At 34.7% G+C, this 72,089-nt stretch overlaps 4 protein-coding genes, 1 long non-coding RNA gene and 1 pseudogene across 6 annotated transcripts; 3 read left to right on the forward strand and 3 right to left on the reverse strand.

Annotated features, from left to right (window-relative positions):
- The window catches only part of LOC103501573 (peptidyl-prolyl cis-trans isomerase FKBP62-like), a 14,437-nt pseudogene extending 11,868 nt beyond the window's left edge, over positions 1-2,569 (forward strand).
- Positions 2,570-17,695: 15,126 nt separating this feature from the next.
- On the reverse strand, positions 17,696-19,584 carry LOC103501574 (uncharacterized). Its single transcript, XM_008465181.1, has 2 exons — positions 18,333-19,584; positions 17,696-18,186 (listed from the first exon to the last, which is right to left on the reverse strand). Exons 1-2 carry the CDS (start codon positions 19,582-19,584, stop codon positions 17,696-17,698), a joined length of 1,743 nt encoding a protein of 580 aa, XP_008463403.1.
- A 7,692-nt stretch (positions 19,585-27,276) lies between these two features.
- LOC103501564 (pentatricopeptide repeat-containing protein At5g21222-like) lies at positions 27,277-30,122 on the forward strand. Its single transcript, XM_008465174.3, has 3 exons — positions 27,277-27,425; positions 27,953-28,861; positions 29,000-30,122. The coding sequence occupies exons 1-3, from the start codon at positions 27,363-27,365 to the stop codon at positions 29,855-29,857; spliced, it is 1,830 nt and encodes a 609-aa protein (XP_008463396.1). The 5' UTR covers positions 27,277-27,362; the 3' UTR covers positions 29,858-30,122.
- Positions 30,123-30,473: 351 nt separating this feature from the next.
- On the forward strand, positions 30,474-33,225 carry LOC103501565 (chloroplast processing peptidase). The gene is made up of 5 exons (XM_008465176.3): positions 30,474-31,243; positions 31,568-31,705; positions 32,131-32,217; positions 32,424-32,491; positions 32,721-33,225. Exons 1-5 carry the CDS (start codon positions 30,710-30,712, stop codon positions 32,887-32,889), a joined length of 996 nt encoding a protein of 331 aa, XP_008463398.1. The 5' UTR covers positions 30,474-30,709; the 3' UTR covers positions 32,890-33,225.
- A 1,444-nt stretch (positions 33,226-34,669) lies between these two features.
- LOC103501566 (uncharacterized) lies at positions 34,670-36,639 on the reverse strand. The gene is made up of 3 exons (XM_008465177.3): positions 35,750-36,639; positions 35,229-35,414; positions 34,670-35,120 (listed from the first exon to the last, which is right to left on the reverse strand). The coding sequence occupies exons 1-3, from the start codon at positions 36,206-36,208 to the stop codon at positions 34,842-34,844; spliced, it is 924 nt and encodes a 307-aa protein (XP_008463399.1). The 5' UTR covers positions 36,209-36,639; the 3' UTR covers positions 34,670-34,841.
- Positions 36,640-58,036: 21,397 nt separating this feature from the next.
- LOC103501568 (uncharacterized) lies at positions 58,037-61,085 on the reverse strand. Of its 2 annotated transcripts, XR_007817362.1 has the most exons (3): positions 60,624-60,773; positions 59,379-60,152; positions 58,037-58,733 (listed from the first exon to the last, which is right to left on the reverse strand). It is a non-coding gene; the product is annotated as an uncharacterized LOC103501568 (long non-coding RNA). The 2 variants fall into 2 exon arrangements; XR_007817361.1 differs by having other exon boundaries at positions 58,037-60,152; positions 60,624-61,085.
- Positions 61,086-72,089: the final 11,004 nt, after the last annotated feature.

The following is a 72,089-nucleotide window of genomic DNA, read 5'->3' on the forward strand; positions in this document are numbered from 1 at the left end:
TATCATGTTATCTATTTTCATGAGGGAAAGTGATTAAAGGATGGGATCCAACGAAATGTTTATTGGAATTCCACAGAACACAACTCTTCAATTTGATGTTGAGCTACTTTCATGGCACAACGCCAAAGATATCTGTACAGATGAAGGAATCTTAGAAAACATCCTTGTTAAAGAAGATGGTCGGGAAAAATCGAAGGATCTAGACGAAGTTTTGGGTGGATTATCCATTTCAATCTACTTTATTTGTCTTCTCGTATGGATAGAACTTTTTAAGTATTTCCAAACTAACTATGTGATTTTTATAGTCCGTTATAAGCCTCATCTTGAAAATGGTACACTGATCTCAAAGTCTGGTGGGTCGAATTCATTGTTGAAATGGGTAGGTTATTCATTGCACTTGAAATCTTGTTGTCTTAAATGTGACGGGTGTCTGGATTTCTTACTCTGCTTGTGAAGGGTACTTTTGTCCTGCCTAGGCAACAACTGTGAAGACGATGTGAAAGGGGGAGAAAGCTTTGTTGACCGTGAGACCACAATGTGAGTGAAGCTACACATTCTCTTCTCTCCAGTTCTTTTGTGCCTTGAATCCATGGATGAGTTGATTCTTACTTATTATTTTATCATTTAATAGATAGATTTGGGGAATCTAGTAGGCCTATAGCTAGAGAATAAGGTGTTGTGTCTCTAAATGGTACACTTCAAATAACCCTTCAATTGGATTCTTGGAAAATTGTTACAGAGATCACTGGGGATAAGAAGGTGTTGAAGAAGATTCAGAATGAGGGAAAAGGATATGGACAGCTAACGAGGGAGCAATGGTGCAAGGTGATATAATCGTATGTCGGTTGTTCGATAACTGCTAATGATTTAAATTGTAATCTGACTTAGTAGCAAACTACATTGAGCAAAATTCTTTCCAGTGAAACTTACCAGTAAACTGGCTGATGAGACAATTTTTACTAAGAAAGGTGACGATGAGAGACCATTTGAGTTCCAAATTGACGAAGGTATGTTGATCTTGGTGATTTTCTTTGACCGTGGAAGGATTTGTATCGTTATTGTTTTACTAACTAAGCTGTAATCTGGAATATGGAACAAAAAAAAAAGTCATTGAAGGACTCGATTTAATTTGGCTGTGAGAAAGATGAAGAAGGGAGAAGTTACCTTGGTGACGATCCATCCACAATATGCTTTTCTATCTTTTGATTCATCACAAGATCTAGTTGTGGTTCCTGCAAACTCAACTGTATATTACGAAGTTGAGCTGGTTTCGTTTGTCAAAGTATGTTTGAAATATCTATTTGTTGCCAAGTTTCTCAATAGAGAACGTTCTATCAAACTAATACCAATTTTTGTTATTGCATGAAAAAGAATCTTGGAACGTGAACAAAGCAAAAGATAAAATAGAAGTAGCAGAAAAAGAAGGAAGAAGGAAACGTTCTGTTCAAAGCTGGAAAATATGAGAGAGCATCGAGAAGATATGAAAAGGTATTTTGAAGTTCAACAGAAGTTTAAAATCGTCACAAACTCTAAAAAATAGATTGGTTAACATTGTTGTTCATCATCTAATTGTTTGATAGGATGTCCACTACGTTGAATATGATACTTCTTTTAATGACGAGGAGAAGTAACAGAGCAAGGTACTAAAGATTTTGTGCAACCTTAACAACATTGCTTGCAAATTGAAAGTTAAAGACTACAAACAAGCAGACAAACTCTATACAAAGGTCTGCTTGTGATACTTTCACCTCAATCATGTTGATATTATAGGATCGATTTACTTAGTGGCCTAACATACACATCTAATTTCTCTTAATCAACAAGTGTGTTAGAACATGACAATAGGAACACGAAAGCTCTATATAGAAGGGCTCAAGCATATATTCAACTTGTTGATCTTGATCTTGCTAAACGGGATATCAAGAAAGTCCTCGAGATTGACCTAGATAACAGATAGCTCATTGACTATAACTAAAAAGCACAGATACAACACATCAATGTACCAATTTTAGAAAGAAAAGGAAATCCTAAGATGCAGACACTTCTTTATGAGCTTTATTCTATTTCTTGTTTGTTAAGGTACATATAACTTCAACATAAAATACTAAATGGCCACTAAAAGGCACAAAATCTATAGTTATTTATTATTATTTTGTATCTAATTGATTTCACCTTTAAATTTGGGTCCAACGTAAATTCTTTTTGCAAGAGTGTTCCAAAAGTGTTTCAAATGTGTCTTTAGGTGTTTGAAATTAATAATAAATAAATACAAACCCGACCCGAAGAGTCTACCCAGTATGGAGTGTCAGTGTTTCACAGGTTGACAAAATCCTTAAGTAACATGTGTATACAACACGAACGTCTCGAGTCAAGTTTAGTAGTTTAACTGTAGCAAAACATGTTTAATTGTGCTAGTGCTCATGCATGTGTATCATCATTACATTGTCAATGCAGAGATGTGAAGATTGAATGCAATGAATTGAAAAAGAAGGTTAGGGAATACAACAAGAGAAATGCACAATTTTACGGCAACATTTTTTGCGAAAATGAACAAGTTGGAGCACGCTAAGTCTGCTGTAAGTTACAAAACCAAATAGCTAATTTCTCTGTCTTATTCTATCCTGAAATGAACCCTTTTGGACATAAGACATTGCAATTATGGATTTTGCATAAGTAAGCAAGAGGCAATACAAATGACCATTGATAGCAAAACTTAATGGCCAATAACGTTTGATACTTTAGCCTTCGTAGCATCACACTATGCATTAATGAAATGTAATGTTGTGTCATGTTTTGGAGAATATATAAAATTGAATTGGCGTCTCGTTTACACTTTGTATAAATAAGTCAGGTGTCTTGAAGGGTGCTTTTGCACTACTTTGTTTGCTTTTTCCTTTCAACTAAGGAAAAACAATAAAAATATATCCTCTTGTCTTCCTTGTGTTTTAGTGTGCTTCCTTGTATACATGGTTTTGAAACTTTCCTTCAAATTGATGAGCTTCTAGTGTCAAAGCACTAAGACACATTTGTTGTTCTAAAATTTATTGAGCTCTTTAGTTATCTTATTACTCTAGTTTAATAGAATAACTTTAGGGTAAATTTACACTCAAATCTAATTTTACCTTAACCATTGTATAGATCTATATGTGTAAACAATATCTTATAATATTGCGTTATCTTATTAACTATGTTGCGAAGTTTGTGTTACATTTCACTAAATTGTACTTTTTTTTATTAAAAAAAACAACTTTGTTCTATTGTTTGAAAATTTATGAGTAAATCTTAATTCAGCCACAACCTTTCGAGATACATGTACACTATATGTTGCATGTTTTAAAGAATTAATAGGAAATTAAGCTATTCAAAGAGAAACAAAAAGCCCAATTTCTCAATCGAATTTAGCTTTATAAAGGAGTTGGAGGAGATGATCTAAATTTGGCTGATTTTTTGGGGTGGTGTTATTTTGTTAATTCTTTTACCAAAGTTATGAAAGATTGGATGAAAATTGTTATAATTGATTATTTATAATCATAATTTTTGTGGATGCAATAATCAATCGTGTATTAGTGGTCAATTTACACTATTAATCGTGTCATAATTTTTCAACACAACTAATATCTATTCGGACTCCTTGTATTATTGTATTCTTTTATTAACTTAAATATTTAAATTTGTTTACAACACATCAATTTTAAAATTTCATAAAACTCAAATGTTAAATATCAAAATTAAACATATACATATCGATAGGTTAAAAAATATATTTTGCAATAATATTCAAAATTTAGGATGAGCAGTCCAGGTGAGTGGTTTTTGTAAAAAAATGTCTCTAAAATTTTAAAAGTTAAAAGATACCCTTAAACTTCCGAAAAGGGTTAAAAAATATCATTGATGTTAGTTTTGGATGGAAATCGTTAACGTTTTGTTTAAAAATTACTCATCAATTATTGAAAAGTTCCATAAATATCCTTTTAAGCTTAAAAAAACTTCAAAAATATTTTCATTAATCCAATTTTTACACCAAAATTTTTAGTACTTAAAATAAAAACCATAGTTTTAAATTTCCATCGGTATGTTGATATTTTTATTGATATTTTCACATTTTCATGTTTTTGACATCAATAGAAGGGGTGAATCGATATTTTCAATACATCCTAAAAAAATATACGAATTACATAAAATAAATATCAAATGACACTTATATATAATATAATGTAAATATAATATAAATAATAAACATGTTTCCTCAATTGAAAATAATGAAATATTTATTTATTTTTTTTTGACTTTTTTATAACATAACAAAAATATGTGTTCTTCAAATAAATGATTCGCGGAATCCACTTACTTAGTGATGGTTAAGTGTCAATATTTTCCAAATAAGGCTTCCATATGGTTCATAGCTCTCTCTCACTCAAAAACTTTACAAAATTAATCGAATTTGGTCCCACAACCAGACATTAGAATGATATTTGTTCCAATTGCTCAGTAATTACTGCTGGACATTTATAATGAAAGAAAGTGAATTTTTGGTGAATTTTAAAACATAAAAAAATAGATTTAATTGTGTAAATTAAATTTCTTTGTTAGAAACTTCAATTTGAGTTGAAACCATCAAATTAAGATGTTGTTTAATGTACATATTTAACTTGTATGAAAGTTAAATTTGTCGTTTCTTCGATTTGAATCAGTTTGTTTGATTTTAGTCAAATAACAACTAAATTGAGTTAAATTTGACAAATGTTTCAACTTTGTATTTTATTTGTATTTGGAGAGTTACTAAGTTGTTAACATTTAAACAGGAACTTTTTCCTTCATTTGGATCATCCATGTCAAAATTGAAGAGTTCTCTCCATTCTTTTTTTTCTTTCTTTCTTTCTTGCTTGCTTTCTTTCATTTGTTCTCATACAAAGCAAATAATTTTCTTGAGAACAACACATATTAGAATCATACCTCAACTATAGTTTGAACATACAAAGTTTTTTATGTTATTTCAAATCTTTGATTATTTTCACACCCAAGCTTTATTACTTCATTTGGCTTAAGTTTGAGCTTAAATATTATAGATTAAGTGTATTTGTTTCCAATTGAAGTGTTATCGGTTTGTGAGTGTATTTAGTTCATATTATATTCAATGTTTCCCCCAACAATCTAATATTGAATGAAAAATTTGTGAGAGAAAAAATATAATATTATTTTAATTTCATTGGTATTTCCACTTTGATTAATTTTGAATGTGAAGGCTACTTCTTATACTCGTTGATTGATCAATAGGTTTGGGCCTTTAGAGCACCCAAGTTTTGGAAGGAGGGAGGAGATAGACAAATGTGGATATGTCTATATCTCCACACATGAGCCGTAGTTGTCCCTCAAGCGAGGGGAGGTGAGATAAAATAATATATACTTTTACTAAAAATTTATTTTCATTTTCCAAAACGTTTTACAATTTTACCGTTTGTGTAATATATACTTTTACTAAAAATTTATTTTCATTTTCCAAAACGTTTTACAATATTAGCGTTTGTGACTGTTGGCTATCTATCTTATACCACTATAAATCATCTTTTCATTCTTATTCTGTGATAACAAAGTTTCCCGAGCTTTAAGTGTATCTGCCATTTTGAGTGATTTTGATTCCAGTTGATTTCTGTGTAAAATCAAGTGAAGACAAGAGACTGTTTTATCCTAGGGACGACGAGACAATATTCTACTTGCAGAATCCAGAGTAGAGCCGCGAAACGTCTTAAAGAGAGTGTGTTTCGTGACTCAGCCGTCTACTAACCATGTTTCTGTTTTACAATTTCTGTTCTAGTGCCGATCTGCCTTGCCATTGCTGTTCTTATTTCTATGTAACAGTTTGGCTAACTGATCGAGCCGTGAGTTGAAGACCAAAGTGCAACAACATCTAAAAACAACTAAACTCTAAACTGGTGGCTACAAACTACTTCACCAATGTCGTTACTTATGCCATGACGGGATCACACATTGACAATGTTGGAACTTATGTCCTAAAACTCGCAGTTTGTAGTTCAAAATCATATTCTATTCAATAAAATTATTAGTAAAATTACATACTATAACCTTGAATCCAATAAACTAAGGTCTTGGGGCTATCTTGAGTAAACTTAAACTTTATGTACAGACATTGATAGCTTGTAGAAATACAAGTTATTATGGTCTTTTAGATAAAACAATGGAGTTAAAACGTGAGATAAATGATCAAAACACATAGCTTTTGGTGTAAAATTATAATATCAAGAGAATGTACCTTACGTAAGTCATTACGCCTGATTAACTATGCTTTCAAGTGCTTTTCCATGCATGTTGGCGAAAAGAAGAAATGAAGCGAGAATTGCACGCATTGACTAGCGATAAAGCTATCTAGCGAGTCAAAAAGCGAGATGTCAATACAACAATACACGAGATGATTCGCTAAGAAACAAGAGTGGTAGATGAGGCTGATGTGACCTGAAATGACTACTTTCAGCACCGACATTTGTAGGCAAGGACAAATGTGCAACATAGGCAAGGATGAATATGGAGCATGGGTAATTAATTTCTCGCCTAAAGTATGCCTATATAAGAAGCCAACTCCACCTTGAACAGAAAAGACAAGAGGAGGCCATCCCTTAAGGAGGTCGGTAAACGGACGAGTTTTAGAGTCCTTCACCATTTGTAGTAGCTATCATTTTCTGGTCAATGTCTGAGTGAGAGCTTAGAGAGAGAAGCTCCCCCCCCAATTTAGCCACTACTACCGAGATCATGCAAGATAGTATTGATAGTGCCTTGCTATCTTGACCGAGTAAAGGTAGGATAGTATGAACAGAGCTTTGTTATCTTGACTATTATTATTAAGCGCGATAGGTCGAGTTAGTTACTATCGTGATTGGATTTTTAGAGTATAGAATTAATAGAGATGAATGAACGGAGGTTTGTTTAAAAAAGGAAAAGAGATATTTAAAGACAGAAAGAGTTTACCAAGTGAAAGGTTTTAGAAATTCTATGTTATGTGTTCTATTTTGATAAATTATCTATGTTAAGGGTTAAACTTTAAAGATTAACTATTTCAAAAGCATGTTTTATAAAACCATCACTCACTAAGTCTTTTGACTCAACCCTTTCAATTTTAAAAAGTTGTTTAAATATTTTAAGTTTATTATTGGTGTCAGTGAGTTACTCTGTTAGAGTTTGTTTTGGGTTTCTAAATTGGAGTTGTTAAATGTCTTTGTAAGATTTTTCTTTATAAAATTTGTTTATTAAATGGGTTGCGCTAAAGTTTCATAAGTTGTGTTATTTTGCTTTCTGATGCATCTCATGTACAAGGTTTTGTGTTAGGTCAACTGGTGTCGTTTAGACGAAAACGATGACGATTGACTTTACTTCATCTCTTAGGTCTAGAGTAGGTGATTCGAGAGGGGGTGTGACAATTGTAATGCCTATAATATTTCAAGACTATTATAGGAGGCATTAAAAAAGAAATACAAGCTAGAAGATGCTGATACTACGAAAATCCTTGGGGAAAAATTCTTAGATTACAAGATGATTGATACCAAGTTGTTAGTTAATCATATGGAAGAATTGCAAATTATCATAAATGAAATGTGAAGTGAAGGTTTGGACATCAGTGAGCCATTCCAAGTTGTAACCGTGATTGAAAGCTGCATCTTTTGTGGAAGAACACAAAATGTAACCTCAAACACAAGCGAAAGGAACTATTCATGGATAATCTTGTGGCAAAACTTCACATAGAAGAGGATAATAGAAAAAGAGATAAAAATGCGCTAGAAGTTGAGCGAAAGCTCATGTTGCCGAAGCTTGCAAGCATAAATTCAAGAAGAAGCTAACCACCGCATTTGAGAAAATTGTTGGGTTTGTGGTAAGAGTGCCTAACATTGCGATGTGCAAACACAAGAAGGGACAAATTTTCAATAATTAGGTCAATGTTGTGAAAAATGATGATCTGGTTACCGTCATTTTTTAGGCAAATATGGATTCACACACCAAAGGTTGGTGGATTGATACTGATGCTACTAGACACATTAGTAAGGACAAATCATTGTTCATTACATATGAAAAGCAAGATGGCAGTGATAAGTTGTACATGAGAAATGCTTCAACTGCCTTTGTGGAAGGCAAAGGCAAGATCCTACTGAAATGGACTTCTGGAAAGATACTTACCCTCAATGATGTGTGGGATGTGCCAAAGATTCGAAAGAATCTAGTGTTAGAAACTCTACTTAATAAAAATGGGCCCAAGCTTGTATTTGAGTCGAATAAATTTATTTTGATAAAGAGAGGTATGTATGTGGGAAAAGACTATCTAAGTGATGGCATGTTCGTACTGGTACAAATGCCAAAGAATAATAATAACAATAATATCAACTCTTTTGCTTATATTGTTGAGTTTGTTAGAATTTATGTTCTAAAACTTGTTGTTTGTAGTTTGAAATTATATTTTATTCAATAAAGTGGTTATTGAGAACTTATTAGTGAAAATTGAATACTATATTCTTAAATCCAATTAACTAAGATATCGAGGTTATTTAGTGTAGACCTAAAATTTATGTAGAGACATAAATGTAGATCAAATTCGAGTATATAGCCCAAATGGTCTATACTATATGAATAAGGTTGGGCGCCTTATTCTTGGGACATTATGAATGCGACCCATATACTAGTTAGTACAAATGATGTGATCATGAATCGTTCATGTAGAGACATGAAAGTGGTGACATCCTATGCAAAGAGTTTACATAAGACTGGAACTATTGAAATAGTCATTTTTACGTAATAACATCGTTGACGGTATAAAAGTGACTATTTCAATTATTAATGACCTAGATAACTTAATCTTAATCTTGAGCTAACTATGAACTTCTATTCACATGAAATTATCTTTAGATCCTCATAAGTGAGGGCAACTCAACAGTGTTGACCTAATAAGTCTTCTATTTCAGGGATAAGAACGAGTGGATAGCTAGGGACATTGGGTGCAAGACAGAATTCACTCCTACCCGCTTTAGGGTTAGTAGATAGGTTATTCCCTTAAGAACTTAATCCAAGTTTTGAATAAGGGGTCTCACCTTCTCATTGGTCCAAGAGAGATTCGATTTTTGTGCTATTAACTTACAAAAGAAAAACCTATTTCTCGACTCTCAAACCTAAATCATACCTCCAATTTCCATCTCTCTCTCACTTAATTCCTTCACTTATCGAGTCCCACAACTTGGTTCTAAGTCTAGAGAATAGTGGGTCAACACTAGTGGTGGTCTTGGATTCGTGTCTGTGAGAAGATTACGAAGATCTGGAAGCTTTAAAGGTATGATTTTCTATTAACTCTAATTTTAATTTGTTTAATTATGGTAGTGACACATGTTAATTTCTAAATGGTTTAGATGCAATTAGGATAAATTGATCCATAATTTCGTTGTGCATGTCTACCACTTTCCATCATACAAAAAGGAGTTTTTCAGAACAAGAGCACATTTAAAACACTATTATGAGCAATTTTTTCTTTGATTCCTTTCATTTATCCGATGATTGCATGTTTGAGAGTAAAGGTTTTGTAAACCTTGGGTAGTTACTGACAATTACCATTTAGCATCGTGGTCGGGCCGAATTTTGATATGGCTTTATAACTATACAATGACAATATGGCTTTGTAACTACAAAGGGTACTCGATGGAAGCCATAGATCACTCATATGCTTGTAAGCACACACAATTGTACTTTTCCAAAAACGACCAGGCTTGTACAATATTCAACTTTATGGGGGAAAAACGGAAATTGTACTTCAAACAAAGTTGTAAGAGTAACTAGAGATGATATTTTTTTTGTTGATCCCAATTAAACACAACCTGCACTTAACTATATAATCTTTTACCAACGTTATGTGGTAAGCTCGACACCATACCAATGCGAGATAAGACGAGAAGAAGTAAGTTGAAGTTTAAGCCTAGCCCACAAGGAGCTTACAAAGAAAGAGTGTGGACGAGATCCATTGCTAACACAATTAAATAAAAATAATCAAAATTGCATTTTCCGAAATGTTTATGCAAATTATCAAAGGTTTTTTTCCCCCCGAATTTCTTTAAAAATTTTTTGGAGGAATATCTGAAAAACGAAACTTAAAGTTAATTGTTGAAGCAAATTTAGTAAAATTAGATTTGTACATGGACGGAAAAGTCCCATAAAAATTGTAGATATATAGTATCATTGGGACTTAAAAAGCGGCATTGACGCTGGAAAATAGTGTCATAATGAGCAGGAATTTGATAACGACTTTATAAAAAATGTCCATCAACTTTGATGTTTGTATCTAAAAAATCTCTAAATCCTCAAAAATTTCTAAAATGCTATTAAACTTTTGAAAAAGGCTAAAAAATACTTTTATCTCTAGTTTTGAATAGAAATCGTTAAAGTTTTGTTTTAAAAATGCTTCTAAACTATTAAAAAGTTCTTTTCACACGAGATTTCAGGAGAAATTTAATTCGTGGAATCAAACTTTGTATTGATTTATGTATTGTGGATACAATCTCTAATATTTACTCCTTTGATTCTTTCTCTCGAATACAAAAGTAAAATTTAGAACTTCGTGGTCTTCGATCTTCAAGAAGTTATAACTACAAGTCAATTCGAGCTTCATCTGGAATTCAAGGAAAGTTTGATCTTCCAAGTCTTCGATCTTTCAGAAGGATGATTTCGAGGTTGATGATAACTTGCACGTCTTGAGAGTCTTCAGAAGTTTTTGTCTTCAATTCTTCAGAGCTTCGATTCTTCTTTTTAATCAAAGGTCCCCCAAATGAATGGTAGATGTCTCTATTTATAGAGAAATTTTATGGGCTTCAGGTGGGCTTGGGCCCGTTTGCTTGTTGGGCTTGGGCTTGGGCTTATCTGTCTGTTGGACTTAGGCTTGGCCCATTTGCTTGTTGGGCTTGGGCTTGAGCTTATTTGTCTGTTGGACTTAGGCTTGGCCCATTTGCTTGTTGGGCTTGGGCTTGAGCCCACTTGGCACTCTGGGCTTGGGCTCATTTGCTTGTTGGGTTCGTGCCCGGGTCCACTTGTTTGACGGGTTTGGTCAATTATTTCTTGCCCTAATTTATATTTAGGGCATAATTAGATCGAGTACAAGAAAACTTAATTATCCAAACCCAATCAAATTATGATTATCACAATGTTTATTGTGATGACGTGGCAGAATTTAATTAGCCAAAATTTATTGCTCAACAAATGCCCTTTTTCGAGATTCGTACACCTGCATGAGTGGATGAATTTCGAAAACAATAATCTGAGATAAAAAATACAAGCGATTTGTTCTTGATTTTGGCTCCCATTAAAAATGTCAAATTAATCACTATGTATTCGGATATGAGTGTTTAAAACACTATGTGAAATTTAATTAATTAATTTATTATTATTATTTTTAAATAGTAATTGGAAGATTGAAGCTTAAAAGTAATGAAATTGGAATATTGCCAATTCATGAATGTAAGCCGTTGTTTATTATTATTATTGACTCTATATGTTAATTCTTTTTTTTTAGTGTAAAAGAGAAATGGGAGAAGGTAAAATTAGTACTTATTTATTTATTTTAATATATTTTCAACATATTTAGAAGAAACGAGAAAGAAAACAAAAAATAATAATAATAAGGAAGATAAAAATGTGTATATGAATGGCGATCATTCATTTTTAAGTTTTTTTTTTAATATATATATATATCTTCCTCTTTTGAATTATTATTATTTATATATAATATATAGATACATATTTTCTAAAAAAACGAAAGAAAAAGAAAAAAAGATAAATAAATAAAAAATCTCAAACTTCTCCAAGATTTAAAAAAAAACTTCTTCAAGATTTAGACGAAGATCTCAACAATTTTTAATGTTAAATCTCAACAATCCTAGATATGATTTATTTTTAGTCCCTAGAAATACTTGATGCTATGATGCAAAGAGGCACAACATTCACATTATTTATTGTCAAAGAGGGAGGAAGAAGAAAAAGGTTTTTCTTTGTTTTTTTTTTTTGCTGATTTTTTTTTCATTCCACCGGCCCCACGCCTTTGTTAGTCTGCACCGCCGCTGCACCATCGTACGAAGACTCATTGCTTGTTCGTCATTTTTTTTTTTAATTTTTAGAATAAGTTGAAAGAAGGAGAGAAAAAGAATGGGATGCAAAGAATAGAGTGAAAAAAAATACAGGAGGGATGTAGAGGAGAAGGAAGAAAAAAGAAAAGGTGAAAGGAGAAAGAAAGAGAAGAAAAAAAAAACAGAGAAAAAGGAGGAAGAAGAAGTGCGGAGAGAAAACAAAAAGGAACAAAGGGAAGAGAAAAAAAGGGGGTGCGGCGGCTAGGTTTTTTGTCTTCTTCTTTTTTTATTTTTTATTTTTTTATTTTTAATAATATCTATTTATAATTATTTTTCCTTTCTTTTTTGATTTTTTTATACATATTTTTTCACAATTTCTAAAAGAAAGATTTTTCTCTGTCTTTTTTTTAACCTTCTTTTTTTTTTTCCTTGTTAATCTCTTTTTTTTATTTATTTATATATGATTTCTATAATTTTCTTCTTCTTTTTTTTTAATTTTTATTTTTTCATAAATGTTTATTGCTATTATTATCATTATTGTTTTAAAATTAGTTTCTTCCCCCCTTTTTTTTTTTAACTTTCCACTTTGTTTGCTTTTTTTTAAAGTCTATTATTTATTTATTTATAATTCTTTTTCTTTTCTTTTCTTTTCTTTTCTTTTCTTTTTGTTATTTTTATTTATTTTTATTTTTATTTTTTTTGTTTTCTATATATATATATATATATATTACCTTTTCTAAAAGAAAGACTTTTTTCATTTATTTATTTATTTATTTGTTTGTTTGTTAATCTCTTTTTTTTCTATCCCTAGCTTACCTAATTTTTTTTTCAGGTTCACACCAACATGAAGCTCTATCAAAGGTTGGTCCCATTTTTTTTATTTACTATTAACGATTTTTTTCTTCTTCTTCTTCGTTTTTTTTTTAAAAAAGAAAGGAAAAAAATTGAAGATCCTATGCGAGTATATATGAAGTTACGATCTCCTGGATGCCCTGCTTCTATGACTGTCAACTTTGGGGTTTATTCGTGATAGACGATCCAACTCTATCATGACGCCCTTCCTCGACGCCTGGGGTTTGTTCGTGATAAACGATGCAACTCTATCATGACGCCCTGCTGCTTCTTCGACGCTTGGGGTTTGTTCGTGATAGACGATGCAACTCTATCATGACGCCTTGTTGCTTCTTCGACGCCTGGAGTTTGTTCGTGATAGACGATGCTACTCTATCATGATGCCCTGCTGCTTCCTCGACGCCTGGGGTTTGTTCATGATAGACGATGCAACTCTATCATGAAGCCCTACTGATTCATCAACTTCTGAGGTTTGTTCATGATAGACGATGCAACTCTATCATGATGCCCTGGTGCTTCCTTGACGCCTGGGTTTGTTCGTGATAGACGATGCAACTCTATCATGAAGCCCTACTGATTCGTCAACTTCTGGGGTTTGTTCATGATAGACGATGCAACTTTATCATGACGCCCTGCTGCTTCCTCGACTCTTGGGGTTTATTCGTGATAGACGATGCAACTCTATCATGAAGCCCTGCTGCTTCCTCGATGCCCGGGATTTGTTTGTGATAGACGATGCAACTCTATCATGACGCCCTGCTGCTTCCTCAATTCCTGGGGTTTGTTTGTGATAGACGATGCAACTCTATCATGACGCCCTATTGATTCATCAACTTCTAGGGTTTGTTCATGATAGACGATGCAACTCTATCATGACGCTCTGGTGCTTCCTTGACACCTGGGGTTTGTTTGTGATAGACGATGCAACTCTGTCATGACGCCTTACTGATTCATCAACTTTGTTTTCATATACTCTTTGTTCAAAGACAATGTCATCAATACTAACTTGCTTGTGATGATTTACTTTTATAGAACGATGGTTTACTTCACGGAACGATTCTTGTCTGGAGTTCGACATCTCGTAATACTTTCTGATAGAAATCAACCCAGAGAAGATGGACTTAATCTCATTGTGGAGAAGCCATGGGCTGGCGCTTTTGTAGATCATTGGCCACGCTTAAACAACAACTCAGTTCTTCCCAGATTATCCGTGGAGTTACCTTTGTCTGAGGGAAAAAGCACATGGGTCTTGTAATCTTCTATCCATAATGAGGCTCCTAATTCTAGCAGAGCTCTCACTCTTGGACAACGTTTAATTGAAGGCCAAACACATTGGGGTACTGTGACCAAGGTCCCTGGAGAGTTTTGCTTTACTGACTGTTATTGGGAGTGGTTGGAGCTTGTAGTTGGTCGAAATACACGACTTCTTTACAGTACTCGTTTATATGGTGCAGTAACAGCTTCTTTATACACTTATGATCGCAACAGTGATGTTGTTCGAGCATTTTGTGAAGCATGGTGTCCTTCGACTAATACTCTTCATACTATGGTGGGCGAGTTATCCATTTCTTTGTGGGACTTATGGTCCTTTGGGGGTCTTCTCATTAAGGGAGATTTCTACGAGGAAAGGATCCCTTCTTTTAAAGAATTAACCTCCACCTCGCGGGACAAGACGAAGTGTCTTCCGACGACCTGCCAATATCTTTTCCAAGCGTATTACTCAATAGTTTGTACGCAGAGGAATGATCGCTCGGCATCTTCTAAGAATGACTCCCAAGTAACTATTGGCTCTTGGATTTCGTTTTGGTATCTTGGATCTAGGAACTATGATAAGCCAACAACGCGAAAGCAAAAGGAGGCGTTGCGCTCCAAATCTACTCGAAACCCTGATGGTTCGAAGATCCAAGCTCGTGAGTGGTCTTCTAGGGAGAGCATGTTATTTGCAGAACTTGGAATCAAGGATGATTTGAAGGATGAAACGTATTTAGCTGCCTTCTTATCTTGCTGGTTGTGCCTTTTCGTATTTCCTCAGAAAGGATCGTTTTTTTGTCCTGGAGTATTTAGGGCTGCAAGCCTAATGGCGAACATATACCATGGGCTAGGTTTGATAACCAAAGCCTTCAATCCGATAGGACACATGGACTTTCACTTTTCCATGCATTACGTCCATGGCTGATTAGCCTATTATTTCGACACTCATTATCCACTTCCCACGAAAGTTCGAGGCCCCAAGATGACTAATTTTTCAGGTGAAGGCGGGTCTATTTATTTTGGCGAATATGAGGCACGTGAATTAATCCATAATGGTACGAGAATTCAATGGCACGCTAACCTCCAGAACAGGAGTAAACATGAACGCATGGTTGATACCCATGATTCATCGTTTCTGTAAACGTCATATTTCGTAAGCATGCGTTCCTGCTACTTGTCCTCTCGTTACGAAAATACCTGGATCATAACATCATACAGTCCGTATCGATTTGGACGACAATTTGGCTTTTACCAGGACATCCCTAATGATATGGCATGCCACCTGCGATCACGCTGGATAATATATTATATCACTGGAGAATATGTACGAGGCGTAACACTTTATCCGAGCTATACTTGCCCGCCCGTTCGTTGGAGCCTTGCAAGCATGTGACTCAGCGATTTACAGACTGGTGAACCATGAAGCACGGGACCTATTTTGAGGATAACAGACACCATTTGGTGAGTAGTGTCATTCCTCCCCCTTCACAGCCTAGACTACCGAAGAACTGAGGGAGCAACCTGGGTGGTAAAGAAATTCGATTGGTTGAGGCGATGACTCCTAATCTTGAGGAGGAGGTAAAGGAGCATAAAGATGAGAGCGATAACAGCAAAAGTGATCGTCATTGGAAGAGACCTTTGAAGAAAGCGAAGGTATCAGGTGATCATCCCGACGGAAGGGGTTTAAGTGCTTTGGAAGTTCCTGATGTTCCACCACTGGTTTGCACGTTTTCCCTTCTAATTTTTTTTTTATTTTGTCCATCTTCTTCGTAAGTGACTTACTAATTGTTTACTTCTGCAGTCACCATTGAACGATCATCTTGAAGGACTTATAGAGCCAGACAGTGATGAATCTTTGACGGGACCTCACGCAGTTGATTCGACCTTTGAGGAAGTTGGTACCTCGAAAACTCCCGTCAATAAACTGGCTGAACAATCCTTACGCCCATCTGCTCTTCTCGAGGAGATTCATCGAGGCAAGATGACAGTGGGGGGAAAAGACCTTGAGAGCCCTTCATCCAAAGAAGGTGTCTGTCCTAAAGCATCTTTACAAAAAGTTAGCTCAGCACATGCTCCCCTTAAGTTTTCTGAATTACCATTAGGCGCTTCTAATAAACAGACTACGAGAAACCCTGAACCTTCTCAGTGGGTTGGTGAAAAGATGGTTTCAAACTTCTTCCAGAAAACAGCCTTATGTATGTGGGAGGATATTCAAGATAAGATCATGCGAACTCCTTTTGAATATATGCCAAGACTTAGGCCAGAAATAGCGACGGTTCTCTCGGGGATTGAGAAGATCCATGCAGATGGCCTGACTTCTCTTGAAGAGTATCTAAATAGTTACCTTAAGAGGGTAGACAATTTTAACGATGTGCAATCTTCATATTCTGCACAGTTGTTGTCGACGGACAAAGCTCGTCAATTAAATGAGAAGACATCTGCCATCAGTTATTCAGGCGACTTTGGTGAAAAAACTACGAGGAGATGCCAAAGTTATTCAGGAAAGAACCGCAGAGTTATCTTTAGAAAGGAAGGAACTGGAGAAGAGACTTCGGAGCATAAATGATGAGTCTGAACAACTGTCGATTTTATCTTGTGAAAAGCGGAGGCCATAGACCAACAGGAACTAGAAGTTGCCAAGCTCCAGGATGAAGTCAATACCCTTGAAAGCACCCCTACTATTACTGAGGAAGCAATTGAGGCACTAGCTACGGTTCGCCAGAGCATGGAAGCTGCACGAGAAGAATTTAAGAACTTCAAGTGGAGGCTTTGATTTATGCCCCATTTGCCCCTTTATTCTTTTGCTGCAAACCTTGTAGATGTGAAGATTTTTGTTGAATTATAATGCAAAAGGATTCTTTTTTTATATATATACATTTACATTTATTTTACCATGTTTTCATATGAGCAGACAATGAAACATGACTTTTTTTTTTTTACATGCGACTGAACTTAAAGTGAACTTTAAGTTGCCTACGTACCCTTTTTATAATATAGGGATCAAGTCATGACGTAGTTCAAAATTTATTTATTTATTTATTATTATTATTATTATTATTATTATTATTATTTGTTTACATAACTGGATTAGGCATAAAACATCTTGAGAAATTTGCCGTTGATTGGGCCAATTCGTAATCTGTCTTGATCGATGATTTTGTATGCTCCATTCGTGAAAACTTCTTTGACAATGTAGGGTCCGTCCCATTTAGGTGTGAACTTATTTCCCGTATGCCTTGTCGTGATAATAGGTCTTCTTACTGCGAGTACTAAATCACCAACTTGAAATGATCGGGGCCTTACCTGTTTGTCAAAGGCTTTTGACATTCGTGCTTGATAACATTCGAGTGCTTGTTGAGCTTCTAGTATCTTTTCGTCAAGTGCTTCTAACTCTTGAAGGTGTAATCTAGCATTGTCTTCAGTAGTTAGCCCTTCTGGAATCACCATTCTTAAGGAAGGAATTTCTCTTTCTAGTGGGAGTACTGCTTCAACGCCATAAACTAAGGAATAAAGTGTAACACCCGTAGGAGTACGATGGGTAGTTCTGTAGGCCCACAATGCTTCCCAAATCTTTTCTTGCCAATCTCTTTTGTCTTGGAGACCACCTTTTTAAGCAGACTGCACAAAGTTTTGTTGAATGCTTCTGCCAATCCATTTGCTGCAGCATTGTACATAGAAGTCTTGTACTGTTTGAAGTTAAATTTTTCACATAGCTTGTCCATCAAAGTGTTAGCGAATTGTCTTCCATTATCAGTTACGATACGATGAGGAATACCATATCTGTAAATGATGTGTGTCTGAACGAAATTTACAATGTTTTCCTTCTTTGCTTCTCTTAATGGCACGACTTCAGCCCATTTAGAAAAATAATCAGTTCCTACAAGGATGTAAGGATGACCAGCCGATGATTTAGGCGTGATAGGTCCAACCAGGTCGAGTCCCCAAGCTTCAAAAGGCCATGAAGCTATTGTCGGATGGGCGGCTCTGGTGGCTGATGTATAAAATTTGCATGGAATTGACAAGCCTCACAATACTTCACAAAATGCATCGAATCGTAGATCATGGTAGGCCAGTAGTAACCCATTCTTTTCAACTGATATTGGAGCTTTGGACCAGACTGGTGGGCACCACAAATACCTGAATGAGCTTCCTCTAAGGCCTTTGTCGATTCTTCTTTTCCTAGGCATCGCAGTAGAAGTCCCTCATATGAGCGTCTGTAAAGTGTGTCTTTATAATAAATAAATCTCGCAGCTCTTCTACGTATTTCAGCTCTATGTCGAGGATCGGTGGGAAGTTTTCCATGCTCCAAATAGTCTATAATGGGTTGGCGCCAATCTTCTTCATCAATTGTATACACAGATATCACATCAGCTTCTTCGTATTGACTTTCAATTGAAGGCACAATCCATTTTTGGCAAAGGGAAATGTTTATTGGTATATCTTCTGAGGCTGTTAAAGCAGTGGCCAAATTTGCAAGTGCATCAGCTTTCTTATTTTCTGATCTCGGTATATGCTTCAATATTATGCTGTCAAATCTGTCCATCAATCTTCTAGCATAACTAAAGTAAGGCTTCAAGTCTTGATGCTTTACCTCGTACTGATAAGAGAGCTGATTTATGATTAACTTCGAATCGCCGAATATTTCTATGCACTTTATTCCAAATTCTGAAGCCATTTGAAGGTCGATAATAAAGGCTTGGTACTCGACAACATTATTTGAACATAATTCACCGAGTGTGAAGCTATATGGCAACATATGTTTCTCAGGAGAAATGAAGACAATGCCAACACTAGCTTCACTTCTTCGTGCCGCACCATCAAAGAACATGATCCAAGGCTCCATGCTTTCAACAAATAATACTTCCTCATCAAGTAAGTCGTCACATAATTTCCAATTTGATGGAACTGGATGATCAACCAGGAAATCTGCCAATGCTTGGCCCTTCACTGCTTTTTGGGGGATATATACAATATCATATTGTTGGAGTATAATAGCCCACTTCGCGAGCCGTCTCGAGATGACTAGCCTTGATAAGATATATTTGATAGGATCAGCTTTTGCCACCAAGTGTATAGTGAAGGCTTGTATATAATGTCTCAGTTTATCTATTGCAAAGAAGAGGGCGAGACACATTTTCTCAATTGGAGAATAATTTAATTCATCTCCTGTCAGAGTTCTACTTAGATAGTAGAGTGCAGATTCCTTACCCTTATCATTTTCTTGTGCAAGTAATACCCCGAGCGAGGTCTCTTGAGCCGCAATATATAATATTAATGGTATTCTAGTTGCAGGCGCACTTAAGACCGGAGGGTTGAGCAGATACTTCTTTATGCTATCAAATGAATTTTGGCATGACTGGTCCCAATCAAAGACTGCATCCTTCCTCATTAGTCTCTAGAATGGTTGACATCGACCTGCAAGATTAGATATAAACCTTCTAATGTAAGCCAAATGACCTTGCAATCGTCTCAATTCGTGCAGGTTCTTCGGACTTGGCATCTTCTGGATAGCATCAATTTTTGAGTGATCAACTTCGATGCCGCGATGTCTCACTATAAATCCCAAAAACTTCCTTGAAGTTACACCAAATGCACATTTGAGAGGGTTCATTCTTAGTTGATATTTTCTGAGGCGATCAAGTACCAGCTTCAGGTCTTTCAAGTGATCGCATTTCTTCTTGGACTTGACTACGAGATCGTCAACATAACATTCAATGTGTTTATGCAGCATATCATCAAAGATCCTTTTCATAGCGCGCTGGTATGTAGCACCTGCATTTTTCAATCCGAAAGGCATTACTTTATAACAGTATATACCTTTTGGAGTTCGAAATGCTGTTTTCTCCTCGTCATCTAGAGCCATTCTAATCTGATTATATCATGACGACCCATCCATGAAAGATAAAGCTTCATGCCCTGCAGTTGCATCTATCATGATTTCCATGATAGGCAAAGGAAAGTCATCTTTTGGGCATGCGTTATTTAGGTCGCGAAAATCGACACAAACACGTAGTTGGCCATTCTTCTTCCTTACAGGAACAATATTAGCTATCCATGTTGGGTACTTGACTTCACGAATAAATCCAGCCTCAATGAGCTTATTTACCTCTTCCTCGATTTGAGAAATGAGTTCTGGTCGAAATCATCGTTGGGCTTGCTTGACTGGCCGATGCTCTGGTTTGATCGTTAAGCGATGAACGGCCACCTTTAGATCGAGTCCAGGAATTTCCTTATATGATCATGCAAAGACATCTTTATATGCTTTGAGTAAGTTTACATACTCATTTTCATCATTGTCAGAAAGTTGGGTGCTTATGAAGGTTGGACGAGGTTCTTCTTTCGTACTAAGATTGACTTCTTTTAACTCGTCAATCGTTGATTGACCCCCATCCTCAAGTAATAACGGAGCCGCTTCGGCATCCTCTTCAAATATATCATGATCAGATGTCTCTTCTATTGTAACATGGCAACAACCTGCCACATCTACTTCATCTTCTGGTTCATTATCTTCAGGTCGAGTAAAAACAACACCATGTCGCTTTACTTTCAATGAACCCTCTGTATTTACTGAGACGAACATCTTTCTTTTCATTCTTGATGGAAATGCACTACGAATTTCCTCCTCTTCTGTCACTAGGCTAGATTTGTTTGAGACGGATATGGAGGCTTTCTTTTGGCCTCTTGTTACTGACACGCTTAACCTTTTGAAGGCAGATTTTCTTGTGGTCGGAGTTGGGCTTATAGATTGTACTTTCTTTGCATTTGTGTTTAGCCTTTGAAAGGCAGAAAGTCGAGTGGAGCTGCAGGTTGAAACTTGATTACTGTCTTTCGCTATCGATGTACTCACCCTGTGGAAGACTGAAGGACGTATAGCAGAAAAAGCAAAGCGATCAAAAACTGAACTTCTTTAACTTCTATCTTTTTTACCCTCTTTAGAATCTTTGCTTTCTTCAACTATAATGTGGCATGTATTAGCAACTTTTGCTTTTCCTTTACCAATTATTCGGACTGGTTCAGAAGACTGATATCCAATTCCAGCTCTGGAATTAGGTATAGAATATCCTTGTTTTTTTAAGCTTCTTTTGAGTAGGGGAAAGCTCAGGCCTTTCGTTAAATATTTTCACGCTTTTAAGCTCAGTACGAGTTGTAAAGTCATAACCCGCCTTTGCCATCAACTTATATGCCTTTGGGTCGAATCCCTCCACTGTTCGTCTTTCTGGAAGGTATGCTTCTAAGTCTTTTTTCTCAATTTTTTTCGCTTCTCCTTTCTCTATCTTGGTAAGCGGTGCGGTGAAATTTTCCTTTAATATCTCGGTATTTTTTATCGTCAGATTTTTTGAACATTCTGCGAATGGTGATTCTCTCTTCTTACGTCGAGACAAAGGAATATAACGTAAAACAGGGGGATTCGAGACTTCCTTTTGTAAGGTTGCTATCTTTTCAGCCTTTGGCGCCCTTAACTTAGTTTCGGTCGTCAATTCACCATTTTGTTGACTATTAAGTGCATCCCCTTTATTTGTTTTCTTGCTTGTGATCATTTCTTGCTCGTTCTTAAAAGTGCCCTTAGTCACTGGAACTTCAGTTGATATGATTTCACTCACGTCTTCACTTTTTGTATAAAATTTTGCATCAACGAAGTGAGACTCAGCCTTTGTAAATGGCCTAGAGTTAGCATCAACCTTCCTAATTCCCAGTTTATAAAATTTGAAGCATTGATGAAGCGTGGAGGTTACTATTCCATTTTCATGTATCCATGGACGTCCCAATAACATTTTATAAGTAGTCCTCGAATCGATCACATGGAATATTGTGCTTGCCTGCAAATCCCCTTTGATGATCTGCAAACGAACAGTGCCTATTGCCCGTTGTGCTCCTTGATTAAAGCCTTGAATCACCAGTTTACTATTTGATAACTCTTCTACTGAGATACCTAATTGATTCATTGTTGACTTGGGCAGAATGTTGACGGCGGAACCTTATCTATGAGAATTTGATTAAGCCTTTGCTCCCGAACGTATCTTGACACATATAAAGGTCTATTATGAAGCTTTGACCCAAGTAGCAAATCTTCATCACTGAATGATATGGACATACAACAGGAATCACACGCCTTCGTTGGTGATGTAACAGTAGTCGAGAGATCATCATTTTTTAATATCTCGATGATTGTATCCTTAACTTCTCGTGATAGTGTCAACAAATCATTTATGCCTAAAGAAAGCAAATCCTCTGGCCTGGGTGTCTCCTTCATTGCATTTAAGGGGAAAGCATCCTCCTCCGTCGTACTGGTAGTATGACACGAGACTATTTCCATTGGAAAGTTTTTAGGGAAGAAGTCTTTTAGAATTATCGGTCGTTGTGGTCGAGAAAGCCCCTCACTTTCTTCAATAATCGGTAGAAACTTTCTCAGGTTCTTTCTTGTGTTTCTTCTCTGAGACTTACCCTTGCTCATGTATGTTCGGTACGAGCCAAATTCTTTTTGGGAAAAACTTTGCTTGTGCTTTTTTCGACGCGTTACCAGCGTCCATCCCTCCTCAACATTATCTACTTGTTTTTCTTCTTCCTTAAGGCCATCAGCCCGGAAGTCATTATTTTGTAAATCCTCCGGTGAAGAATATATAACAACAGGTTCCAACGATCCAAATTGGATTAGACTCCCTATAGCAGACAATCTACTATCTGATTGTATGATTACTGCGGCGTGATTTGTTTGTGTCACATCATCAAGTTCTAGCTCAATCTTTTTGTCTAGAGCTAACTTTAGAATCAACTCCTTCAACACAAAACATTTTTCAACGGGATGGCTGATGACCTGATGATATTTGCAGTAATTGGGATCGTTTACTTTTCCCATTTCTGCAAGTTGTTTACATTCGGGGAGTTGAATGAGTTGTTTTTCCAGTAGTTGGTCTAACGTATCAGGTAAGTCAGAGTTTGGAAAAGGATAAATTTTTTCTTGCCTCTCTTTCAATGTTGGATGTCTTTTTTCGCCTTCGTCTTGGCGTTTTTCCATTTTCTTTTCCTTTGAGACAAGCTTCAAAGGGGTTGTACTGACGACCATAGCCTCCTTGGTTGCACCCTTTAATACCTTCTAGGTGCTCTTCACTTCTTTCTTTTCTTTTCTAATTTCTGGGTCTAATAGATCATTGTTTCCTCTATTAGCAATACTTAACTCCATATCATGAGCTCTGGTTGCTAACTCTTCAAAGGTACGGGGTTTTATTCCCTGCAAGATGTACAGGAGCCCCTAATGCATTCCTTGAGTGCACATTTCAACAGCTGATAATTCAGTTAATCTATCTTTGCAGTCAAGACTTAATGTTGTCCAGCGATTAATATAGTCAATGACTGGCTCACCTTTTCACTGTTTGGTTGCAGTTAACTCTATCATGCTAACAATACGTCGGGTACTGTAGAAACGGTTGAGAAAGTCCCTTTCAAGCTGCTCCCAACTATCAATGGATTCAGGCTCTAAGTCGGTGTACCAGTCGAAGGCGTTTCCTTTGAGAGTTCGAACGAACTGCTTGACTAACAAATCTCCTCGTGTACCAGCAGTTTCATAAGTTTTGGATTGCCCTTTCCATCGAACTGTTGAAACTTGGGTGGCTGGTATCCATGTGGCATTCTCATATTGTCAATCCTTTTCGTATATGGCTTGGAATATAAAGAGAACGTTTGAGCAGGTCCACCGTATTGAGTTTTGATGGAGTTTGCAATCATCTCTTGCAGCTGCTAGACAGACAACGATGCAATCGAGGTAGAATTTTGTGGTTGACTTTCTTGCATAATCGCTTTCCCTTTGTTAACATTTTTTATAGTGTGTGTGACTTGATTCAGCAGCGTCACGACTTTCGATGTGATTCTTCAACAATGCGATCTCAAAATCCCTTTCTTCAACCGCCTTCATGAGCATATTAACCTTTTTTTTTAGCTCTGCCATTCTGTCTTAGCTTGTATCCACATCAGTTACCATAACTGACATTATATTTGGCTGTGGCGCCTCCTCGTTTGAGCGATCAGACAACGAGTTGTGTTCGTCAATCGCAGGATTCTCTTTGATTACAATTCCACCTTTGGTGGCTTAGAGATTTGCTTCCAAATATTCTTTGCAACTTCAAAAGGAGGCATATCTTCAGATGACTGAATCTCCCTTGAGTGGCTGCGAGTGTTTGGCCGCTTGCCGATGTCACTGAGAGCTTTGGAAGTGTTGCCTTGAGATGTCATGATTTTCTTTGGATGTTCTTCAAAAAGAGAAAGAGATGAAAGGTAGAGATGGTCCCACTGGATGTGCCAAATTGTTCACACGAGATTTCAGGAGAAATTTAATTCGTGGAATCGAACTTTGTATTGATTTATGTATTGTGGATACAATCTCTAATATTTACTCATTTGATTCTTTCTCTCGAATACAAAAAGTAAAATTTAGAACTTTGTGGTCTTCGATCTTCAAGAAGTTGTAACTACAAGTCAATTCGAGCTTCAATCTTCTGGAATTCAAGGAAAGGTTGATCTTCCAAGTCTTCGATCTTTCAGAAGGATGATTTCGAGGTTGATGATAACTTGCACGTCTTGAGAGTCTTCAGAAGTTTTTGTCTTCAATTCTCCAGAGCTTGTATTCTTCTTTTCAATCAAAGGTCCCCCAAATGAATGGTAGATGTCTCTATTTATAGAGAAATTTTATGGGCTTTAGGTGGGCTTGGGCCCGTTTGTTTGTTGAGCTTGGGCTTGGGCTTATCTGTCTGTTGGACTTAGGCTTGGCCCATTTGCTTGTTGGGCTTGGGCTTGAGCTTATCTGTTTGTTGGACTTAGGCTTGGCCCATTTGCTTGTTGGGCTTGGGCTTGAGCCCACCTGGCACTCTAGGCTTGGGCTCATTTGCTTGTTGGGTTCGTGCTCGGGCCCACTTGTTTGATGGGCTTGGTCCATTATTTCTTTCCCTAATTTATATTTAGGGCATAATTAGATCGGGTACAAGAAAACTTAGTTATCCAAACCCAATCAAATTATGATTATTAAAATGTTTATTGTGATGACGTGGTGGAATTTAATTGGCCAAAATTAATTGCTCAACAAGTTCCAAAAATAGCTTTAAGTTATATAAAAAAGAAATATTTCCATTAATCCAATTTTTACACCAAATTTTTTAGCACTCAAAATAAAAACAAAGAATTTAAGTTAAAACTATAGTTTTAAATTATCATTGATATGTGGATATTTTATACTTTTCACATTTCCATGGATTTGATATTGATATGAGGGGCAAATCGATATTTCAATAAGAAATGTAAATACAATAAATGTGAAAATGACACTAGTATAAATATAATATAAATGATAGACATGTTTGTTTATTTGAAAATAATAAAATATTTATTTACTAATTTAAAGTTATTTTTTGAATTTTTGTTTTTGTAGTTTTCCACAAATATCCATCTAAATTTAAATTTCATATCAATCAACATCGATATTTTAAATCTTTTGATTAAAACATAAAATTTCACAAAATCTAACAAAGTTAAAAAAAAAATTGTCCTTAAAGTTAAAACATATTAAAACAATAACGTCAAACAAACAAAAATCTCACACTGATAGATCTATCGTACTATCATCGTGTGTTAATAGTCAAATACTTTGACAATTAACTACATGTTAATTACAATAATAATTATTGAAATTAGTTGTGTTGATAATCTATTATGTTAATAGTCAAATAAATTTAAAACTATGGTTTTAACTTAAAAATGTGATCTTAATTTTACTTAATGAGAAAATTGGTGTAAAATTTGGATTAATAAGGATATTTCTTAACTTTTTTTTAAGCTCAAGAATTATTTTTTGAAGCTTTTCAGTAGTTCAAAATTATTTTTTAAATAAAACTTTAACGATTTTCATTCACAACTAAAGACAAGAATATTTTCGAATCTTTCCAAAAAATTTAAGGACACTTTTAAAACTTTTGAAATTTAAGAATATTTTTGACACAAACATCAAAATTGAGGAACATTTTTTTATTTAGCCAAATAAGAGTCAACAAAATATGAACTTATCAGTAGAGTTAGAGTAAGTAATATCCAAATAAGAGTCTTTACTATAAGTCTTGTATGTTTAATTGAACTTGTGTGATAAGCTCAACATCACAGTGATCAAAGATAATATTATGAGAAGATTAGAGTCGATAAACTTACACACAAACTGTAACAACAAAGAACGTGTATGGCATCATAATTAAGGAAAAAAAAACAATCAAAATTATGTTCCAAAAGTTGATGGAAAATATCAAACTTTTTTTTTTCCTGGATTTCATTATTTTGGAAGGGATAGCTGAAAAAAGAAAAATTGGTCATCCCATGCCCACACATATATATATACGTCAGACTTCCCTTCGAGCAGGTAGAGGAGTGGACCTACGTCCTCGCTTTTCTTCTTTATATTTGTAAAGCGATTTCGAATTCAAAAACGAATATATAACATTAAGTATATACACACGTATGGATGTGGAGTGTAAATGCTATCGTGGCCACTCTTGCTCCCTATCAGCCATTGGGCTCTAATTTTATTTAAAAAATTTTGGCAGCCTCAAAAAGGCATCAAGAAATCTGAAAATGATAAAAATTTGTGGATAAGAATCTCCAATTGATTTCACAACACAAACTTTGGCCACTAGAAAACGATATTGGCTCGTTTACATGGAGAAGCTGCTTCTACTGCTCGTCTTTCATGCAAATGCACCGCCGTCAACTGCTCTTCCTCCTCCTGCACCTGCCCAGCTGAAAAGGTACCTCCTTATCCCCTTTAGCTTCTTACTTGAATGCAATTTCAGTCCTGACCTACTTTTCAAAAACTAAATGGGTGTTTTTGTGATCATCAATTTGATTGAATTGGATATAGCTTTTCTGGTGTGGGTTTTGTATTTCACTTTTGGAAATTTGGGTTTCGGAAGAATTTGGTTGGAGATGGAAGAATTTGAACAGAATAAGGGTTTTGATTCTCTTGTGTTTTTATTTGTAGAATTCATATTGGAGGAGCTTTATCTCCATTCATCTTCACTTATTCAGTGGCAGTGAAATACGTTGCTATAATAAATTGGGATTTTCTGATGGTGAGGCGAAAGTTTGAAGAGTAGGCCAAGCAGAACTGAGAGAGTCCGGCCAGCAAAAACCAGAGTTTTCATGGGTGTTCATAAAGAGGGAACGATTGCAAGCAAAAATCTGTCTCAAGGATCACCAGAAATGGTACTTTGGGAAGCACTCGCATTATTATTAATGTGTTCATTGTCAATGATAGAACAAAGTGTCCTGTTTTTCAATTATATGACCTATATAATCATCTAATTCACTTCGATAACTTGGTAAATCATCTGCTTGGTTGGCTATGCTTATAAAATCAAATGTTTTCTTCTTTTATTAAGGCTGTTTGGTGAGTTTCGGTTCTTCCGTTTGATTTTACTCAACAAATTATTAGGTTTTCTTATATTGCGTCTGAGAATTTGAGACCTACTAAAACACTTTTCCTTTTTTTTCATTATGTTTCACTGTATATGAAGTTTTTTGTTTTTTTCAAGAAAAACTGGTAAACACTTGAAAACATTTGTAGTGATTTTTGGAAACATATTAAATGAATGTTTTCCTCATATAATTCAAACACTCCAAAGTCTTCTGCTGTCATCCTTATAGTCGTAGCCTTTTCTTTTTTTCACTATATTTTGCACATGTTTCACGGTATCCTTTTGTTTGTTGAAATATTTACTCTAACTTTGCAGGAATCATGTCTCCAGAAGAATCAAGTGAAGTTAGTTTCAACTCCAGTCGATTCACAAATTCAATCCCGTTGTCTTCTCTGTTTGGGTAACAATAGCTGCCGAACAGTTCGTTCAAGAACAAAGCTAATGAACATCTTGGTTGAAAGAGGGAAGCCTCAAGAAGCTGAATTCATTTTCAATAGTTTAGTAGAACAAGGACACAGACCAACTACTGTGACATACACAGCTCTTGTAGCTGCTCTGACCCGGCAGAAGCGTTTCAAGGCCATTTCAGGACTTCTGTCAGAAATGGAAGAAACTGGCACTAAACCCGATTCCATATTCTTAAATGCCATAATCAATGCCTTTTCTGAATCTGGCAATGTAAAAGAGGCCATGGAAATTTTTCAGAAGATGGAGGAGAGTGGATGTAAGCCAACAACTAGCACTTTTAATACTCTCATCAAAGGCTATGGAATCATTCGTAAACCTGAAGAATCTATGAAGTTATTAGAATTAATGACGAGGACTACAAATCTCAAACCCAATAACAGGACTTACAATATCCTTGTTGGAGCTTTGTGTAAAAAGAAAAATATAAAGGAGGCATGGAATGTAGTGCATCAGATGCTTGCATCTGGAGTTCAACCTGATGTTGTCACATATAACACATTGGCAAGAGCATATGCTCAGGATGGGGAGACCAACAAGGCAGAAAGTATAATAGTGGAAATGCTAAACAAGAAGGTAAATCCCAACGAGAGAACATGTGGAATAATCGTAGGTGGTTATTGTGAACAGGGGAACTTGGCTGAGGCTCTAAGGGTTGTCTATCGAATGAGGGATCTCGGAATACATCCAAACCTTGTTATTTTCAACTCTCTTATCAAGGGCTTCCTAGATATTGGGGACTCGGATGGAGTTGATGAGGTACAATATTTTTCATACTTTTTCCATTCATTTTCTACATCATTTTTGTGTGATCGTCGAATGCCCCCTTGTTGGTGAACTTTTCTTCCTTCTGAAGTGGTTGTTGATCGCATGGATAATGATTATAAACTTGAGCAGGCATTGACAATGATGGAAGAATCTGGTGTAAAACCAGATGTGATAACATTTAGCACCATTATGAATGGTTGGAGCTCAGCTGGGCGTATGGACAAATGTCAAGAAATCTTTGATGACATGTTGAAATCTGGCATTGAGCCTGATATCCATGTTTTCAGCATTCTAGCAAAAGGGTTTGTCCGTGCTGGTGAGCCTGTGAAGGCCGAGTCCCTGCTAAATTCCATGAGCAAATATAGAGTGAAACCAAATGTCGTGATTTTCACGACTATAATTAGTGGTTGGTGCACTGCAGGTAAAATGGAGAAGGCATGGAGGGTTTTTGAGCGTATGTGTGACATGGATGTGTCTCCCAATTTGAAAACCTTTGAGACCTTAATATGGGGCTATGGAGAAGCCAAACAGCCATGGAGAGCAGAAGAGATCCTTCAAATGATGGAGGAAAAGAATGTTGTTCCCGAAGACAGCACTCTCAAGCTTGTATCTGAAGCTTGGCGCTCAATCGGTATGGTAAATGATGCCATGGCTCAAAGAACAGAGGATAATGAAATTCCATGGAGAAATTCAGAGAGAATTCACAAGGAGGAAGGCCCACCTGCATCTTATTCTAATCTTCTCAAATCAGAAATAGTGATCGTATCCAACGGTAATGGATCTTCTTATTCCCAAACAAGAAGCAGGACACTCCCAAAAGGAGTTGAAGTACCATCTGGACGTCCACGGAGCACGTCTACTTCGATGCTCCTTCGTCAGACCCGCCCATCTCGTCCATTGATCCTATTCCATATCCAGAACCAGACCCAGTTTTGGATATGGAGGCAGCATGCTACTACAACTTGCAGAATGATGTTCATCCATTAGTGACGACAAGGAGGCGACCAGCTGTTCCCTGAATCTACGATCTTAAAAAGTTGATAAATATAATCTTGCTTGCTATCTAAAATTATAAATGGTTAAGCATTACAAATACTTTACCCTTGTTTTGGATGACTTTGTGTAATTCAAGTGTACCCAATTCATGTAGACGATGTAAATTCAATTTGAGGACCAAAATCCAAACTACATGATCACATGTATATTTGCTATTCTGATAATATTTATACTACCCACTTGATGGTTCATTTTAGCTACCAGCACCACTGGAAAATTTGAAACTCTAACCGAGAAGTTCCAAAACCCACTTCACTGGGGTTGTTAGATGACGTAAAGTTTTGAAACATGTCAAGAAATTACAATTTCTATTGAACAGTATCAGAGAAAAGTTTTTTTTTTTTTTTTTTCCTGTCAAATTACCAAACTTCCAGAGTTGTTGACGGGCTCATAATGGCTTCTCCATCTTCGTTCTCGCCTGCCTTCTTCATCCCCATCTTCGTCCTCTCTCCGTTAAGAAGGGGCTTCGCATCCTCGTCCCCATCCTCGCTCTGTTAGGAACCGGTCCCGTGAGAAAATGAATTATCTCTATGACTTTCTAAACTTTTTCCATCCTATATTTGTCAGAAGATATTGTAACGACCAATGTTATTTATATCAATAAGCTTATAGAAAGACCATGGTTTGACCATGTTTCGAAAGAGCAAATATATTCACATCTAATCTAAATTCCAGTGGACTTCCTGCTTTGTTGTCGTCTACTTTCATCCTCTGTGGAACCCCCAATTTCAAATCTAGCAGCTCGAAATCGTTCACCGAGCCACCACAGCTCCGCCACAGAGAATGCTCTCTTTTCATCTCTTCTCTTCAGCTCCATCTTTTCACAACACTTCTCTACAACGTACGGGCCTCCCGAAACCCAATAGTCCTTCCTATCTCCCAATTCTCAATCTCCATTCAATCCCCAATTCCCCCAAATTCGCACACACCCACTTCGCCAATCGCTCTATTCAATCCGGAACCTATAGTTTTCTAGCCTTTAAGCCTCCGAGCGATGGAACCCACTTGAAGAGGGGTCGCTGCAGTGCTGTTAATGACTCTGACGAAAAAACTAGGTCGGTTTTAGACACCGGCGGCGGTGGTGATGGAGGTGGCGGTGGCGATGGAAGTGATGATAATGGGAAGGTGGAAAACCAAAAGGATTCTTCTGGGTTTCTTCCTGAATGGTTGAATTTAACTTCGGATGACGCTAAAACAGTCTTTGCAGCCATAGCAATATCTCTTGCCTTCAGAACATTTATTGCAGAACCGAGGTACATTCCCTCGCTATCAATGTACCCTACGTTTGATGTTGGGGATCGACTTGTAGCAGAGAAGGTAGAAATCTTGTTCACTATTGTTAATCTTACTTTGCAACTGTGTTTCATGGTTAATGGAAACTTTATATAGATTGGAATATCATATTCATATGGCAACAAGTTTGTGTCTCAGAGTTGAACTGCCTATTGATTTACTCCTATTTGTTAATGAATAACAAAGTAAAAATTTGCTTTGCATATTTTCTTTGTTCCAAGTTCTTCCATTGTAGTGTTTGACTTTGACATAAAGGGAGAAGATCTATGTTTACCGTTCTGTCTATCAAATTTTGGGGATTTGGATCATAGTTTCATGGAAAATAAATGCTTATAATGTCTTTTACAGGTCACATACTATTTTAGGAAGCCTTGCGCTAATGATATAGTGATATTTAAAAGCCCACCAGTGCTTCAGGAGGTAGGATATACAGATGAAGATGTCTTCATTAAAAGAGTTGTTGCTAAAGAAGGTGATACTGTAGAGGTGAGAATTTTTACAGGATTCTTTTTTTTTTTTTTTTTTGGATCATTATCTGATGTTGCTGTACATTTCATCTGTCTTGGTGCTACTGATTTAGATCACTCGAAAACAGATACTTCTACCATCTTTTTATTTAATGATACTTTAATAATACTATAGGATTGAAAAATATAAATAATATTAGTTTTTTTTCTTTGAGTACCAACAACTCCTGGGTGAGGGATTGAACCTCTGACCTCTCGGGACAGAGGTCATGACAATACCATTAGGTCAAGTTTACTTTGGTGAATAAGTATTAAGTCTACAACTATTGTGGAACAAAACATATTTATGGTTGTAATCTCCTGCTTTCGATTATGTGTTTTTTAAGCATCAAATATATATGTGTTTTAGGTTCACTCTTGACTTGGTACATGAACTGATTGCAGGTTCGGAAGGGAAAACTTATCGTTAATGGGGTTGAGAGAGACGAAAAATTTATCCTTGAACCACCATCATATGATATGACTCCAGTTGTAAGTGTTACTTTCTTTTTTCTGCATTTTTTTAAGGAACTTCCTGGCATAGTTTTATATGACAACCTTATAGGACAACAATTGATGAGTACAGGCAGTGATGAGTTTTCATTTCGGTTGGATGAAAAGAGAGTATATTTTCTTCACTTAATGAAATCTATATCAAGCATGGATATACATTACACCTCTTTCATTCCTTGATGCAGCAAGTGCCAGAAAACTCAGTCTTCGTGATGGGTGATAATCGCAATAACAGCTATGATTCTCATGTTTGGTAAAGTCTCCACTCATCTCTTCACTATTACTGCGTGTAAGATGTCTTTTAAAAGAAGTGTATTTAAGTATAAGACTTCTGAATATAACCAAATATTTTGATACATTAGAAAAGTATAACAGTTTTGTTCATATAACCAAAAGTTTATGTCAAACTCAAGCTAACTCAGGCACTTCCTAGAAATTATTTTCTTCTCTGTGCTGATAGCTGACTATACTAATTTTTTCAGGGGTCCTCTTCCTGCCAAGAATATAATAGGGAGATCATTATTCCGCTATTGGCCTCCTAACAGAATCGGTGGAACAGTTTCTGACCCGAGCTGTGCTATTGATAAGGAAGAGAGCATTCCTTCCACACCAGAAATTTCCAGCCTACAGACCACAAATTCTCAACCATAACGGTTTGGGTCATGTTCCTGTAAGTTCAGTTCGTCCCTCTGCAAATGCCTTTATGGTCACCATTTGTTACCTTATTATTTGCAAGCTCTTTTTATTTGTAGTTTGAGGAACTGGCCATTTTGTGTAAGGCCCTAGATATTATTGGTCTTGGTTTTTGCAAGTTACTAGTTGACTCAACACCATCAATTATCTGTAATTTGAACTTCAGTCCCGTCTCTCTTATGCGTCAACCACAGTTGAAAGATCTGAAGATTCTGAACTAGTGACATTGTCATTCTTAGTGAAACCAATTGATCAATAAGTTATTTGATGGTATACAAATATGTTCTCTTGAAAGGACCATTGCATAAGTTGGAGTACATGTGATCAATACCAGCCATGGATGAGAATCTGTAAAACGTATCCTCTTCTGAATTTCTTACTTTCTCACTGACAAATGAAGGTGCCCAATGCAATTCTAGTCCAATATCTCTGGATGCGATTTCTTTTTGTATTTTTTGGATAATACCTGAGGATGGAGAATCTACCCTCTGACCATGAGAAGGATGTGCTCATGTTGGTCTCTGATTGTGATATTTAAATGTGTATGAAATATAGCTGATCTACAAAAACTGCTCACTGTTGATGGAGAATCATGCTTCTAGAGTATCTATTGCGGAAGGGTTGTTTGGATTCTTCAAATTACTTTCTAACTATTTAAAAAAAAAGATACTAAAGTAGTCATTTTTGGGATCTTTGGACCAAAGAGTTGTGAAATAATACTTCTCGTTGTGAAATCCACCCCTTGTTGGGCGTAAAGGGTTTGTGGGTCCCACTGTTTAAAAAACACGGTTTAGAACTCACGGTAGAAGCATTTATCATATTTAAATGGAAGGATCTGTGTGTTTGCTTTTAGTTAATTTTTCTTTCACTATAACAGTTGTAGACCCCAAATGAGAAGGATATCTTAAAGCTATATCTTCCCTTTCGTCTCCCGTGTGTATGAATCTGTCCCTTAACTTTTTTTAAAACTTATTTTGATCATTCTCATTATGATTTGTTAGTTTTCTATGTGACTTTATATTTGGATGATTAGGTTATAGATTAATCATATTAATAAAATTGAAAATTAATTAATAAATCTTGTTAATTTATTCTATAAATTTTGTATGTCAACACATAAACGTAATTAACACACTTGAATCAAATATACACAAATTAAAATATATTTTTGTTCTTTTTCCTCAAAAACTCAAATCTCTCACATTCCCTCCTCGACTCCTCCATCCTTTACTTTTCTAAAAAAAATTGGAATTTTGAAGCAAATATCAAGATAAAAATGTGTTATTTTTTTAAAGTTGGAGGATCCAAACTCAAAATAGAATAAGATAAGAACTAAAATAGAATTTAAATTTTAAGTTAATTCGAACGTTGAGCGATATTGGGTGAAAAAAAGAAGTTAAAAATACTATTTTGTTTATATGTTAGAAAAGAAAGAAAAAAAAGTCTTTATTAGTATTCTTTATGATAATAAAATATAAAAATATATTCAATTTTTTTAAAAAAAAATTATTTATGATTTAACCATCTTATCTTCAAAAAGTATATTTAGGAAAACAGTCGTTAAACTGCTAGCTCCATTTTCCTTTTCAATAGGCAGTAAAAGTGCTTTAATTTATAAAAACAATGTTGTCTTGTCAGAAGCATAAAGAACATATCATTTCATTTTGTCAAATAATTATACCATCATTGCGCATGCTCTGTTGTTGTTTTATGGAAAGTAGTTGTCAAAACAATAGTATGTCCATAAACTGATCCACTGATCTTCTTTTTTTTTCCCTTAATTATTCCATTGCTTTAAAGAAGAAAGAACTAAGTCAACAGCCTATTTTTACAACCATAGTATGATCCCCTACGAGTAGAATCTTTCCCTTCCATTGAAAAGAACGATGCAAGATGGAGATTCTAATGTCTCAATCATATGTACATGAATCGGCTTTAATCTTCATAGGCTTCGAGTTGCGAGAGTCAATCTCCAAAGAACATGATACACGCTTTCTATGCTTTGATCTTACCAGTTTCCCTACCACATTCCCTCTTGAATGGACTTCAAACACCAACATCATAGGAATGTTTCCATTTTTATCCAAGGCTTCTAGGGTGGCTCCAGCCCCATATAATGGCACCTTGTTCCCTTGAAGATTCACCAATTTGATTCGATTGCTCTGTCTCGGTTGATAGTATTTCTTCAACTGCAAAGTAAGAAAAGATCTCATATATTTTCCTTTTCCTGTGGATTGGTCACCATTTCCATTTCTTAATGTCTTTTTTTTATGGAAGTTTGTTGTTAGGAATTTTACCTGACCAGAAGCAACTGCGATCTGGGAGTACATAAGATTGATGGGAGAGGAACTGACATGAATGCCAAAGAAAGTTGCAGGATTGTGAACAGTGATCCTTAATGAACAGTTGATAGTCAGTAATTTGGTTGGAACTCCTGTTGTGTCTGATCCTTCTCCAAAATAAACATTATGAACGGTCATGCTCTGAAAGAGAAAAAGGATAAGAACAATGAAACAAAAATCACTTCTCTTACATTGACAACCAAATAATTTCAAACATCGAATCCTTAACTGAGAAGTTATGGTGCCGCAGCCAAAACCAGAGTTAGACAGAAGAAGAATCAAAATAGAAATATATATGAAATTTCAGACATGGGTTATAGATAATATCAATTCTTCACAAAGATCCAAAACGCCAGAGAAATCTTAAAATATTCGTATCTATGGGCAAATATTATTTTAATCAACTACAACAAAACAAATCAATATTCTAACAATTTTATATAGTTTCAGAGTATATATAGAGTTAGAAACACAACCTTGACTTTGATCTCTGCTTTGAAAGGTCGGCTAGCACCCCAAATAATTAAACAGAACAATAAGAATATAAAAATAAAAGCAAGCAAAGCCATCAGAATCTGGCATCTTCTAGTTAACCCTTTATCTCCATTTAGATCATCATAGTCCCCCTCTTCTTCAATCACATTACACTCTGGCCACCCTTTATCGTTGCGTTTCCGGCTACCTTTACGGCCAAGAGAGGATCGAAAGGTACCGGAAAACCGACTCGCCGACGAGGAGCGAGAGTGGCGAGTATAAGAGGGATGAGAAGGGCTTTCCATGGGGCTGTTGAAGGCAGGAGTGGCATGGGTGGAAGATTTGTCGCCATCGTGAGAATCTCTCGAAGGGCTTTGCACATAGTAGAGCGGCCGCTTCGGTGACCTTGGCGAGGATGGAGCTAAACTCGTCACATCCGAATCGGATTTGGCGTGCATCATCTTTCAAAAGGAGTAATGAAAGATGGGTCGCAATGGAAATTCGAGGGTTCAATAAGAAATTCAGAAGCTAAAGAGATAAAAACCCCAGATTAGTTTCGCTAAGAAACAATGAAAATACAAATTGAATCACTTAAAATTGGGAATCGAGAGAGAGAAACCAGAGAGATTGTAAAGAAGAACTTTCCCTTTTGTGGGAATGAGAAAGAGAGGGGAAGAAGAAAGGTGAATGGGGATAAAGAGAGTAAAGCCGCAGTGATGAGCCATCAGTCACCACTGAGAAAGGGCCAGGGAGGGAGATTCGGGTTCAGTGGAGAAAGCTGGGAGTGTAAGTTCGGAGCTCAGGCTCGTGATCTGAAGCTAGAGGCTTGGATATGAGTGTCGGTAGCTTCAGGTATCCCGTTTATAGTTCCCGGAGCTCCGTTATGCTTGACGGGGTTCTAACTTCCAACCATAAGGAAAACGACGTTATTAAATTTGTCTTCTTAGGAGAAAACGTTAATAAATTACTGTGGCTTATTATCATTATTGCTTTTCCGAAATTTAATTACTAATTTATTTTATTAACACTTGAATAAATTGACGGGAAATTATCAATAAGGTATGATTTGGGCTTTCTTGGCCGATATTTTGACCGGATATTAAGTAGCGTAACTGAGGTTATGATTGTTATCTGTTTGTCATTTTATTGATATTTAATTGTCATGAAATTGTTATATTGATATCTAATTTCAATTTGAATACCATCTTTACCGTTATATACTTGTATATCGATTTGATTACTATTTGATTCCTGTCTAACTTCTATTGTGGGGTAAACATAATGTATAAAGTATTATAAGGGTGAACGACACTATATTGCCTTATGATTATTAAACATCAAGCAAGAAGACCTCGTAAGCAAACGATTCCTTAAATTATTGAATCAGCAAAGCACACGAAGCAAGTTTGTACATGTTTTAACAATAACATTGTAGACTCTAAGGATATCTTTGTTTGTTTTTTTTATAACGGTTATCGTATGACAATTAGAAGTTAATTAAATGACTATTCTAAAGCTAACTAGAATTGAAAAAAAAAAAAAAGAAAAAACATAAGGTAATCAAATGGCAATCATATAACAATTACATATCAATCAAATTTTATGCATAAGTTAAATCAATGAGGGTATTTTAGACTTTTCAGTTTCAGTTTCTCTCTAATTGGGTTGGGTGTCCAATTTTGTTGCAAAAAATCAAACTTTAGGCAATGGGCCTAATTTTTCAATTTGTATTGACAAATTTGCAATTGTCGTTACTCTTAATGTTTAAAAAATTAATCAAATAGCAAATCACATAGTAATCAGATGTCAATCCCATGACTATCAAATGACTATTAGAAGGTAATAAAATGACAATCAAAAGATCATCAAATGATTATCTCACAAGACTAACTAAAATTGAAATAAAAAATAACTGAAGATAATTAGATGAGAATCAAAAGGTAACCAAATGACCCATAACTAAAATTGAAAATAAAACCAGTCGAAGGTAATCAGATAACAATCAGAAGATAATCAAATGACTATTTCACAAGACTAACTAAGATTGAAAGAAAATGTAGAAGGTAATCAGATGACAACCGGATAACAATCATAAAACAATCAAATTGTTTTAAAAAATGAGGGGCATTTTTGACTTTTTAGTTCAAGCCTATTAGCAAAATTTGGGTTGAGCTGATCGAATTTGCTAGTTTTGAAATTTAAAATTTCAAGTGACATGGACCTAATTTAGTTAAACTTTTTTTGCTAATGATGCAAGTGCCCTCAATAAATTGTGTTCCCTCGTGAATGTTGTTTCATTTCATGAGAATAACCAAATTAAATAAAAGGTACAATTATTCAAATGACCATGAATAACTCTTTAAATTAAGTGTTCTCTTCAATTTGTATACATTACATTTTTGTTTCTATACCTTCTCCAAGAATTTTTCTCTCAATTTTTGAAAATTGTGGAAGTTCGATACATCCAAAAAGTATTGTTTGTTGATCTTTTTGATGTGATGTTACTTCTAAAAGAAATGTGATTTGTTCTATCTTGGGAGACAATTTCTCTTGAAACTACGACACTATGGTGAGTAAGTTGTCTTAAGGAGACAATGTAAATTTGTTGGGTCCAAATCTTTAATATAGTGTTATATGTGTTTTTCTGCTTTGGTATGGTTTTGCTACGAATAACAATTACCATGAGTAATTTTTAGGTTTTGTATGGACGACTCATTCGTAAGAGCGTTTCAGTTTCATGACTCTCCTTGTGCAAATGACAATTATGACATTTCTCGCTTGTGTCACGTTGGCTTTTCAGAAAGCACTCAGAAAGCACAAACTCGTCATGTTCTCGAGTACCTATCCAACTTGATGAAGGCACCTTATTTTAAGCATATGATTCCAATGAACAAAACTCAATGGTGATTTTGGAATGTCTCAACATCCCCTATTGCGCTCGCAAGTAGGCACCCAGCTCAAATGAAGCACCTTAGACATAGCTCGATTCAATTATCAAAAGTCAACGAAGATTTTAAATGGCTTGAAACGTCTTGTCGTCACACTCATGAGTATGCACTAGCTCGATGAAGTCCGCCTATCCCTTGCCCGATTCAATCATCAAATTGTGAGGCTTAAACAAGGGTTCGGAGGCCTTATCAAGATTGTTAATTTTTCTTGCAATACATAAAAAATTGGGATGTCTTTGGCAATTCAGATCCTTATTTTTTAAATCACATCGCGATAGAAAATGTTGATTTAGAGGATTGTTTTCGAAAAATTTCATGTGTGGGCAATAAATCGGGTCAAAGCTTTTTCGCCATATTTGACAGATCTGATCACATATCAGATATATACATTAAAGAATTTCAAACTTCAATCCAATATGAGATCGTCGTGGAGGAAGTTTGATGCATGCTCTGGAGCTTGTGTTCTCTCTCGTCTGCCACTAGATCCATTCTTTGTGCCTTGATATAGGTTAGTCGTTAATCCTTATGTGCATTATAGGTCTGATCACTTGAATGATCTAGTCAATTTAAATAGCCGCCAATGCACATGTAAAATACTCAACTAAGATTCTATGCTCACATGCAATCGTTTTTGAAAGGTCACAAAACATTAACTTGTACACCCTTTTTAGTCAATATTATCAAGTGGAATCGTTAATATCAACATATGCCGAACTAATCTTCCTTTGTCAGACATCCTTTAGAGTGAAGAAGACCACCTAGATACATGGACTATGTTATACTACCATAAAAAAATAACTACCATCATTGGTAGATCGCGTGTTAGTATCATTCCTTCTACTGAAGAACATGTGCAAATTCAGAGGTGCACTTGGTGTGGTAATACAAGACACCACAACAAAACATGCACAAAGTTAATGTCAACCAATATAAATAGAGACCGACGACGGTAAAGGTAAACAACTTAAATGTGATCCCTTTTTTCTACATTATTTAGTATTTTAATTCAACTTACATAACTCTAAACAGATCCCTGTAAATTTAAAATTTCTTATATAGCTCAATTATTATGAATTACAATCACAATCACAATCAGGTTTAATCTTTCATATATCGGGCTAGGGATAGTTTTAATTTATCAGGAAGTGATTATAATCATGATCATGAAAAGAATACAGAAAGAGAGCGATTTAAAATCTTCATCGGGTTTTGATGATTGAATGCGGCTAGGGCTAGGACACTTCCTTTGGATTCGGTGCGTACTTGCGAGCACAAGGGGGGAACGGTGAGGAATTTCAGAATTTTCATTGAGTTTTGTTCACAGGAGTCGTGCTCAGAATAGGGCACCTTCATCAAGCTGGATTGGTACTCACCAACTCGATGGGTTTGTGCTTTTTGAAAAGCCAAGGTGACGTAAGTGAAAGCTTATAATTCTTATTTGTGCACGAAGATAGAAGATTATAAAATTAAAATGCTTCTACAGATAGGCTATTCGTACAAAAACTCGAGTAATTTCTAGTAAACTTTGAAAGAAGCTTTTCTTTAAGTCTTCTGGAAGAACTTCAATTTCTTAATCTTCTTCATCCTAGTTCTTCTAGTCTTTTTCTCCCAAATAAAAGGTAGGGTTCCTTATCTATAAAGTTTTTATTATTTTTCTTATGAACAAAAACAATAGGTACAAAGCAATAGGAATAAGAAAGGAAAAGATTTAGAAAATATTTAGGAAATAAAATCTTATATTTTATTCTTTCCAAAAGTACTAATTCTAACAGTTTTTTTAGTTTTTTTAGGTGGCTTATGGTGTATTTGGATTAATTTTTAAAGTATTTAAATTAAAAAAAAAATATTTTTAAAAAAATTGAGGTATTTGGTAAGTTTTCGAAATGAATATTTAAAAAGTGAGATTGAAAAATAATCCATTTAAAAGAAAACACTCAAAATCAAGTTTTGAGAAAATAGATTTTTAAACAGAACTATGTATATAAACACTTCGTAAAAAGGTCAAACCAAACATGTAGGTGTTTAAGTTTTAAACTTATTTTAAAGAAAGTGTTTAAAAGAATTTTTCCTTAGATAATCCAAACACAAGCTTTATTATTTTTATATTAAGTACAACAACAATAGTAGTTTGAAAACTATTTGCAAAACACGAGTAGACTAAAAATTATTTGCAATTTTTTTTTTGTTTTATTCAATTTAGTGTTTGAAACTCTCAAAATTCAGTCTGGCATCATAGTGCCATGGGACGAACATTGTAAATTCTATTTTCAATCATCAATCGAAAGAGATTAAAAATAAAATAAAAAACCATTATCGAGGTAAATACTAATACTATTATAAAAATTATTAATACATAGATGCTCATTAGTATGTTAAGTGTCCATAGTCTTATGTCACCCCCTTAATCATCCAACACCCTTGACATATGTCTTGAAGACATCATCTCTTAGTGGCCAAGTAATCCACCGTCTACTTACCATTTTTCCTATAAATAAAGACATTGGGTGGATTTGTGAAGACACATGTAGGACAAATTTCCACATGAATGGGAGATAGTGGATTTTAAAGAGATTTTTCTAATTTTCTTAATTTTAAATTTTCTTATTTATTTATTTATTTTAATATTATACATGGCATCCCCTTAATCATTCAACATCTTTGACATGTGTCTTAAAGATATCATTCCTTAGTGACCATGTAACCTGTCTCATGCTTGGCAAATTACCTATAAATAATGGCATTTGGTGGATTACATGGACAAACTCATATTAGTGAACTTTCCAAATTAATTTGAGTGGGATTTGGAGAGATTTTTATAATTTTTTATTTCATTCCTTTATTATATATTTGTTTTATATATTACATTATATTAATTTTATTATTATATTTTCTTGATTTTTGTATTCCGATTGTGACTCATTTTTACAATGTGTTATTAGCATGAGCTTCAGTTGTCTCCTCCGTTGAAGGTAGGTCCTAACGGTATGTCGGGTTTCCCTACTTATTATAATTAATAAAATAAATATTATTTTACATGTTTGATATATATTAAATTTCTATTATTTGATACTAAGAGTAATAATTATTTATCGTGAATGCTTGATACACTGAAATGTTATTAAGAATATAATCATCAGAAAGTAATTATATTCTACATTTCGGATATGGTCGTGCAGTAGCAATATCGAGAGAAATATTATGAAGAATATTATGAATTTATCTTAATGTCTTCTCGTGGTTGAATGAGACAACGAGTTATTGATTAAAAAATCATCAGTCGATTAAAGAATCAACATTTTCCTAAATTAAAAGTTGTAAATTTTAATAGTGGTGGATGAAAATAATGAATCTTGACCAACTTGAACAATCTCATTCCCTGAAGTTGTGAATTTGACAATTGTAATCAAGGTTATAACCACAGTAAAATAAGAAATAATTATTTTGCATGGTTGGTCGTTATAGTCATCCAAAGCTCAAAAGAACAACATGAAATGGTAGTTAGAAAAGAAAAGCTCCAGAAAAAAAAATGTGGAAGCAGATATTGTGTAAATCCTAGATTTAATGACCTTTAAGACTTACACGGACTTGGTAAAAGAAAGAGAAAATAAGTTAATAGAAAAATGGAAGGAAATTTCCTTGGAAAGTTGGTTGAAGACTAAGTGACAAAGTTTGTGCATCATTAAATTCTAAGGTTGAAAAACAAAGTAAAAAATGGCTAACTGTGAGTGTAGGTGTGGAAGAGAGCTAGGCAGCCAAGAGAAAGCGTAAGAACATCTAAAGGAAAGTATTGGGCGACCAAGGTTGTTGTGTGTGTGTAGGTCGAGAGGTGTGGTGTTGCCAAGATAACCTCTAGGCATATAAGGAAGGCTAGGTGAGAAGGACTTGGTGGGCGACATAAAAGAAGGCAAGAAAAACCTCTAAGGTTTCAACTAGGCGACCAAAGAATGGGTTGAGAACCTTCAAGGACAACTAGACAATATGGGCATGTAGGTGACAATTAGCTAAGTAAGAATCTCTCAAGGTATGTCTAGGTGCCAAGCTTGAAGAAAGATAAAGTGTAGGTGAGAGAACCTCTAAGGAGATGTCATGGACGACAATTTGTGCTAAGCAAGGTGGCTTGCTAGGCAAAATAACCTAAGCTAGGTGATCTTGTACACAAAGGTGGGCCTTACGGCTATTTAAGTGAAGTTAGCATGGTGAGTAAATTAAAGAGTTTGGGCATGGACTTAATGGTTAGGTGAGATATTGAAGAATGTAGGAGTTCAAGGAAAGTTGGTATAATTGAATCTAGTGTCCACAACATGCATAATGCATTTTTGCAGCAAGCAGGAAGTGTGAATGTGTGGCAACATATTGGCATGCAGGGTGCTCTATAAAAGAGCAACTTCAGACGTTGCGTGTGTTCAAACCACTTGAAAAAAGCCTTCTAAGTGAGTCTATTTTCTGGAGGGGGCCACCTGACAAAAAATAAGCGAGGAGTCTTAGGTTTGAGTTCAAGAAAGGAAAAATGTCATTTTCAAAGAAATTTTGGACAATCTTGAGTCCCAGAAGGCTATAGGATGCATTCCTTATACATTGAAGCTAAAATTTTGAGGTAATAAAGTTAAAACAATTCTGAGCAAGTTTGTAGAAGGAACCTTTTCATTTTGAGGTATGGATTAAACATTATAAGCGTTGAAAGTTGAATGAAGTTTCTGGAATTTTCACAGTTTCTAGGCAAGCTTAAGGTGGTCAAACATCGCGGTGTAAGCATACACTGTTCAAGTAAGGAGGTTATTTTGGGTAGTTTGGGGTGCACAACACGACCAAGGCATGGCCGAGCCACATGGTTACACTCAGGCCGTGTACATGGCCATGAGCTCGAAGGAGGCCCACAACATTGTGCCATGCAGCCAGACGGGTGCGACACTTGTGCGTGCAAGGCAAGAACACGACTAGGCATTTTGATGCCCTCTGCGCTCGCACATGTTGACTGTGCCCATGCCATGCAACCAACAGTGTCATAGCTTGGTTTAGGTTGTTTTGATGTTTTTGGAAATTTTGAGCAAATTTTGGATATTTTCCATGGCCAAGGAATTAATTAAGACTTAATTAAATATGAAATTTTCAGGTCAAGATGAATTTGAACGAATTTCTTAGCCAAGGCTTGAATCAAATTTGTGAGTAACACTTTGTTTTAAAAGCTATTTATTAAGCATGATTTCAAGCTACACAAGCAATAGCTTGTAAGTGATAAAACAAACTTATAAAATAATTTCTAAGCATGTTTATTAAAGAATATTTTTAAGCATGTTTGAGAAATGTATTTGAGTTTACTGATTTCTATTTAGATTTGCAAAGCATGAATGTTAAAGTATTTGCAAGCTGAACACATGATTTAGCACAACAAGAATGTAGCTGGTTTTCCAAAGTTCACGTTATGTTTAAGCCAAGTTTTCAAGCATGTTTTGATGATTTTGTGCCCACATATTCTAAGTACTATCTATGGCCCCTATGCACACATTTGGTTAACTCCGCTACTGATGGGAAGGCTGACGAGCCTATGTTAAAAATCCATAACATAGATATACTTGTTAAAAATCCATAACTCCGCTACTGATTTCTATCTAGGTATACTTGTTATGCCTATGAGGAAAATGAATCAATGAAAATTGACCTAGGTCTGTCTTTTGACAAAGAAGTGTTTCAAAGCCTAATCCATTTTATGATGATGAGGTGTCAGTACTGCCTTGATTACAGGTTAAGAACGAGTTTTGGAATCATGATTCAAGAAAGGTTTATGAAATGTTTTAAGTTCAAAGTAACGTGTTATGAAATAATTTTCCACTGTTTGGAGTGTTTCGTTATACCAAGAATCTGCATGTAACTATTTTAGAAAACATGTTTTATAAAACCGTCTCTCATTAAGTCTTTCAACTTAACCCTTTAAATGTTTCTTACTTTTCAGGTACAAATTGTGCATTCTCGAGTGTTAAACCTAGTGTTGTGAGGCTAATCGGTTTTTAATAATTGTTAAGAATTGCAGGGAGTCAGTGTTGACTCTATAAACAAGTTCAAGATAGGCATGTTTACGGTTATTTTTGACAACTCATTGTTATAAGTCAGCCTAATAAAAAGGGTTATAGTCATGTTTAAGCTTCCGCTAATGTTACATAGAAATTGCAACTATTAGGTCTAAATTATTAGTAAATGCACGTAGCTTGTGTTGTTATTCTTTTCAAGCATGCATTTGTATTGTGACTACTAGTTGAGTTAGACAGGTTAGTGGATTGGTAAGTGTTGTCAAGATATAGTAACGCTTTCCAACCCTTACACCCTCATTTAGAGGGGGTGTGACATTTTGCATATCAAATTTATAATATATTTGGTCCATCCAGTATGAAAAATTTGGAAGTGGTAAGGTTTTGAATCTTTTGGAAGAGAAAGTTGGCATATTTGATAAAATAGCAAGTGTTTTATTTATGAATTAATATAATAATTATTTCTTTTTTATCTTTAATTTTTTAGGGGTTTTTTAAAAAATATAACGAAGCGAAAAAATATTTACATTGTATAAAACAATTCCGGAAACAGGAAAAAGCCCACAGACCTACAATGGAAAATACCAAAAATACCCCGTTAACCACGCCGTCAACAACACGCGTAATATATTTGATACACGATCGTTTAAATTTAGCTATTATTTGGTACATGATCGTTCATATTGGATCGTTTAAATTTGAATAGCCAAATCTAAACTATTTTTTTTAAGATTCTTTATAAACGATCGTTTAATTTTGTTACACGTCGTTTAGATTTGACTATTGTTTAGTACACGATCGTTTGAATTTGATCGTTTAGAATTGGGTAGCCAAATCTAAATGATTTTTTTTCAAGATTCTCTGTAAACGATCGTTTAATTTGGTTACATGATTGTTTAAATTTAACTATTGTTTGGTATAAGATCGTTTAGATTTGATCGTTTAGATTTAGGTAGTCAAATATAAACGATTTTTTTCAAGATTCATTGGTACACGATCGTTAGATTTGGCTACACGATCATTTATTTTCTTGTACACGGTCGTTTGGATTTGACTACCCAAATCTAGACGATTTTTTTAAGACCTAGTAATGATTACGAGGAGACATACTCTCCAGTGGTAGATGCAATCACATTAAGATTTTTAATTGGCTTGACTAGGTATGAAAATCTAGACATACATCTTATAGATATAGTTACAACATATTTATATGGATCTCTTGATAATGATATTTATATGAAAATCCCAGAAGGATTTAAGATACCTAAAACATACAAATCAATTTCTTGGAAACTATATTCAATAAAATTACATAGATCATTATATGGATTGAAACAATTAGGACGAATGTGATATAATTGCCTAAGTGAATATTTATTGAAAGAAGGATATCAAAATAATCAAATATGTCCATGCATTTGTATAAAGAAATCACAGTCAAGATGCTATTATAATTGTATATGTTGATGATTTAAATATAATTGGAACTTTTGAAGAATTTTCAAAGGTAATAGAATATCTTAAAAAATAATTTAAGATGAAAGACCTCGTAAAAAAATTTGTTTTGCCTTGCTTTAAAAATTGAGCATTAAGCAAATGAGATATTCGTTCATCAATCAACTTATTCAGGAAAAAGTTTGAAAACATTTTATATGGAAAAAGCACATCCATTGAACATTCCAATGCAAGTTCGTTCATTAGATGTGAAGAACATATATTTCGACCTCGTATTGTTAATGAAGAACTCCTTGGTCTAGAAGTACCATATCTTAGTGCAATTGGTGCACTTTTGTATATTGCTAATAATACAAGATCAGTTATTGCATTTTCAGTAAATTTGTTACCTTTATACAATCCTCTAAAAAAAGACATTGGAATGGAATTAATCATATACTTCGTTATCTCCGAGGAACGATTAATATAAGATTATTTTATTTAAATAAATCAAATTTTAACCTAGTTGGTTTTACATATTCTAGATATTTATTTGATCCACACAAAGCTAGATCTCAAATAGGTTATCTATTCACATGTAGAGGAACTATATATCCTGATAGTGAAACCCTGATCACGTTTTAAAAATTATGCGTTAAGATCACACGCGAGAGGAATTGGCTGCATTTAGGTTACATTCGAGCTATGCGATAAGAAGAAAACTGTGTAAGGCGTTCTAGCTATGCGATAAGAAAATATCTATGCGTTGAGATGGGAGGCGATATGAGCTTCCTTCATCTTGAAGTAGCTGATGTCATCCTTATGTAACAAAGTCAGCGTTGAAGTGACTTTGCCACCAACTTTGATCAGGATTAGGTAGTGGCAGTGGCCACGTGGTGTTTTGATATTGAATGATCCTCACTACCAAGCAGAGGTAATCATTCCGACTTAGAAAATTTCACTGGAAAAACTTATAAATAAGGAAAGTCCTGCAAGTTTAAGAGCCATTTACCTTGTGTTTACTTAAGAAAAGTTTTAAGTATTTGCAATAAATTTTGGGAGCTACCATGAGTTAAGCCTCGAAAAAGAGTGGCTAAGAGCTCAAGGAGAAGGTCACCCAATTGTGAGTGGTTTTCTTTAAAGTATTTGTGAAATAAATGAATTTACATTATGAATTCTTTTATATATCTCTTTGAAATTTTTGAGTTCAATAATTTCTATTATGTTTCTCAAATTCTTGAAATGAAGTTAACTTACAAATGAATTAGATTTAGAAATGAATTTGAATGGTTATTGCAAAATGATTTTAGTACCCCATGCCATGAGATACCTCACACTTATTGTGTGTTCTGGTGTGAGATGCCCTATTCTTGCTGTGTGATCTGAAATAGGATGTCATATACTTGTTGTGTGATTTGGTATGAGATACCTTATACTTATTATGTGATCTGGTATAAGATGTCCTTCGCTTGATGTGTGATATGGCATTGAAAGACGCATTATTTGTGATGGAATTGATGAAAATTGTTGTATGCATCGAGATTACTCCACATAGCCACAGCTCGATGATAAGAGTCTGTTGGCACTTGAACTGAGGAAGGTACAAAAGATGGAATTTGTTGTGTAAAATTATTTTGCATAATGATATTTTAAATGCTATGTTAAAATGCTTTCCTATGCGATATGATTTATGATGGAATAATTTTGCAAGGAAATGGTTCTATGAACATTTACAATGAGATTTAAATCTCCTAATGTAGCGAAAGGATTTGATTTGATCTTATGTTTTAATTGAAACACATACTTATTTGTATCGCATAGTATTTGTGAAAAGAACTATGCAACACGTTATGCGGAGAGTGTTCTATTAAATGTTTTGGTGAAAAACTCCACTCACTAGATTCTTTTGTCTAATCATCAAATGTTTTATTTTCTTCTCCCTCTTCCTCCCTCCCCCTAGTAGCGAAGGAAATCCAATGTTCGACTTGCCATCTTGATCCCCTATCATGCCATAATTGTGTTGTATCAACTTGTTAGTACTCATCAGTCAGCTCGTATAGCATGTAGAGTTAGGCGAGAAAAGTAAAATGTTGTTTTTGAAACTTGTTTATATTTATTTTGGGAAAACTAATTCTATGCACTCATCGAAAATATAATCTCGGTTGAATTTCAACGAAGTATTTGTTATCCCAAAAATAAGTCTCCACTACGCGTTGAGAATGATTACCGGTGTTTATTCTGCTTACTAGGCGTTTAGTGTGTTATCTCGCGAGGAGATATGTGTTGAGTGTCTATGTGGTCATGCCTCCACATAGTGCATGAATTGACTGTGGGGCGAGGCGTGACAAGATGGTATCAAAGCACAAGTTCTTGGGAAGTTAGAGTCGTGCATATAGGTGTCACATGATAGAGTATGATGTCTAATGTATTAATGCATTATAGGAGGTTACACTGCGAGGAAGGCCAAGGCAAGGCAAGCAAGTGGCAACTAATTTATAGTTGTTATAATTGTTCTAAAGTGCTACGAATGATTTGATCCTAGTTATTCATGTCGAGATATTAGAGCAGGGGTATTCTATACAAGGAGTTTGTATAAGACCGGACCATGAAATGAATAGTCTCTCTTATTAACACTGTTACTAGTTGAGATCACATTTCACTAGGATGACCATAGGTGACTTGATCTGAATCCTAAGTGAGTTATGAACTCTTGCCAATAAAGGCAATCCTTTGATCTGCATGGGTGAGAGTAGCTTATGTTGCCGACTCAATATGTCTACCATTTCATTGATTCGTCTAATTGGAGAGTTGAGAACACAAATACACAAGAAGGAATTCACATATTCTTTAATGATAGAGTAAGTAGAGAAATTGCTCTCTTAAGGATTGATTTCAAGGGTCGAAAAATGTGGTGTCATACCCTCTTTTGCCTCGAGAGGAGTTCAATTACAATGAAACTATAACTTATTGTTCATTAGAGGGAGCAATGATACTTAAGGAGTTAGATGTAACTATAGGGACAAAACGATAATTTTTGGCCTAGTTGTATTTACGAGCAATTTGTAAAGGGTCATTGCACTGTTTAGATGAGATATAATATTGTTTGAATTTATATTAATTTTTTTTAGTTAATATAAATTTAGTTAATAGAATAACTCCTTTGGGAGTTCTTCCATGTTAGTCGAGGGAGGAAGTTATTTGATAACTGCCCCATCCATCCCTCTTAAATGATTAAGATATATAGAGAGAGTAATTATTTTTCACTTATCTCTAGGTTTTTCACGATATCTCTCTGCAAACCTCTACAAATCTCTCCTTAAAAAATAGAAAGTTTTTTTTCCCTTCACTAAAAACAATATCACAGAAGTCCACACCTCTTGGTGTGATTCTAACCTTGAGAATAACAAGGAAGGCTTTGGTGGTGTTCTTTATATAGCGAGGAATCTACAAAAGTTAGATTTTTTTCTCCGTTCCTTCTTTGAAAAGCATGCTAATAGGTTTGTTTTTTAAATATTATTTTGTATTCTCTATTTTGTGTTTATTTTTTCAAATTGAATTTCAATTGCACGACGCTCACATGTTTCTGCTATGGAAATCTCATTCCTTTACTCATAACATGCAAGTGTTGGTGTTGCAGCAAGTATGAGGTGGCAAAATTGCCATGCAAAGTGCGGTATATTAAGGTTAGTTCATTTGAGGGGAGCTTATATTTTCCTCATGCGTTTCCTCTCAAACCAATTAAAAACGTTTCGTAAACGAGTTTAGTTTTTAAGATAAGGTTGCAGACGAAGGAGGAACAAGGAAGGTGGTGTTTGAGTTCAAGGAAGAAGAGAAGGTCAGAATTCAAAGGAATTTAAGCAGTGTGGAGTCTTTGGAAGCTACAAATTGCTTCTCTTTGCATCTAAAGCTGACATTTTGAGTTAAGATAGTTGAGACAATTTTAAGTAAGTTTGAAGAAGGAACTTTTTTTTTATTTTTTATTTTGATGACTAGATTAAAAGTTATGAGAGTTTGAAGTCGGAAGAGAATAGACGTTTTGAGTGACTGTATGTGCGCGCATGCTGCCTGTCGTCCATACCTAGCCACTAGCTGTGCCAAGACACCATTTTTGGGCTATTTGGTGTTTTTTTAGACTTTTTAGCTGAGTTTTGATATTTTTTATTTTAGAGAATTAAAATGGATTTAAATTCTCTAATTTCAGGACAAGAAGAGATTGGAAAAATCTACAAAACAAGGAATTAACATCCATCTGTGAGTGACAAAATGAATTTAAAAGTGATTTCTAAACATGTTTTATCAAGTATATATATGTTTAAAGCACATGCTTTGGGTTAACTTATTTAAGAATTACACCTGATTTATATCCATGATTTTTAAAGCATGAATTTAGAATGTTTTTGTGCTAAGTAATTGAGTTTAAAGATTATTGAGCAAAGTTTGACTTAGAAACTTATGATTTACTGAATGCAAGAGTTATTTACAATATGTCACTTGAGTTAAAAGCATGAGATGTTTTAGTCTATGCCATAGATATTCTAAGATATATAAAAATCCTATAAGGGAGATTTTTGTGTGCACAAAGGTCCTTTGATGTGGGATGTAGTAGATGTCTAGAGTTTCTATCACTACACTAGGTTAGAGATTATCGAAGTATTTCTGTAATCTAATAATTAGTAATTAATGAAATTCAAATTCGATTCCCCATTTTTCCTAATCAAAATATATCTTGTTAATTTTTAAAATGAAGGTTTGGAAAATGACATTTGTCTCTGTTAACGCTAAAATTTTTAGCCAAACGGTGTCCTTCAAATGCTATGTTTCTTTGTATTACCAATTTCCGTCAAGTGGTTTTTGGAAAGTAACTCATTTGAATGTATGCATATAGTATGAAGTTATGAGATTTTACCCATAATTTTTCGTGGTTTTAATTAAAATAAAATATTGTTTCTGTTGTAAACAAATCAACCTTATTTTCATTTTTCCTACATTTGCTTGTTTATCGTATTATTTTTTATACAATTTTCTGAAATTAGCATTTAGAAAGCAAAAATTCATATGCAAGATTTGCAGAAAGAAACAAATAAATTCATAATTATATTAATTTAATTAGTAAAAAAGTGTTAAAATCACTGCAAGAAGATCACATCTAAATGAAAGTGATTTTGAGAACATGAAAGTATAAATAAGTAAGGATTGAAAATTGAAAATTACTGCCTATATCAATGAGGTATATTTTCCTTTTGATGACTTAATCATAGAAATTCAAAATTAGGTGGGATTAGCTTAGAGCAACATTCTATTCGTGGGTGGCCTCCTAAAATCATAAAGGAGAGTTGAGACTATCGGATGTTAAATTTAGATTTCAAATTTTTGTTTGAACCCTCAACAAGGGAATGCTGAGATTATCATTTATCAAATCCATATTTCAAATCATCTTTAGAATCTTGAATTTGGAGTGTTATATTAACAAAATATTTCAAATTAAACGAAAATTCACTACAAGAAATCTGGCCTTTAATGTCAGTTTAAAACCGACATTAAAGGCCTTTAATGTCACTTGGCGACCGACATCTTTGTAAGCGTTATTAAAGGCCTTTAATGTCGGTTGGGCTTTAATGTCGGTTATAAACCGACATCTTTGAAGGTGTTATTGAAGGTCTTTAATGTCGGTTCATCTTTAATGTCGGTTTATAACCGACATTAAAGCTGTCTTTAATGTCGTTTTTAAACCGACATTAAAGATGTCTTTAATGTCGCTTATGACACATCTTTAATGTCGTTTTTCCACCGACATTAAAGACACATTTAATGTCGTTTTTAAACCGACATTAAAGACACATTTAATGTCGTTTTTAAACCGACAATAAAGACACATTTAATGTCGTTTTTATACCCATGTTAAAGATACATTTCATGTCATATTTATAATAGTTTTTATGACGGCAAAACCGATATTATTTGAGTCTAATTACGTCCAGAAATGTTCGTCATCGTATATTGTAAAAAATAAAAAAATGGCTTGCACACTGGCTATAATGCCTACTACTCAATGCACACAATAATACCTAAAATTCCAGCAATGCACACAATAATACCTAGTTCACCTGCAATGCACACAATAATACCTAAAATTCCAGCCTACACTTCCATATAGAACTACAACAAATACACATCATCCAACACTTACATATAATCACATATCAATAAACACAACTATATTCAACACTATAAGTCCAACTACTCCAAATCCTCCAATATATCCACTTATATATATAATCACACATATCAAACAACACATCCTGCCATCCATGGAAAACCAATAATAAACACCTACAATGCATAAGATCCAACACTAAAATACGAGCACACTTTTCCACACTTCCATATAGTACTACAGCAAATACGATCATCCAACACCTAAAATATCAGCACACCTTTCCACCCTTCTACATAGTATTACAACAAATAAAATCATCCAACTCCTAATCACATATTTAAATAAACAACCAACAACTGTAAGTGAAAACTCAAAAATATAAAGATAATATATAAGATCGTGATTTATAAACACAATAGAAAGTTCCTTCACTAACTAAAACTAACAAGTTCTATATAACCCTAAATCTTATTCTCTGTATTCCAATCAGGTTTCAAACTATAATCATGTAAAATGAAAAGACAAAAAATAATAACAAAAGATATATCTGAAATTAATGTTGAGCATACATGAAAAATTTCAAATAATACGTAATGGCATGTCAAAAGTTTGCATTAACTTGTTACACTATGTTCTGAAATCAAGAAAGACAATACACAATCAAGAGCAGAGTGAATAAGAACAAGGATTTAACTGGTTCAGCTGCATATGGTCTGCATCCACAGTGCAATTAGATCTACACCTCCACTATTACAAAATTTTTGAAGATCAATTACACTGATGTAAATCCTCTTGACTTTGTTACTTCAATTACATAACTAATTTACCAAGTTAGAACGCACCAGCTCACCAGAAAATACTAGACTAGTTGCTTTATCAAAAGAAAAATCATTGTTGGTTATACATAAGTCTCCAATCGGTTCTAATGACCATATAGTTTGTGTCCCTTCACTCCTTTTATTTATTCTTACAAGAATACACTTTCTAAGTCTCAAGTTAAGCTTGACTTTCATGTTAATATGCATTTGCTGCACTAAAAAATACTGATCTAAAGGATCATTTGATCGAGCTTAAATAATTATTTGATTAAATTCCTTTTTAGAAATGAGATTTTTATGAACACCTTGACCGTCCCACCCAATTTCAAAGGTACGAAGTAAGAAATTTTTTTTTAGATATGCTAAAGGGTATTATGTGTCTCTACATTCCTACTTTATTGCTGATTTTATAAGAACTTCTTGCAACTACAGCAGTGTTATAGCTTTATTTTCTCCATTCATTTTCCCGCCTAAGTTAAGCTAATTCTAAAGAGAATAGTTTTTTGATTCCTTTCTATGAACCCAGTAGAAAGTAAGAACTTCCAGTTTGGCGAAGATTTTAACATAGCACAACTTCTCGAAATCAAATACAAGAAGCTGTCATCTACCAAAACATAGCACAACCTGGTTGCCTACCTGTCACTACACCTCATCTACCAAATACAAGAAGCTTGTACTAAATCGAAATCAAAAAGCATGAAAAAAATCGAAATCAAGCCATTTCATCCTTATTTACAGCCATTTCATCCTTATTTGCAACTCCAACCATTTCATCCTTATTTACAGCAATCTAAATCGAAATCAAAAAACATGAAAAAAAATCGAAATCAAGCCATTTCATCCTTATTTACAGCCATTTCATCCTTATTTGCAACTCCAGCCATTTCATCCTTATTTACAGCAATCTAAATCGAAATCAAAAAACATGAAAAAAAATCGAAATCAAGCCATTTCATCCTTATTTGCAACTCCAGCCATTTCATCCTTATTTACAGCAATCTAAATCGAAATCAAAAAACATGCTAAAAACCCCAAATTAAAAAAATCGCGACCACTTGAAAGAAGATGGAAATTTTACCGTCGTTGCTGTGAATGTGAGAGGGAGAATGAGAATGTGAGAGGAAGACACAGACGAGCGGATGAGTTTCTTTAGAAGGAGAGAAATGCGGTCGAATTTGATTCCAAGGTTGGGTGAACAGAACAACAATGGTGGCGGCGATAGAAATGATGGCGGCGATAAAAATGATGGTAGCGATACAAATGGTGGCGGCGATAAAAATGGTGGCGTCGATCGGAGAAGAAATGGAGAGGAGTCGTTCGTCTGAGGGAGATGGTCGAATACATTTGGCGAAATGGCGTTGAGTATAGCAGACGGTCGAAAAGGATAAAGTAAGAGAGAGAATGTTATTTTTCACAAAAAAAATTATTAAAAAAAATTAAATGGACCTTTAATGTCGGTGGAAAACCGACATTAAAGTGTCTAATTTTTTCACAAAATAAAAAAATTAAAATTAAAATTTAAATGGACCTTTAATGTCGGTTTTCAAAATGGCGGACCTTTAATGTCGTTTTAAAACCGACATTAAAGCTTAGTCTTTAATGTCGGTGGAGAACCGACATTAAAGGTCCGCCTTTTCAAAACCGACATTAATGTTCTTTTTCCATTTTTCCCAAGCGACATTAAAACCTATATTTCTTCTAGTGATTAGAAAATATTATGCTGAAAAGGGTTTTCCATGGGAAAATTCTTTTTACTTTTTTTATTTTTTAATGAATTAGAAACTTAAAATTTGAGCATTGATTTTTGGGTGTTTAATTTAAGTGGGAAAGAAGAGAGTGAAGTTGGAGGAGGGGAAGAGAGAAAGCAGGAAGAAGATGAAGTGGGAAAAGAAAACGAGGATAGGAGGAACAAATGCCTTCCTTTTAATTTAATTTATTTTTTATTTTATAAATGACCATTATCGATTAGTATGCTTAATCGTCGTAGCCACATATCAACTCATTAATCATCTAACATTTATGTCATGTGTATCAAATATTCAATCTTAACGATCATGTCTGACTGATTATGTAACCTACTTTATGCTTGCCAAATTATCTATAAAGGGTGACATTTGGTAGAGATTTAAGATACACTAATATCGGAGAGATTTCCAAATAATTTGGAAAAAAATGGAACTTTTTTAGAATGGTAATTTCTTAATTTTCTTATTAATTTTTTTTATTTTCTTATTTATTTATTTATATATTATATATTATTTTATTTTATTATTTTAATATTATAATTTCTCGATTTCTATATTGAGGGTGTGCCTCGTCTTCACACGATGTTATCAAAATTTCTTGTTTCTTTTGCCAGCTAGCTTCATGTTTAGTCTAATTTAGTGTAAAAGACCAATTTTGAATATAGTTTTTTTTTTTACCAAAATTGAACCTTTTAAAATCATATTTTAACGCTAATTTTTTTTTACATGATATCAGTTGTAAATTATTATTTTCTTGTAATTTTAGTACTAGGTCATACCCTCAACTTATTATTTTATTTTACTCTTACAAGTAAAATTTATTAAAAAAATTAGCATAGTTCAGCTAGTTCATAAATCTATTTTTAAGATAAAAGAGAAATAAATACTTTTATAACAGATGAAAAAATGTTGAGAAACAAAATAGTAGTATTCTCTCCATAATTTAGGGATACTAAAGGGATGTTTGTTCATAGTTATTTTTAGGAGTTGAGTTTAGTCGATAATTATTATAGTGGAGAGTAATTATAAAAGTTAATACGAATAATGAAGTGAGAAATATAAGTTAACACAAATAACGAGATGAGAAATGTGAGATACACGAATAACGTAATAATAAACCTCATCAATTGTTGGTAAATCCAAATAGTATATGATTTTTTTTATCCACCCGCTCATCTCAATTACATGTTGGTTGCCAAATGCCCCTAAAAGAAACTGGCGGAGCCCAATTTACCAAACAACACAAACATTACTCATATTAATTTATCTTAATGAAAAATTCTTGATGATTTGATCATTCTGGGAGAAATTATTGTAATAACAATATTGGTGAAATATATCAAAACTTCAGGTTGTATCAATACTTATTATTGACCGAATTTAAAATTTTATTATGCTTTTGTAAATGACTTGGTTTATTTTGCTATATTTAAAAATGACTCTATAACAAATTGGATTAAAATATTTATAAATCATAGTAATATTTCAAATTGATAAAATTTAAAATTTTGCTAAAATAATTTTTCTTAGAAAAAGAAATAATTTTTTTAATTTAATTTATTGTCACCGCCAATATAAGAAATGTATCGTTTTTGGTTAAAAAAGAAAAACTAATTAATTCCAGCGCTATATGAGTATAACATTTTTCTTAAAAACTTCGAGTTATATCCACACATTTAATTCAACCCCTTTAATAAAAACCTATAATCTCCGAATTTTGTAAAACTCACTCTTCTTTTAAGACCATTAAATAGGCTACATACTGTATTAAGCCATGGAAGGGAATAAAAAGCTTTTAGAAAGGTGAGTGGCAACTACCAAATGACGTACAATATAATTTCAAAAATAATAATTTCAGCCTCATAATTTTAATATTTGTTTATCTTAGTTTGTACACTTTCAAAAATATTTGTTTTCGTTCGGTACTTTTTAACCCTTTTCATTTTGGTCCCTTCGCAATTAAAAATTGACCATTTTCTTCCATTTATTTTTATTTTTTTTATCTCATTTCGTCAATAACCACTCTAACATGACACTTCAATAAATTTCTTGATATAAATTTGTTTTAAAAGATTTTCATTGTATACAAAATGAGATTCAAAAAGATTTTTTTTAGAAGTACAAATGTCAAAATAAACAAAAATTAAAAGTAAAAAAAATCAAAATGAACCCATGCTAAAAGTACAAAGTCTAAACTAATATTTTAGTATATAGTTTTGTTTCATGCTATAGTATTTCTTTTTTTATTTGTAGTATGTTACCAAATGCATAAACTTTTGAAACGTACAAGAATTTGAAAGTGTCGAAAAGAGAAGAGAATAACTTGGAAAATAGAGCAAAACATAAATGTTAAAACAAACATAGAAAGAGACAAAGGGTTCAACAATAAGAAAATTATCTGCTTAGATTAGCTAGATAGGGAAAGAAAGCAAAAACAAACCTTTTACTTGACGCATTTGATAAGAACCAATGGATAAGATAACAAAAGAAAGCTACCTGTAACTGCAAAGCTTTTTGCTAAATCATGCAATATTATACTACGTGTCACATTCACATTAACTAGTATAATAATGCATAGATTTGGGGTATTAGGGATGCTCAAACACAGTCACATTTCTACACCTAAAATGACTACTTGTGATAGAAACCCAACGAAGCTATTAATCATTCTCATAACCTTTCTGTGTTTCAACAACATAATTGCTAAGAATGAGTGGATCAGTGATGCCACTACTGACCAAACTGGGAAGATATGGGCACTTCTGATTGCTGGCTCCAATGGCTATGATAATTACAGACACCAGGTACCCTTCTTGTATCATTTCAATTATACAAACTATACATAAAATTATTTGATGAAGTTAGCATAATATAGCTGACAATTAAGAAGCATAAACAACTTTAGTTTGGCTCGAGTTTTCGTGTTGGACACATAAATACTCTTAGACCTATTGGACATGTATCAAACATACACTTCTCGGTGCAATAGACGTGTTAGACACTAGTTGAGATTCAATATTTGTTAAACATGCATAAAACATTGTTTTACATCCGTATCCATCAAACTAATTTTTTAAGCAAATAAATGCAACTCTTAACTTTGAACTCTTTCTACCATAAAAATGATATGTATTTTAATAAATGTGTCTTCATGCTTGTCTCCTAGATTTAAAGAAAATGACACATCATCATGTCTTGTATTCATAACCGGCTTCTTAGATTTACAATATATATAATGCAACAAACTCATTGAATAATTATTCCAACCACTCGCTCTCCTACTAATAAATAGTAACGACCTTCTTCTTTTTTATATAAAAAACCAAAAACCTAGGCGGATGTATGCCACGCATATCAAATACTGAAAAAGGGTGGAATCCCTGATGAAAACATAATAGTTTTCATGTACGATGATATTGCATTTCATCCGAGCAATCCAAGGCCAGGAATCATTATCAACAAACCAGATGGAAATGATGTTTACCATGGAGTTCCCAAGGACTATACAGGAAAGCATGTGAATGCAGTCAACTTTTATGCTGCCATATTGGGAAACAAGTCTGCTCTGACTGGAGGAAGTGGTAAGGTTATTCATAGTGGCCCTCAGGATCATATTTTCATCTACTACTCCGACCATGGTGCTGCTGGGATGCTCGGTAATAAGTTTATACTTACTACTACTTTTCGCCTCAACAAATTAAGGGTCTGTTTGGATTGATTCTCTAAATCCTTAGAAAATACAATTCAAACTGGTCAACCTTGAACTTCCTTAACTTCCTTATTAAATTTGGCTGTATTTTGTTCCACATGATTGCAGGAATGCCTGAAGGCGATTATATTTTTGTCAACGATCTAATAGATGTGCTGAAAAGGAAACATAAAGCCAAGAATTACAAAAGCATGGTACTAAAATATGGAATATAGATCATAGAACAATAATTACGAAGTTCAAACTGTATATCAAAGTTACAATTAGTTAACATAAAAATTCAGGTAATATATGTGGAAGCATGTGAGTCCGGGAGTATGTTTGAAGGAGTACTTCCAGAAAACATAAAGATATATGCAACAACGGCATCAAATGCAACAGAGGATAGTTGGGCAACATATTGTCCTAAGCAGTCTCATCGTTCTCCCAAAGACTATAACACTTGCCTTGGAGATTTGTTCAGCGTCGCTTGGATGGAAGACAGGCAATATTTTATTTCAACACCTTTTATCTATATTAAAGAATTGATATAATTAAATTAACTCATCCCTTTAAGCTTTTGAGTTCGGTTGTATTTTAAGTTTTTAACATAGTATGCATCCAAGTTCGAGTTCCTATATTCAGGCCCTTGTAACATCGGTTTCAAGTCTACATAGTCATTCTCTAATCATCTTAAATAAATCTGTGTTGTGCCATAATGCGCAGTGACAAGCATGATTTGAGCAAAGAAACTTTGAACCAACAATATCATGCGGTAAGCTTCCTAATTCTTAAATGAACTCAATCTTCTTAAATCGCACCACTAATAAACATTTCCTTGTACATTTCCAAACTGCAGGTTCGAAGAAGAACTTTTGTTGATAAGTCTGGCTATGGTTCTCATGTAATGTTGTATGGGAACAAAAGGATCGGCAATGATTTCCTTGACACCTTTCTTGGTAATAGCCCTGATTATGACAACTATAAATACTCTGTTCAGAGTCCTCAAACTATTTCATCGCTGTCAAAATTGTCATCAAATTCAGTAAGCCAGCGCGATGCTAGTCTCATTCATTATCAGTACAAGGTATGATTTATCCAACAACGTATATATTCAATTATGTTCCAATCTACTGCATAGTCTAAGTGTCTAGACTTTTGCTTTGAACAGTTTCAAGAAGCTCCATTTGGGTCTAGAGAAAAGATGGAGGCTAGAGAACAGTTAGAGGATGAAATTTTCAAAAGAAGGCATGCTGACAATAGTATAAATAGCATTGGCAAACTTCTGTTTGGACAAGCAAGGAGCTCAGAAATACTTCACAATGTTAGGGCGCAAGGGCAATCCCTGGTTGATGATTGGCACTGCTTCAAGACATTTGTAAGTCCTATTTTTCAACTCCAAACTTATTTTATACCATCAGAAACTTTGTCAATGCAATAATCTCTATAATACAGGTAAAAATCTATGAGAAACACTGCAACAGAATGTCCAGCTATGGGATGAAATACACACGAGCTATAGCCAATATATGCAATGCTGGGATTACAATGCACCAAATGGATCAGGCCTGTCTCCAAACTTGCCTTGGTAAAACCTGAAGTGGGAATAATTTCTAATATTGTTAACCTGCCAATCTAGGCACCCAGTGTTTATGTACGTATACAGAATTTGTAATGCAAATAATAAACTAATAATATTAATCTTGAACTGGAACCGTCGATCATTTCGAACTTTCTTTGCTAACACCCAAGCAAACTATCTACTCAAAAATCTTCTTTCAACCCCAGACAACAAATGCAATTGTAGCTCATTCAGAGGGAAAGAATCCGTATAAAGTTTGCTTTGGATCAGTATGGCAATGTGGGTGGTTTAATCAGACTTTATGAACAGAAAATTCTAAGTGGACGTAATTAAACAAATCATTAGATCTTTTTCAGCAAACTACGAGAAATTAAGCATAACAATTTCAACCACTGTGTTTTAAAACTAAATAAGAAAGATTAGCAATAATACGAACTTAAGGAATTTAGTCGGAGAAGAAACGGGGTGCTTCAAAGAGAACGACCTTTTTGCCGGTGGCGAGGAAGTGTACAGATTCTTGCGGGAGCTTATAGTCCTCGTCGAAGTAGTAGGCTGATGCCCCGTCCGGCAACGTATCCCCAACGGAAACCGGAGCCGGCTTTGATTTGGATGCATCGCCGGCGGCATCTAGTGGGAAGGGGATTTTGTACGGAAGGCCTCCAAATGAGATGTGACCGGGGATGCAAATTCTAACCAGTATTGTCTAATGATCAGTGTCTTGCGAAATTACTAAATACCCCCATCTGCCCGCAAGGCTAGTTTGCTGTGAAGTTCTCTCATTTCCATTTCTCGTCCTTAGTTACGTGTTCTCGCTTAATCGTAATATCCAAATTCCTCACTTTATCTACTTTTCGCTCTTCAATAATTTTTTGTTCCCCTTTCTCGTTCTAAATATCTCTTTCTTGTTTTTTATTCTCGTACCTAAATATTATTTCTTGCTCATAAATAATTTCTCGTTCCTCTTTCTCATTTCAAGTACCTATTTCTCGTTTCTTTGTTCATATTTTTATTTCTCTTTCTAGCTTATATAGAATGAAGAAAACTTTAGAAAATGGAGAAGAGAAAGTGAGAACAAGAAATAAAGCATAAACATGGAAGAAGAAGAAGAAGAAGATGCAAAAAAAGAAAAAAAAAAAAAAAGAAAGAAGAAGAAAGAAGAAAACAAAAAAAAATAAAGAACAAACGAGAAAAAACAGCTGCAAAATGAGGAAGGAAGAAAGAAAAAAGAGTTAAAGTGTAATTTCATAGGATAATGGCATTTATTTTTTAACTTGAGACTACTTCTCATTTTAGGCCCTTTAAAGAGAGCTATCTATACAATTATTCCTAGTGGAAACTATGAAGATTAAAAAGAGAAATTACAAGGATTTTGTACGGATGGCCTCCAAAAGGAGGTCTAGATGATATTTGGCCCACAATCCAAATTCTAGTGAGTAGTGACCTTCTTATGATGCCAGTCGTCTATGAATTGACTAAAATAACCTCATCTACACTTAAGGCAATTCTGCTACAAACTTCTTATCTTTTGTATTTCTCGCTTCTTGTTCTTGTCCTTTGCTACTCGTTCTCACTCAACGTAATACTCAAATTTTCCACCACTTGCATTTTTCTCGCTCGTGAACAAACTTTTCATTTCTCTTTCGTTCCAAGTATGTCACACCCCTTCCCAGAACCATCACTTACTGATCCCAAAAGAGGGTGCAAGGGTTGACAAGCACTACCATATGTTAACAACACTTACCGACCGACTAAGACTAACTATCACTATAAGAACCTGAGGGACTCCCGATGCAATAAAACGTCGGGAAAAGTGATAAAAACGTCGGGAAAAGATATCTCGACGTCGTTTCCTGCGTCGAGACCATCGTCGGAAGAAATGCGTCTAGAGAAGTATTCTCGATGCATCACCAACAAGGCATCGGGAATAACTTTATCCCTACGCCTAATTTGCTGACACGTGTCATGCGTCGGGAATAGTAATTCTCGATGTGATCATTTTCGACGTCCCTTTGTGCATCGAGAATGATTTATCCCGACGTACTTATAGCCGACGTCAGATGTTCGTCGGGAAAAACTATCCCCGACGTGTCGTGTGCAACTTATTCCCCACGTTGTTTGCGTCAGGAATTCCTTTTTATATGTATTTTTCTTAATATTTAAATTTTTATTTTTTCCCTAAAATATTTTTCTCAAACAATTTCTCTATTTTGGATTAAATTAAAGGAAATTCAAAATAAATTAGTAAATTACGAAATACAAACACAAATTAAACAAAAAAATTTAATATTGATAATACGAAGAAGTTCAAAAAACATAATAGCGTTCATAATACAAAAATTATAGTATTCAAAATACAAAGAAATGCAAAGAAAGTCATACGTCTCCTAAAGAGCCTCGTATACGCCACTCTACACTGCGGATCCTACAATGATACAAAAGTAGTTAAGTTTAGTACATATATCCATATCGTCACTATATACTATCATTACAAAAACTTAAGAATAATAGAGACATATATATATATACTGCAAAGCTAGGGATCATGTGGTGGTCCTTGCTGTGCCCGAGTCAAGTCTTGTATCAGTTTTCGCATTTGTTCCACTTCTGAAGCTAACGCTTGGTGATTTTTATCTGGCATTTCAGTCCGTTCCAAAGCTTCATTAAGTTTAGCTTATAATTCAATCTCTTTTTCTGTGGACTGCGAACGTGACGTCGTGGAACTGCTCGCCCTGATGTCGTGGAACATGACGTCTTGTGGACCTTTAGCTTCGGTCCCCAACCAAGGCCATTTGAGTAGCCTGGTCGTCTATCCAACACCTGATCGCATATCTCATCCCCAAAGAGCGATTGACTACCCTCTAGGGTAGATTGGGACTAGAATTCCAACATTTGATTCAACAACAAATTTAAAAACTAAGTTAGGTAACGCAAAAAGAGGATAATTAATAAGGACATAAGTGTTGCTTCAATAACTTACATGTGCATCCTCTATAGTCTGCGACACGAACGTCCCGACTCAAACGTGTGTTTTCCAGAACAACTCTACACGATCGACCAACTCTTCTTTTTTTCTTAGCGAGCTCGTGCTGTCATTGTAGAAACGACTTTGACCCTCTGCTATGGTTGTAAGGCTACCCTTATCTAGCAGCCTTGTTTGTTCGTGATTGCTCCTGCATAAAAACAATTATATTGTTTAGTTCTTATACATATTAAAAGTTGAAATCATAACTAATCATGACAAGTGGTTCAATTGTTCATCTGGAATGTACGGCTCATGTAGTGGTCGTAGAGGAAGTGTCAATTCTTATCATGTCCCACCAATAGGTTGGGTGGGTTCGCACGAGCCTCATCGGGGTCATTGTACTTTTTGAAGTGTCTGTGATAATCAGCCCGGAACTCTTTAAGCGTACCGAGCATCTAATGCTCAACAAATCTATTCATTGCTTGATCATTGAAATCAAGCACAAAAAACCATTACACATTACAAAAATAACACATTAGATTGGTTAACTTAGATATGTTTCAAATGAAATCATAAATGTGTAGTGGACTTAATTACCTGGACATGACGACCTCAATGTATTCTCTGCCAACGTCTGCCCACTTAAGGTAAGGACGGGAAATGTCTTTCGTACGCACACCCCTATCGTCTGGCTGAAGCGAACGACGTGCGAGGAAATTATAATTGCTACCATTTTTTGAGCCATCTAGGTAAAAAACTTGATGTGCCTAAGTCGTAAAAATTACAGGTTCCTTCGCATACAAAAAATGGGACGTGTTGATAGATTTGTATCCTAATTCAACGTGTGTTCTTTGACTTTTGTTTACATTCGTGTCATACCACTGACACTTAAATAGCCATACATTTCTTCCCAACAGATATTGTACGTTCAACACTTTGTCTAAAATACTGTAGAAATTATTGTCGTCACTCCCACTTCAATCGCTTTCACCAATGACCATCAGTCCACTATTTTGTGTAGTATGTCGAAAATCAAGTTCAGACATGTGAAATCTCTGCCCACCCACGATGCATCCATTATAACAACGAACGTCAAATGATGGTTCCATGGCAAGTGAGAAGAAATGGTCAGATAGATTTATAGACTTGCGTAGTTCTAACACCTGAAATGAATGTGACAACGATTATAGACATTTCACGTGCTTAAATACGTTAGTGCATGCTTACATGTCATACTAAAACTTGCTATATACCTATGCTCGAAATCATTCAGAGAATGCCCATTCATGTCTTTTATACAAATCCATAGAATTTTGAGCATGTCGGCGTATTAGCCTCAAATGTTTCCTGACGGGGATGAGGATGAGTTTAATTTTTGTAAGAACAATGTATAACAAATATCTAAGAATTACGAAGAAGAGGAATGCTTAGTTTCGATACTCCGATATTTCGTCTACATTGTTCAGTATGTACCAATGGAAGAGTCGTTTCTTTTCCTATGATATAGTGCGTACACTTGACGCACCTAAAGGTCGTATTTTCTGCTTGAAAATTTCAAAGTCACCAATTACCTCGTCCTCTACAATGGTATCATCATTTCACTCATCTCTTGTGAATTGAGTCTCTATACCACTTAGGTAACATGAACAAAAGGTGTTTGATTCATTCATCACATACGTTTCTACAATTGACCCCTCAGGACGTGCTTTATTTCTAACATACTTTTTTAAAATGCGTAGATTTCTTTCAATGGGATTCAACTGTAAGAAACCAGACCAGTAACCTTCGTTTCATATGGTAAGTGAACGATAAGGTGTACCATAATGCTAAAGAAGGCAGATGGAAATATTCTTTCCAACTTACAAAGTATGATCATGATATCTGCTTGCAATCTGTCCAAATCACTTACTCTTATCATTCTGGCACACAAGTCACGAAAAAATTACATAATTCAGTAATAGCAGTGTACACGTTTTTTTTTGGTAAAAATGCTCGAATACCAATAGGTAGCAATCGATGTAATAAAACATGACAATCATACGTTTTGAGTCCTGATATTTTTCCCTCTCTTTCATGCACACATCTCGATATATTAGAAACAAATCCATTGGGAAACTTAACTGATTTCAGGAACTTGCAAAACTCAACTCATTCACTACTAGTCAACATATAGCTCGCGTGTGGCTTGACCAATCGGTTACCAACTTCTAAAAGGTGTAAATCCTTTCTTATCTTCAGATCTTGTAGGTCCAACTGAGCATTCATGGTATCCTTGATTTTCCCTTTGATGTTCAACAACGTACCAACCAAATTGTCACAAACATTCTTTTCAATGTGCATTACGTCAAGTTTGTGATGTAACAGTAGTCTTGACTGGAGAAGCCCTACACTCTATTTCTCCATTGTATAGCCTACTTCTATGCCACACGTGTTTCTCTGGAAGATAGAGTCTATGTCCTATGAAAGATATTCTACCTCGTATCCCGAAGGACGATCTATCACCCATGGATATAGGACATGTCTGATACCCCTTTGTACTCCACCCTGATAGGTCACCATACACCGGAAAGTCATTAATCATCCACAACAAGGCTGCATATAGCTGAAAGAACTGACCTGTAAGAGAGTCATACGTACGCACCCCGAAAGTCCATAATTCTTTCAATTCCTCAATCAATGGTTAGAGATACACATCGATATCCCTACTAAGAGATCTAAGACCGGGTATGAGCAGTGACAAGAAGAAATTTGTCTCTTTCATGCATTTTCATGGTGGAAAATTGTAAGGAAGTAACACAATAGGTCACATATTGTACGAGGTACTCATTTGACCAAATGGGTTAAACCCATCTAAAGCCAAGCCCAAACGCACGTTCTGTGGATCAGAAGAAAAATCACGAAATTCAAAATCAAAGTACTTCCACCCCTCTACATCAGCTAGATGTCTCAACACATCAATTGTTTCAACACGTTTATCCCTATGTCATCTCATGTCAACAGACCCTTCCTGCGATACAAACAAATGTTGTAATCTCAGTACCAAAGGAAAATTACGCAATACCTTATGCGAAATTTTTTCCCTCTATTATGATTAACCTTGTATCGAGTCTCGCCACATGTAGGACAATGTTGCAAATCAGCAAACTCTTTCTAATACAATACACATTCATACTTGCACACGTGGATAATCTTGTATCCTAAGCCCAAGTCACAAAGTTTTCGTTTTGCTTCATAAAATGAACTAGGGATAGTACTACTACACATTGGAAACGCTGCTCTTAAGAGTTCTAACAATATGTCGAACAACTTGTTACTCCAACCATTTAGAATCTTCACATGCATCAACTTAACCAAAAAATTCAACGACGAAAATTCAAAACAACTAGGGTACAACTCATTACGTGCTTCATTCAATAAGTCATGAAATATGTTTGTTTTATCTTGATCTATATCTACCCCAGTATTCATGGTATTTCATCTTCCAAACAACGTTCCTCTGTTTCCTCTTTCTATTCAACCGAGACTTGTAAATCATTTAGCATACAAAACATATCATCTTCTTCATTAAATTGTCTACTACTAGTTCCTTCATAAAAAGGGTTATTATTAGTTCATTCCTCAAAGTTTTGTGTACCTCTAAAGCTTAATGACTCTCCATGATACACCCATTTTGTGTAGTAGGGGAATATTCTAATTGCCAGTAGATGTCGTTCCACACCTTCTAATGAGCTCCAATTTAAATTAATACATCTCTTGCATGGACACCTTAATCGTTCGTAGGCATCAACGTGAAACTTGACAAATTCTAAAAATTGGGTCACTCTCTCTCTATACTCAAGGAAGAACTTATTCCTAAGTTTCATCAAATCCTTGTCCATCATTTAAGTCCCTAAAACATAAATAGGTTTGATTAGAAACATATCTCTTTCTTTTCACATCCATAACTTACTCCCCTAAATTTTCACTATTTTTCACTAATATACAATCTCTCAAAATTTTTACTAAAACTAACTTCAAACTACAAAAGCTACCATAACTGTAGGATAGCCAACGCAACCAATTATTAACAACAAAATACTTCAATCGTCGCATCTTACCCATCCCTTCCAACAACGCTACCTTACAAACTATCCTACTACCACTCCTTGAAACCATCTCAAATATAAACAAATTCAAAACAAAAAAGGCTACCATAACTGCAGGATAGTCATCCCAAATCAACAAAAAAGTTATTCAACACAAAGAGGCTATCATAACTCACAATAGCCAAAACAAATCTTAACACATATTACAGAATTTTTAATGCAAACAAATTCGATTGGCCCTCTCAAATTTTCAATTCAAACCCCTCATCCCCTTCAAAAATTCTATTTAACCCTCTCCATTTCAAATTTTCAATTCATCCCTCCACCCCCTTCAAAATTTTATTTAACCCCCCCCCCTTCAAAATTTAAATTCAACCTCCACTTCAAAATTTTCAATTTAACCCTAAACCCTCTTAAAAATTTAAATTCACCCCCTTCAAATTTTCAATTCAACTCTAAACTCCCCCTTCAAAATTTAAATTCAACTAAACCCACTTCAAATTTTCAATTCATCCTCCACCACTTCAAAATTTAAATTAAAGCAACCCCCACTTCAAATTTTCCATTCAAACTCCCTCTAAAATTTTTATTCAACCCACTTCAAATTTCAATTCAACAACATTCAAAGTTTCAATTCAACACACATTCAATACAACAATACATTTCATAAACAAAAATTTATTCAATGAAATAATCCTAAAACAATTTTTGTTAAAAAAAACCCTAAACTATCTAAATAAACCTAAAAATTAATGATTTTAAACTTACCTCAATGTACGGTGGCAGACAGCGGCAAGGGACGACGGCGGCGAGGGCAACGACAGCAAGGGCAACGACGACGAGGGCACGGTGGCAAATCCTTCTTCATTTCGCTTCTCTGTTTTTTTTGTTTGCCTCTTTGTTTTGGTTTTGTGTTCACAGAACTAAAATAAAATTTATAGGGGATCTCCCGATGCAGCCCTAAAACTTCAACAGATCCTACTAAGAGTATCGAGAATGCTCCTTATTCCTAACGCCGTTCCCGACGCACAACAATAGCGTCAGGACTGCTCCTTATTCCTGATGTCATCCTCGACGCATGATGCATGGCGTTGGGAATACATGTCTGCCATAATTAATGTGGCCTAATTTTCGATGGTTCTTTTTCGACGCATACACGACGTGTCGGGATAACATGTAATTCCTGATGTTGGCCCCGACACATGATGCATAGCGTCGAGAATACATCTCTGAAATAATTAATGTCATCTGTTTTTTTATGCTTCTTTCCCGATGCGTCGTGTATGCATTGGGAAAACATATAATTCCCGATGATATTCTTGACGTTCATTTTATAGCGTCAGAAATAACGTTTTCTCCCGACGTTTTACACTGGGCATTGGAAGATCCTTTCATTTTTGAAGATTTTTCTGCCGATGTCTTTCTCTACGTTGGAAGAACCCCGATTCTTGTAGTGTATTTCGGTTACCTGGACGACTCTTGTCAGACTATTTGACTTATAGCTGTAAGCTCAGCTTGAGGGAACACACAATCGATACCTGAAAAGTGAGAAAACATTTTGAAAAAACGAGTTGAAAAACTATTGAGTGCCAATTTTCTAAATCTAGCTTTACTAAATAGTTATGCTCGATCTTAAGCTTCCAAACATATAATTCATGAAATATCATAAGTTATTATGTAAATACAACTTAAAGCTTATTATCATCTTATAAATATTGTTTAAAGCCTTTACAATAATTTCATAAGTTCTGAGGTACATTAGGTTATCACCAGATTCCAACTATAACATCCATACATAATAACCAATAGGCTAGCATTAGCTGAACTTTCCCCCTTAGGTACTGGAGCTTTCACTGATGTATTCATAGCATAGACCCTCTAAAAATCCTTCACATTAGTATGAAAAATATATTTGTACATACAGAGGTAATTCATTATAATTCTGGCATAGCTTAATGAAAATATTCACACATTAAAGCTTTCAAACATAATGTTTTACAACACATACTGGAAAACAACTCATAAAACATGTATAGCATAAACTCATTTATCAAACTCATGTTTTGCAAACATCTTTCTAAATCAATAAGAAATGTCACTTTTAGAAATCTCAAACATGCTTATAAGCCCTCTCTAATTTACTTAAACATGTTTAAGATAATCTAGTTGAATACATGTTTGTAAATAGCCTTAAAATCTTGCTTGTGAAACCTTGAAATCATACTTAAACAAATTATGCTTAAATCAAACATTAGAAATAATTTAAACACATTTATCACTCACACACACACATGCTTAAATCACACTTGGCAATCTTATGCATATTTTAAATTATTTAAATGCATCTAGTCCCTCACAAAGTTGTGGCTCAACCCCTTGACTTGGAAAATCCTTATAACTTCTCTTATGCTGAAATAATCATATTTAATCTTCAATATGCCTTTTTTTATCTAGAAAATATTCAAACTCCAAGCAAAAATTGTCAAATTACTAAAAAAGGCCTAAATATGGCATGTAGGTTGGGCTAGCACATAGGCATGGGTGGCAAGCTTGCACGCGGGCACAGTGCCTTGGGGCCTGGCTGCGTGCTAATCTCGCCTGCCTATACATGTTGCGTGAATGGTTGCCTGCATGTATTGCTTGTCGCACGCCCCATGTCACCTAGTCGTATGCTAGCCATGCTCCTCGTGCATCTAAACCCTAAAAAATAACCTCTCTACATTTCTTTGCCCAAAACACAACCCTTATGCCCTAAAGCCTGACCCACCTTGCTAAATGCCAAAAACTAGGTTTCCATCTAAAATCTTAATTCTAGCTTTGGAGGTTAAAAACTAAAAATAAAACTTCCTTGTACAAGGTTGTCTAGAATTTTCTAAAGTAATTTATCTCTAAATTTCAGTTTAAGGTTCCAAATAATGCATTTTGTACCCCTTAAGAACTCAACACTGCTCAATCTTGTCTAAAAACTAACCTTTTGTACTTTAGCTTAGAAGTTGAGCTATTTCCTCAACTCTCTTTAGTCCGATAGCCTTACACTAAGAATTAAGACTCAGTTTGAGAGTTTTTGCAATTGAAATTACTCAATTGACTCGAGTGGTTTGGAAAACTTCTCTTCCAAAGTTTCCTTTATGTAATGATCCTTGCATGGCTTCCAATTGATACCTCTTACTTGTCACTTTACACCTCCTCCTTGCATGGCTGACCCCTTGACACCTCTTAATTGCAGCAATTTAAGTGTTCACATGCTATGACATTTGTATTCCACACCACCTCTTGCCATGCCACTTAGATTCCACTCCACCTTTCGCTTAAAAATGCCTTGAACCTTGTTATTGCCACCTACATTAATACTTAGTGATCCTCCTTCCTATCTCTCTGCTCAAGGCTATCATGTCACCTCTACCATGACATTGCAACAATGACATACCAACTATGTCATTTGAACCATGGACCCAAAAAAAATATCACTCATCAACTAACACTTCTAATTGAAATTTCTTCCTAACTTCCTTTCACTATAACTATTACAAGAACTTTTAAATGATTTTAGGGATCCTAAATTTCAAGGTTTACAAAGAACCTATTTCTCATTTCTGATTTTCATGTCTAAATAATATTTCTCACTTGTGAATAACTTATCGTTTCTCTTTCTCGTTTCAAGTGTCTATTTCTCGTTTCACCTTGTTTTTTCTTTTGCAGAACAAAGAATATTTTGGAGAACGGAGAAGAAGAAAAAAAGCATAAAAATGAAAGAAGAAGATGATGACAACGCAAAAAACGAAAAATGAAAAGAAGAAAAAACAAACAAGAAAAAAAGAACGACCGCAAAATGAAGAAGAAATAAGGAAGAAATGGTTAAAGTATAATTTCATACGATGATGACATCAGTAAAAGGTCAAATCTCATTTGTTAACTTTGGACTATTTTTTATTTGGGTCCTTGGAAAAAATATTTTTTTCATTAAGGTTTTTTGTATAGATGACCCACTTTCAGGGGCCCAAATGAAAAATGGTCAACTTTTTAAGGGTTAATGAAATTTGGTATTCTACATGCATCAATGTTCTGCGAAATTACCCTACATGCTCTTAAAAACTATTTATCACGTCTACTTCTCTAAAAAACAACTCGTTCCTCGCATCTCAATGCACGACACAAGATCCTCATTACACATCTTTCAAGACTAGGTAATGATATTTTATTTAGTCATACTTCTTGCATAATGTCTACTTAACTTGATGCACAATCCTCGATCCACATCCTTGGCTACACATACTACTAGTTGTTCGCACGTGGTTTTCTTCCACAATCAAGAGAAAATTTCTAACAATTGGCACAATCCTTCCTAACCAAACTAATGAAAAGTCATTTGTAAATAACATCAAGAGATTTTGAAAACAACACCACATTATTTGATTATGAAAAACAAAACCCACTAATTTTCCATCCAAAAAAGCATAACTCAAACCCATATCAATTCAAAATCAAAACTTTTGAATAAATCAACAACTAGAAAGGCAATTTAGACTAGTTGTTCTACTGAATCAAGTAAGTTATTCTCAATTAGATTTTCTATTTTGTTGACAGTTTTATACGTTTGAATATCTTCAACGAGTGCATTAAGAGAGGGACGAGTATGAGAGCAATATGGAGTGTATTTGTTAGTTGGTGGCATTGTAAGTATCGAGTTAGAGGGGTAGCTTACTATGGGGAGTAATGTGTGTAACATAAGAGCACGATATCGGGTAATGTGCATCTTATAGTGCATATCAAATAATGTGTAGCGTTCAACGCGTAAAGGGGATTTGTTTTTTCCAGATTTCATAACTTTCTTATTCTATTAAAAGTTTATTTATTTATTTTTTCTATTTCTTCAAAGATGGTAAAGAAAAATATTTTCTTCCCA

Source organism: Cucumis melo, chromosome 2 (assembly GCF_025177605.1).
Source record: "Cucumis melo cultivar AY chromosome 2, USDA_Cmelo_AY_1.0, whole genome shotgun sequence".
Classification (NCBI taxonomy): domain Eukaryota; kingdom Viridiplantae; phylum Streptophyta; class Magnoliopsida; order Cucurbitales; family Cucurbitaceae; genus Cucumis; species Cucumis melo.

Coding starts and splice junctions, on each gene's coding strand:
- LOC103501564 (XM_008465174.3), top strand. CDS start 27,363: ATGGGTGTTCATAAAGAGGGAACGATTGCAAGCAAAAATCTGTCTCAA. Junction 27,426..27,952: donor CTCAAGGATCACCAGAAATG/GTACTTTGGGAA, acceptor CTAACTTTGCAG/GAATCATGTCTCCAGAAGAA. Junction 28,862..28,999: donor ACTCGGATGGAGTTGATGAG/GTACAATATTTT, acceptor AAACTTGAGCAG/GCATTGACAATGATGGAAGA.
- LOC103501574 (XM_008465181.1), bottom strand. CDS start 19,584: ATGAGGAAGGATGCAGTCTTTGATTGGGACCAGTCATGCCAAAATTCA. Junction 18,187..18,332: donor CTTAGAGGAAGCTCATTCAG/GTATTTGTGGTG, acceptor TTTATACATCAG/CCACCAGAGCCGCCCATCCG.
- LOC103501565 (XM_008465176.3), top strand. CDS start 30,710: ATGCTCTCTTTTCATCTCTTCTCTTCAGCTCCATCTTTTCACAACACT. Junction 31,244..31,567: donor ATCGACTTGTAGCAGAGAAG/GTAGAAATCTTG, acceptor TGTCTTTTACAG/GTCACATACTATTTTAGGAA. Junction 32,492..32,720: donor AGCTATGATTCTCATGTTTG/GTAAAGTCTCCA, acceptor TAATTTTTTCAG/GGGTCCTCTTCCTGCCAAGA.
- LOC103501566 (XM_008465177.3), bottom strand. CDS start 36,208: ATGATGCACGCCAAATCCGATTCGGATGTGACGAGTTTAGCTCCATCC. Junction 35,415..35,749: donor AAGCAGAGATCAAAGTCAAG/GTTGTGTTTCTA, acceptor TTTCTCTTTCAG/AGCATGACCGTTCATAATGT. Junction 35,121..35,228: donor TCGCAGTTGCTTCTGGTCAG/GTAAAATTCCTA, acceptor CTTACTTTGCAG/TTGAAGAAATACTATCAACC.